Source organism: Salvelinus namaycush, chromosome 27, assembly GCF_016432855.1.
Source record: "Salvelinus namaycush isolate Seneca chromosome 27, SaNama_1.0, whole genome shotgun sequence".
In the NCBI taxonomy this organism is placed as follows: Eukaryota; Metazoa; Chordata; class Actinopteri; order Salmoniformes; family Salmonidae; genus Salvelinus; species Salvelinus namaycush.
The window spans coordinates 3,216,890-3,280,784 of NC_052333.1; the positions used below are offsets into that span (position 1 = coordinate 3,216,890).

General features: G+C 44.9%; 3 protein-coding genes across 3 annotated transcripts in view; 2 read left to right on the forward strand and 1 right to left on the reverse strand.

The window, feature by feature from the left end:
* si:ch211-152p11.4 (regulator of G-protein signaling 3) overlaps positions 1-15,294 on the forward strand; it is a 26,025-nt gene extending 10,731 nt beyond the window's left edge. The window contains exons 5-6 of the mRNA XM_038966858.1: positions 12,868-13,034; positions 13,645-15,294. Of these exons, the coding sequence (XP_038822786.1) occupies positions 12,868-13,034; positions 13,645-13,815 (338 nt within the window). The 3' untranslated portion in view covers positions 13,816-15,294. The remainder of the gene's footprint in view (positions 1-12,867; positions 13,035-13,644) is intronic.
* Positions 15,295-28,890: 13,596 nt separating this feature from the next.
* Positions 28,891-54,018, reverse strand: atat1 (alpha tubulin acetyltransferase 1). Its single transcript, XM_038965798.1, has 7 exons — positions 53,989-54,018; positions 47,009-47,122; positions 44,428-44,529; positions 41,568-41,613; positions 40,578-40,623; positions 32,757-32,831; positions 28,891-29,101 (listed from the first exon to the last, which is right to left on the reverse strand). Exons 1-7 carry the CDS (start codon positions 54,016-54,018, stop codon positions 28,891-28,893), a joined length of 624 nt encoding a protein of 207 aa, XP_038821726.1.
* A 109-nt stretch (positions 54,019-54,127) lies between these two features.
* Positions 54,128-57,672, forward strand: tnfa (tumor necrosis factor a (TNF superfamily, member 2)). Its single transcript, XM_038966573.1, has 4 exons — positions 54,128-54,480; positions 55,063-55,090; positions 55,511-55,570; positions 56,144-57,672. The coding sequence occupies exons 1-4, from the start codon at positions 54,307-54,309 to the stop codon at positions 56,614-56,616; spliced, it is 735 nt and encodes a 244-aa protein (XP_038822501.1). The 5' UTR covers positions 54,128-54,306; the 3' UTR covers positions 56,617-57,672.
* Positions 57,673-63,895: the final 6,223 nt, after the last annotated feature.

The following is a 63,895-nucleotide window of genomic DNA, read 5'->3' on the forward strand; positions in this document are numbered from 1 at the left end:
GGGTGAGAGCGAAAGGGAGAGATAGAACTCAAGTAGCAGAGTAAACTATTTGTTTTTTAAATAGTTACATATCACATTTAACAAACTAAACAATGAATCCTTCCATTTTTTTCTGTCTTACACTTGATTCATACAGCGTCTCAGAGAATAAGTGCCTGATCTAGGATCAGGTCCCTCTTGTCCATGTCATCTTATTCATTGTGATCTAAAAGGGAAAACTGATCCTAGGTCAGCACTCCTACTCTGAGACGCTTCGTGAATACAGTCCCAGTTCTCAGATTGATTGTTCTACGTGACAAAGGTCATGGGTGGGAACCTGGAACCATTTGTAATAGGTGTGCCTATTGAATCCCAAATGGCACCCTCTTCCCTATATAGTGCACCACTTTGACTATTGACTCTGGTTAAAAGTAGTGCACTATGTAGGGAACAGGGTGTCATTTGGGGACACACAGCCGTGACCAAGGAAGATACAGTAATGTCTTATTTACTTCCTCGTTCCTTCTAGAATTTCTCCTGTCCTGTTACTAACACCCGTATTATTCCATCCCACCACACCGCTGTTGTGACAGTTTGTTGTCTTGTAAAACAGGTTTAGGTAACCCTGGTCCTGGAGAGCCGCAGGCACTTCATGTTCTTGATTTAACTGACCTGGAAGACCAGGTGTGTTGAATTGAGTCAATCACTGAACTGATCAATGAGCTCAGTTGTTCAGGTGTGGGCGCCTAGTTAGTACATGCTGTACTGCGACGCTTCAGAAACAGGGTTACCCCTGTCGTACGGAATCAAAATAACTAAGGGAAGGTGTTTTCAGTAACCTTCCTTTTGATAGTTACATTCCAGGAAAGCTTTGAAAGGGAAACGGTCTTGTTGTCAGTTAAAGATAAACACTGGGTTGTCATGGCTACATGTGCCCCCACCCCCACACACACACACACACCATACTTTAGTGTAGTCCTATTGGAATGTGGAACATTGGAGAACCATTAATGCTAACAGTGCATTGGGAAAGTATTCAGACCCCTTGACTTTTTCCAACTTTTGTTATGTTACAGCCTTATTCTAAAATTGATTAAATTACTTTTTTTCCCCTGCATTAATCTACACACAACACCCCATAATAAAAAAGAGTGTAAACAGGTTTTTAGAAATTTTAACAAATGTATTAAAAATTTAAGCAGATACCTTATTTACAGTCGTGGCCAAAAGTTTTGAGAATGACACAAATATTAATTTTCACAAAGTCTGCTGCTTCAGTGTCTTAGATATTTTTTGTCAAATGTTACTATGGAATACTGAAGTATAATTACAAGCATTTCATAAGTGTCAAAGGCTTTTATTGACAATTACATGAAGTTGATATTGAATATTTGCAGTGTTGACCCTTCTTTTTCAAGACCTCTGCAGTCTGCCCTGGCATGCTGTCAATTAACTTCTGGGCCACATCCTGACTGATGGCAGCCCATTCTTGCATAATCAATGCTTGGAGTTTGTCAGAATTTGTATGTTTTTGTTTGACCACCCGCCTCTTGAGGATTGACCACAAGTTCCCAATGGGATTAAGGTCTGGGGAGTTTCCTGGCCATGGACCCAAAATATTGATGTTTTGTTCCCCGAGCCACTTAGTTATCACTTTTGCCTTATGGCAAGGTGCTCCATCATGCTGGAAAAGGCATTGTTCGTCACCAAACTGTTCCTGGATGGTTGGGAGAAGTTGCTCTCGGAGGATGTGTTGGTACCATTCTTTATTCATGGCTGTGTTCTCAGGCAAAATTGTGAGTGAGCTCACTCCCTTGGCTGAGAAGCAACCCCACACATGAATGGTCTCAGGATGCCTTACTGTTGGCATGACACAGGACTGATGGTAGCCCTCACCTTGTCTTCTCCGGACAAGCTTTTTTCCGGATGCCCCAAATAATCGGAAAGGGGATTCATCAGAGAAAATGACTTTACCCCAGTCCTCAGCAGTCCAATCCCTGTACCTTTTGCAGAATATCAGTCTGTCCCTGATGTTTTTCCTGGAGAGAAGTGGCTTCTTTGCTGCCGTTCTTGACACCAGGCCATCCTCCAAAAGTCTTCACCTCACAGATGCACTCACACCTGCCTGCTGCCATTCCTGAGCAAGCTCTGTACTGGTGGTGCCCCGATCCCGCAGCTGAATCAACTTTAGGAGACGGTCCTGGCGCTTGCTGGACTTTTTTGGGCGCCCTGAAGCCTTCTTCACAACAATTGAACCGCTCTCATTGAAGTTCTTGATGATCCGATAAATGGTTGATTTAGGTGCAATCTGACTGGCAGCAATATCTTTGCCTGTGAAGCCCTTTTTGTGCAAAGCAATGATGACGGCACGTGTTTCCTTGCAGGTAACCATGGTTGACAGAGGAAGAACAATGATTCCAAGCACCACCCTCCTTTTGAAGCTTCCAGTCTGTTATTCGAACTCAATCAGCATGACAGAGTGAGCTCCAACCTTGTCCTCGTCAACACTCACACCTTTGTTAACGAGAGAATCACTGACATGATGTCAGCTGGTCCTTTTGTGGCAGAGCTGAAATGCAGTGGAAATGTTTTTTAGGGGATTCAGTTCATTTGCATGGCAAAGAGGGACTTTGCAATTAATTGCAATTCATCTGATCACTCTTCATAACATTCTGGAGTATATGCAAATTGCCATCATTCAAACTGAGGCAGCAGACTTTGTGAAAATTAATATTTGTGTCATTCTCAACTTTTGGTTACGACTTTACATAGGTATTTAGACCCTTTGCTATGAGACTCAAAATTGAGCTCAGGTGCATCCTGTTTCCATTGATCATTTTTTTGAAGTTTCTACAACTTGATTGGAGTCCACCTGTGGTAAATTCAATTAATTGAACATGATTTGCAAATGCACACACACCTGTCTCAGAGCAAAAGCCAAGTCATGAGGTCGAATAAATAGTCCGTAGAGCTCCAAGACAGGATTGTGTCGAGGCACAGGTCTGGGGAAGGGTACCAAAACATGTCTGCTGCATTGAAGGTCCCCAAACACAGTGGCCTCCATCATTCTTAAATGGAAGAAGTTTGGAACTACCAAGACTCTTCCTAGAGCTGGCCGCCTGGCCAAACTGAGCAATCAGGGGATAAGGGCCTTGGTCAGGGAGGTGACCAAGAACCCGATGGTCACTCTAACAGAGCTCCAGAGTTCCTCTATGGAGATGGGAGAACCTTCCAGAAGGACAACCATCTCTGCAGCACTCCACCAATCAGGCCTTTATGGTAGAGTGGCCAGACGGAAGCCACTCCTCAGTAAAAGGCACATGACAGCCCGCTTGGAGTTTGCCAAAAGGCACCTAAAGACTCTCAGATCATGAGAAACACGATTCTCTGGTCTGATGAAACCAAGATTGAACTATTTGGCCTGAATGCCAAGCATCACTTCTGGAGGAAACCTGGCACCATCCCTAAGGTGAAGCATGATGGTGGCAGCATCATGCTGGGGGGGATGTTTCTCAGCGACAGGGACTGGGAGACTAGTCAGGATCGAGGGAAAGATGAACGGAGCAAAGTACAGAGAGATCCTTGATGAAAACCTGCTCTAGAGCGCTCAGGACCTCAGACTGGTGTGAAGGTTGACCTTCCAACAGGACAACGACCCTAAGCACACAGCCAAGACAACGCAGGCGTGGCTTCGGAACAAGTCTCTGAATGTCCTTGTGGACCAGCCTGAGCCCGGACTTCAACACTTCCGTCTCTGGAGAGACCTGAAAAAAGCTGTGCAGCGACGCTCCCCATCCAACCTGACAGAGGTTGAGAGGATCTGCAGAGAAGAATGGAAGAAACTCCCCAAATACAAGTTTGCCAAGCTTATAGAGTCATACCCAAGAATACTCAATGCTGTAATAAACTTGAGGGTGTAATCACTGCCAAAGGTGCTTCAACAAAGTACTAAGTAAAGGGCAATAAATACTTATGTAAATGTGATTCATTTTTTATTTGATTCATTTTTTATTTGTTTTTATAAATTTGCCAACATTTCTAAAAACCTGTTTTCTCTTTGTCATTGTGGGGTGTTGTGTGTAGAGTGATGAGGGAAAAAAAGCAATTGAATACATTTTAGTATAAGGCTGTAACGTAACAAAATGTGGAAAAAGTCAAGGGGTCTGAATACTTTCCGAACGCACTGTATATCAAATCAAATGTATTTATATAGCCCTTCTTACATCAGCTGATATCTCAAAGTGCTGTACAGAAACCCAGCCTAAAACCCCAAACAGCAAGCAATGCAGGTGTAGAAGCACGGTGGCTAGAAAAAACTCCCTAGAAAGGCCAAAACCTAGGAAGAAACCTAGAGAGGAACCAGGCTCTGAGGGGTGGCCAGTCCTCTTCTGGCTGTGCCGGGTGGAGATTATAACAGAACATGGCCAAGATGTTCAAATGTTCATAAATGACCAGCATGGTCAAATAATAATAATCACAGTAGTTGTCGAGGGTGCAGCAAGTCAGCACCTCAGGAGTAAATGTCAGTTGGCTTTTCATAGCCGATAATTAAGAGTATCTCTACCGCTCCTGCGGTCTCTAGAGATTTGAAAACAGCAGGTCTGGGACAGGTAGCAGGTCCGGTGAACAGGTCAGGGTTCCATAGCCGCAGGCAGAACAGTTGAAACTGGAGCAGCAGCACGGCCAGGTGGACTGGGGACAGCAAGGAGTCATCATGCCAGGTAGTCCTGAGGCATGGTCCTAGGGCTCAGGTCCTCCGAGAGAGAGAAAGAAAGAGAGAAAGAGAGAATTAGAGAGAGCATACTTAAATTCACACAGGACACCGGATAAGACAGGAGAAGTACTCCAGATATAACAAACTGACCCTAGCCCCCCGACACATAAACTACTGCAGCATAAATACTAGAGGCTGAGACAGGAGGGGTCAGGAGACACTGTGGCCCCATCTGATGATACCCCCGGACAGGGCCAAACAGGAAGGATATAACCCCACCCACTTTGCCAAAGCACAGCCCCCACACCACTAAAGGGAAATCTTCAACCACCAACTTACCATCCTGAGACAAGGCCGAGTATAGCCCACAAAGATCTCCGCCACGGCACAACCCAAGGGGGGGTGCCAACCCAGACAGGAAGACCATGTCAGTGACTCAACCCACTCAAGTGACGCACCCCTCCTAGGGACGGCATGAAAGAGCACCAGTAAGCCAGTGACTCAGCCCCTGTAATAGGGTTAGAGGCAGAGAATCCCAGTGGAGAGAGGGGAACCGGCCAGGCAGAGACAGCAAGGGCTATTCGTTGCTCCAGAGCCTTTCCGTTCACCTTCACACTCCTGGGCCAGACTACACTCAATCATATGACCCACTGAAGAGATGAGTCTTCAGTAAAGACTTAAAGGTTGAGACCGAGTGTGCGTCTCTCACATGGGTAGGCAGACCATTCCATAAAAATGGAGATCTATAGGAGAAAGCCCTGCCTCCAGCTGTTTGCTTAGAAATTCTAGGGACAATTAGGAGGCCTGCGTCTTGTGACCGTAGCGTACATGTAGGTATGTACGGCAGGACCAAATCGGAAAGATAGGTAGGAGCAAGCCAATGTAATGCTTTGTAGGTTAGCAGTAAAACCTTGAAATCACCCCTTGCCTTAACAGGAAGCCAGTGTAGGGAGGCTAGCACTGGAGTAATATGATCAAATTTTTTAGTTCTAGTCAGGATTCTAGCAGCCGTATTTAGCACTAACTGAGGTTTATTTGGGTTTATTTATTTAGAAATGTACAGCTGCGTGTCATCCGCATAATAGTGAAAGTTAACATTATGTTTTCGAATGACATCCCCAAGAGGTAAAATATATGGTGAAAACAATAGTGGTCCTAAAACGGAACCTTGAGGTACACCGAAATGTACAGTTGATTTGTCAGAGGACAAAACATTCACAGAGACAAACTGATATCTTTCCGACAGATAAGATCTAAACCAGGCCAGAACTTGTCCGTGTAGACCAATTTGGGTTTCCAATCTCTCCAAAAGAATGTGGTGATCGATGGTATCAAAGGCAGCACTAAGGTCTAGGAGCACGAGGACAGATGCAGAGCCTCGGTCTGACGCCATTTAAAGGTAATTCACCACCTTCACAAGTGCAGTCTCAGTGCTATGATGGGGTCTAAAACCAGACTGAAGCTTTTCGTATAAATTGTTTGTCTTCAGGAAGGCAGTGAGTTGCTGCGCAACAGCTTTTTCCCAAAAAATTGAGAGGAATGGAAGATTCGATATAGGCCGATAGTTTTTTATATTTTCTGGGTCAAGGTTTGGCTATTTCAAGAGAGGCTTTATTACTGCCACTTTTAGTGAGTTTGGTACACATCCGGTGTTCAACATAGGAGGGCCAAGCACATGAAGCAGCTCTTTAAGTAGTTTAGTTGGAATAGGGTCCAGTATGCAGCTTGAAGGTTTAGAGGCCATGATTATTTATATGGAGCCTGTAGACATATAGGCTATATTCCTACAACTCAATGGCTGGGTTTAGACAGGCAGGCCATTTCTGATCTTTTGCCCAATTATTGTCAAATGAGCTTATCTGGTTGGTCAAAAGACAAGTATAAACTCAGCCAATGTTCCTTTCAGACTATGAACTGTATTGTCCATTCTTGTGGAATGGAAATGTCTTTCTAGGCATGTGGCTCACACATAGCAATCAGACAGAATACAAAAACAGTCTAAATGATAGCCTCATAAATACATACGTATAAATACTATCATCAGTCTACTGTTAAAGAAATTAAAAGCTTTCTTGGAATGCTTTCATCTACTTATATCTACTACCAGGGATTAAATGTCATATACAGTTGAAGTCGGAAGTTTACATACACCTTAGCCAAATACATTTAAACTCAGTTTTTCACAATTCCTGACATTTAATCCTAGTAAAAAGCCCCTGTCTTAGGTCAGTTAGGATCACCATTTTATTTTAAGAATGTGAAATGTCAGAATAATAGTAGAAAGATTGATTTATTTCAGCTTTTATTTCTTTCATCACATTCCCAGTGGGTCAGAAGTTTACATACACTCAATTAGTATTTGGTAGCATTGCCTTTAAATTGTTTAACTTGGGTCAAACGTTTTGGGTAGCCTTCCACAAGCTTCCCACAATAAATTGAGTGAATTTTGGCCCATTCCTCCTGACAGAGCTGGTGTAACTGAGTCAGGTAGTAGGCCACCTTGTTCGCACACGCTTTTTCAGTTCTGCCCACAAATGTTCTATAGGATTGAGGCCAGGGCTTTGTGATGGCCACTCCAATACCTTGACCTTCTTGTCCTTAAGCCATTTTGGCACAACTTTGGAAGTATACTTGGGGTCATTGTCCATTTGGAAGACCCATTTGTGACCAAGCTTTAACTTCCTGACTGATGTCTTGAGATGTTGCTTCAATATATCCACAACATTTTCCTACCTCATGATGCTATCTATTTTGTGAAGTGCACCAATCCCTCCTGCAGCAAAGCACCCCCACAACATGATGCTGCCACCCCCGGTTGGGATGGTGTTCTTCGGCTTGCAAGACTCCTCCTTTTTCCTCCAAACATAACGATGGTCATTATGGCCAAAAAGTTAAATTTTTGTTTCATCAGACCAGAGGACATTTCTTCAAAAAGTACAATCTTTGCCCCCATGTGCAGTTGCAAATCGTAGTCTGGCTTTTTTATGGCGGTTTTGGAGCAGTGGCTTCTTCCTTGCTGAGCGGCCTTTCAGGTTATGTCGATATAGGACTCGTTTTACTCTGGATATAGATACTTGTGTACCTGTTTCCTCCAGCATCTTCACAAGGTCCTTTGCTGTTGTTCTGGGATTGATTTGCACTTTTCGCATCAAAGTACGTTGATCTCTAGGAGACAGAACGCATCTCCTTCCTGAGCGGTGTGACGGCTGCGTGGTCCCATGGTGTTTATACTTGTGTACTACTGTTTGTACAGATGAATGTGGCACCTTCAGGCATTTGGAAATTGCTCCCAAGGATGAACCAGGCTTGTGGAGGTCTACAATTTCTTTTCTGAGGTCTTAGCTGATTTCTTTTGATTTTCCCATGATGTCAAGCAAAGAGGCACTGAGTTTGAAGGTAGGCCTTGAAATACATCCACAGGTACACCTCCAATTGACTCAAATAATGTCAATTAGCCTATCAGAAGCTTCTAAAGCCATGACATCATTTTCTGGAATTTTCCAAGCTGTTTAAAGGCACAGTCAACTTAGTGTATGTAAACTTCTGACTCACTGGAATTGTGATACAGTGAATTATAAGTTAAATAATCTGTCTGTAAACAATTGTTGGAAAAATGACTTGTGTCATGCACAAAGTAGATGTCCTACTCGACTTTCCTTAAACTATAGTTTGTTAACAAGAAATTTGTGAAGTGGATGAAAAATGATGACTCCAACCTAAGTGTATGTAAACTTCCGACTTCGACTGTACATATGAGATGAGTAATGCAAAATATGTAAACATCATTATTAAAGTGGCATAAATAAAGTGACTAGTGATCCATTTGTTAGAGTGGCCAATGATTTCAAGTCTGTATGTAGGCAGCAGCCTCTCTGTGTTGTTGATGGCAGTTTAACAATCTTGCTGGCCTTGAGATAGAAGCTATTTTTCAGTCTCTCGGTTCCCAGCTTTGATGCTGTACTGTACTGACCTCGCCTTCTGGAGGTTAGCGGGGTAAACAGGCAGTGGCTCGGGTGGTTGTTGTCCTTGATGGTCTTTAGCTTATTTATACATTATGAAGTGATGAAGTTTTGATTATTTTAGGTGAAGTGTTTAAACTTGATTTATTTGCTGAACTATTATTCAAAATGAACTAGTTTCAGTGTTGATTAACTAGTGTCAGTGTTGATTAACTAGTGTCAGTGTTGATTAACTAGTGTCAGTGATGATTAACTAGTGTCAGTGATTAACTAGTGTCAGTGATGATTAACTAGTGTCAGTGTTGATTAACTAGTGTCAGTGTTGATTAACTAGTGTCAGTGTTGATTAACTAGTGCCAGTGTTGATTAACTAGTGTCAGTGATTAACTAGTGTCAGTGTTGATTAACTAGTGTCAGTGTTGATTAACTAGTGTCAGTGTTGATTAACTAGTGCCAGTGTTGATTAACTAGTGCCAGTGTTGATTAACTAGTGTCAGTGATTAACTAGTGTCAGTGTTGATTAACTAGTGGCAGTGATTAACTAGTGGCAGTGATTAACTAGTGTTGATTAACTAGTGTCAGTGTTGATTAACTAGTGTTAGTGATTAACTAGTGTCAGTGATTAACTAGTGTCAGTGATTAACTAGTGCCAATGTTGATTAACTAGTGTCAGTGTTGATTAACTAGTGTCAGTGGTTAACTAGTGTCAGTGATTAACTAGTGTCAGTGATTAACTAGTGTCAGTGTTTAACTAGTGTCAGTGTTGATTAACTAGTGTCCGTGTTGATTAACTAGTGTCAGTGATTAACTAGTGTCAGTGTTGATTAACTAGTGTCAGTGATTAACTAGTGTCAGTGATTAACAAGTGTCAGTGATTAACTAGTGTCAGTGTTGATTAACTAGTGTCAGTGCTTAACTAGTGTCAGTGTTGATTAACTAGTGTCAGTGTTGATTAACTAGTGTTAGTGATTAACTAGTGTCAGTGATTAACTAGTGTCAGTGTTGATTAACTAGTGTCAGTGATTAACTAGTGTTAGTGATTAACTAGTGTCAGTGTTGATTAACTAGTGTCAGTGTTGATTAACTAGTGTTAGTGATTAACTAGTGTCAGTGATTAACTAGTGTCAGTGTTGATTAACTAGTGTCAGTGATTAACTAGTGTCAGTGTTGATTAACTAGTGCCAGTGTTGATTAACTAGTGACAGTGTTGATTAACTAGTGTCAGTGATGATTAACTAGTGTTAGTGATTAACTAGTGTCAGTGTTGATTAACTAGTGACAGTGTTGATTAACTAGTGTCAGTGTTGATTAACTAGTGTCATTGATTAACTAGTGAAAGTGTTGATTAACTAGTGTCAGTGATTAACTAGTGTCAGTGATTAACTAGTGTCAGTGATTAACTAGTGTCAGTGATTAACTAATGACAGTGTTGATTAACTAGTGTCAGTGATTAACTAGTGTCAGTGTTGATTAACTAGTGTCAGTGTTGATTAACTAGTGTCCGTGTTGATTAACTAGTGTTAGTGATTAACTAGTGTCAGTGATTAACTAGTGTCAGTGATTAACTAGTGTCAGTGATTTAACTAGTGTCAATGTTGATTAACTAGTGTCAGTGTTGATTAACTAGTGTTAGTGATTAACTAGTGTCGGTGGTTAACTAGTGTCAGTGTTGATTAACTAGTGTCAGTGTTGATTAACTAGTGTCAGTGATTAACTAGTGTCAGTGTTGATTAACTAGTGTCAGTGTTGATTAACTAGTGTTAGTGATTAACTAGTGTCAGCGATTAACTAGTGTCAGTAATTAATTAGTGACAGTGTTGATTAACTAGTGTCAGTGATTAACTAGTGTCAGTGTTGATTAACTAGTGTCAGTGATTAACTAGTGTCAGTGATTAACTAGTGTCAGTGTTGATTAACTAGTGTCTGTGATTAACTAGTGTCAGTGATTAACTAGTGTCAGTGTTGATTAACTAGTGTCAGTGATTAACTAGCGTCAGCGATTAACTACTGTCAGTGTTGATTAACTAGTGTCTGTGATTAACTAGTGTCAGTGTTGATTAACTAGTGTCTGTGATTAACTAGTGTCAGTGATTAACTAGTGTCAGTGTTGATTAACTAGTGTCTGTGATTAACTAGCGTCAGTGATTAACTACTGTCAGTGTTGATTAACTAGTGTCAGTGATTAACTAGTGTCAGTGTTGATTAACTAGTGTCAGTGTTGATTAACTAGTGTCAGTGATTAACTAGTGTCAGTGTTGATTAACTAGTGTCAGTGTTGATTAACTAGTGTCAGTGATTAACTAGTGTCAGTGATTAACTAGTGTCAGTGTTGATTCATCACATATCACTTATTCTGCAATAAAGAGGGGAAGGGGTTCTGTCTGTAATTTGTCTGTGTTTCTGTGATTTATTCTCAAATGAACATTTCCTTGTTGTCCGGTTGTAAGATCTCTAATATGTTTTATTTGTTTGTCTCTCTCTCAGTATATCAGCTTTGTGAATACATGTTGCAGCTTATCGTATGGCATGCATCGCCAATGCAGCCATAGGACTACAGAATGATGGCATTACTGGCCTTGTGGGCATCTGTCATCTGAAGCAGAGAATAGCTAAACTCGCACATTGTTTACATGTTGACGTTCTCAATTTAAAATTATACCAGTAGACAATGTATATAAAGGTAAAGAATATACCAGATTTTGTACATGCCTTTTAAGTGCTGACAACACATTTTGTGCAAATCCAAAATATGGAGATGACAATTAGGCTACAGGAGATGAGCATTACAGGAAACATTCTCTGAGGTAAATTTTATTTAATTCATTTTAGCAATGTTGCTAGCAAAATGATTACAGCTCCCATAGCAACCAGGAACTGTCTATGTATCACTGACCCTGCATAAGCTAGCGACTGGGCTAACACAGGAAACCTTTTAGGTCAATAATATGCTGTTTTTATTTTTTTTTAATGGCTTTCTAATAGTAGCTAGCTAGTAGCTAGCTAGGTTAGTTAGTTATACCTACTGTAGGTAACTTACAAGGTTAGCTGACTTTTCAACAACAACAAAAAATAACTCAATGTGGCTGGCTACTTGTCCCTCATGCTAGCCTTTACAGCCAAATATCACTTACGTCCAGAATAAAAAATATTGACATGGCCAGCATTGTAGACTGTTGCTCCTACAGCACTAAACTGGTGAGCCCCTTCGGAGCTCCGCCCAAGCAAAGCATTTGATTGTTTGGCGTGTTGCTTGGAGTCACTGATTTACATCTGGTGCTGACCCATCTTTAGCTAGCTGATTTCTGCCATGGAACTGCCCCAGGCTTCCCGTTTTTCTGGTTCGCGATGAGGCTAGGTTAAGGGTTACGGTTGGTGTTAGGGAAAATACAATTTTTGAATGGGAATCAATTATTTGGTCCCCACAAGGATAGTATAAACAAACCTGTATGTGTGTGTGTGTGTGCGCGTACGTGTTGATGTGTTGCGCTGTCTATCCCAGTCACGGTGTGTGAACAATGACATGTTGTAACCACTGTGTCAGCAATCTGCTGCACTCCTTCGTTTCCCCACCCCCACTCAGTCTGCACCAAAACATGTTGCAACCCGCTGTCTAAGCAGAGGGAGAGAGGGAGAGATAATAGAGGGGGTGGATGTGTGACTGATTAAAGATAGCTATAATGAAAATATACTGGGGGAAAAATCCTATGATTGATTAGTACTTTACAGTCTGTGTATATTTCTGTGTGTGTGTGTGTGTGTGTGTGTGTGTGTGTGTGTGTGTGTGTGTGTGTGTGTGTGTGTGTGTGTGTGTGTGTGTGTGTGTGTGTGTGTGTGTGTGTGTGTGTGTGTGTGTGTGTGTGTGTGCACAATAACTTTTGAAATGTTTTAAAATGTCAGGATTTTTTCAGGTCCTGAATTTGTTCAAATGCTATTTTAAGCTTAAGGGTTCAGGTTTTGGGGTTAAGGTTTTTGCAGGTTAGAGTTGGGAAAATAGGATTTTTACTCCAAAAAGTCACAAATAAAGCTGTATAGGTGTGTGTTTGCATGTCAGTGTATTGGCCAATGGTGTATGTGAACATCCAATCTGTCTCCCCTTCCTCGTCTTCCCCTCTAGTGACGTCCTAAATGTACTTTCATAAACCCTAATACTCCTCCCTCCCTCTCTCTCCCTTCCTCCTCCCTCTCCTCACCCCCCCACCCCCTCCCCCTCTCCAGCGGGTGTGTCTGTGTTTGGAGCATTCCTGCGCTCAGAGTTTAGTGAGGAGAATCTGCAGTTCTATCTGGCCTGTGAGCAGTACAGAAACTCGTCCAACAACTTCAGCCTGCACAGACGGGCCAAGACGATCACTGCCACCTATATTGATGCGGGGGCACCACGAGAGGTATACAGAATGTGTCTATACTTTAACCTGTCTGGCCGGCCTTTCTATCGGTCTATCTGTCCATCTGTGGGCTGGCCGGCCTTTCATTCGGTCTATCTGTCCATCTGTGGGCTGGCCGGCCTTTCATTCGGTCTATCTGTCCATCTGTGGGCTGGCCGGCCTTTCATTCGGTCTATCTGTCCATCTGTGGGCTGGCCGGCCTTTCATTCGGTCTATCTGTAAATGGGCTTCTCTTTATCCATCTATCATTCTGTAATCTTCTTCCTTCTGCACGATGGCGTGTTTGTTAAACCAGTTAATTCACCCATCCCCTGTCCTCTCCCTCTTTCACTCTCTCTCTCCCTCCATCCCCCGTCCTCTCCCTCTTTCACTCTCTCTCTCCCCCCTCTCTCTCTGCTTCCATCTCCCTCTCTTTCCCACTGCCTTTCGCTCTCGCTGCCCCTCTGTCTCTCCTCCTCCATCTCTCCATACCTCTCCCGCTCTTGCTCTTTCTTTCTCCCCTCTCTCTCCCTCCCTTTCCCACTCTGCCTCTCTCTCTCTTTCTCTCCTCTCTCGCCCTCCCTCCCTTTCCCACTCTGCCTCTCTCTCTCTCTCTCCCTTTCCCTTTCAGGTGAACTTGGACAGTAAGACCAGAGATCTAACCACACAGCTCCTACAGGCCCCATCACACACCTCCCTGTCCCACGCCCAGAAACGCATCTACTCCCTCCTGGATACAGACTGCTACCCTCGCTTCCTCCAGTCCACCATCTACCTCACCCTGCTGGGCCAGGCTGACTAGAGACTAAGGGCTCCATTCAATCTGTATTCGTGGAAGTTCAGCACTATAGCCTCGATTGAAATGTATAGGCAAATGTGCCTGCGTTCGTGGAGACTACATTCACGTTAATTTGATGGCTCAATCTGAAATTACCTTTACATTTCAATCACGCCGTAGCGTTGAATTTCTGCAATACGAATTGAATGGAGACCTAAGGCTGCGTCCCTATTCTCCACTCTCCACCCTTCTCCTAAAGTGTACACTATCTCACATGGATTTAACAATGGTGGAAAGGAAACTCCAATCCAGTGCTTTTGAAATCTATGATGGGTGTGTACGTGCTTACTGGGAAAGGGTGGAAAACTGAGACCTATCTGTTGTGGATATGGGGTTGGACTGTTGCAGGAGATGCAGTTACATCATGTAGAGTTAAAGATGGTTTGGGGTTTAGTCATTCCAGTTAATGAGCAGGGTTGTGTTCATTTGGGCATGGAACAGAAAAACTTTTAAAAAAAAAATGTTTTTCAAAGCAAAATGAAAATGAGAGTTCTTTATTGGACAAGTCCAGGTAGTCCCTTTCTGTTTCAGTGCCTAATGAACATGACCCAGGGGGTTCTGTTAGGTTCTGCTTAGGGTGTGAAGAAGCTTGGGGAAATGACAGCAGGGAATGCCATGGGGTTTGGATTGAAGGAGCTTGCCAATCGATCAACAGAGGTTACGAGACAGGGACCTGTTTATTCCATGACTTAGTGAGTGTGAAACTGACGATATCATCGTTTGTAATCATTGAACATCCCTGTTTTTGTTGGCATCATTCGTAGCAGAGCAGCTAAGAAGCCGATAGGTCACCCACGGTCCAATGAGCACGTATGGAATTCCAACAGCGTGTACAAAGGGAAAACAAGTTGAGCAAGATGCCGCACTAGTTGAAAAGGACAACGCATTTTGAGAAACCCAAAGCAGTCCTCACTGGTGGAGGAGTGTAGCCCGTACAAGGAAGTAACCTATTTAAAGATTGCCTCCAGGAACTCTTTTTGAAAAAGGGATTTCTTTCAAAGATGTCACCTTAATAATCCCTCAGATCAGATGGATGGTTTTATTAACATATCAAGACAGATCATTTGTCGCTAGATAATTCAAAAATGGTATTGTTTCCAAGTAAGCCATCTTACATTACAGACCTCTGGCAAACAAAGTCAGTGTTGGTTTGATGCCGTTCTTATGTGACTGCAGTGTTCTGAACAGTGTATGAAAACCAAGAGAGAAACCCATTTCACTTCACGCTCCATTGTACATATTTTTAAACAGTAATCTGAAGAGAATCCAACAGATAAACAAAGAATATAGTAATTTCTTTCAAGTGTATAATTTCTTTGTACCTAGTTTTGAATGTGGTTTTGTCAAACTATTTTAAAGATAAATAAAATAACACGTAAATGTACATATGACAGTAGTCGTTGGTCACTATAGATGGATCTCAGTGCTATCCGTCTAAACACCGTGAGGTTGCTGAGTAACGCTAAGGAAATAAACTATATATCTCTGTGTCCAGTATGAAGGAAGTTTGAGGTAGTTTCGCGAGCCAATGCTAACTCGCATCAGCGCAATGAATGGAAGTCTATGGGGATCTGCTAGCATTACTGAAAGTAATCATTACGTTACTGAGTTTGGGTAATCCAAAAGTTACGTTACTGATTACAATTTTGTACAGGTAACTATAGTAACGGATTACATTTAGAAAGTCATTTACGTAAACCCGGGATTAATTTTTGGGTTTAAAATCAGATTTTAAAAAGATAAATTGTAGAACTATACTGATCAAACATATAAACACAACATGCAACAAAATACAACAATTTTACTGAGTTAAAAGTTCATATGAGGAAAATAAGCCAATTCAAATAAATGAATTAGGCTCAAATCTATGGATTTTACGTGACTGGGCAGGGGTGCGAGCCGTGGGTGGGCATAGACCCATCGACTTGGGAGCCAGAACCAACCAATCAGGACACATTTTCCCCCACAAAAGAGCTTTATTACAGAGAAAAATACTCAGTTTCATCAGCTGTCAGGGTGGCTGGCCTCAGACGATCCCGCAAGGGAAGAAGCCGGATGTGGAGATCCTGGGCTGGCGTGGTTACACGTGGTCTGCGGTTGTGAGGCCGGTTGGATGTGCTGCCAAATTCTCTAAAACGACATTGGAAGCTGCTTATGGTAGAGAAATTCCATTCAATTCTCTGGCAACAGCTCTGGTGGACATTCCTGCAGTCAGCATGCCAATTGCACGCTCCCTCCAAATTTGAGACATCTGTGGCATTGTGTTGTGTGACAAAACTGCACATTTTAGAGTGGCCTTTTATTGTCCCCAGCGCAAGGTGCACCTGTGTAATGATCATGCTGTTTAATCAGCTTCTTGATATGCCACACCTGCCAGGTGGATGGATTATCTTGGCATAGTAGAAAGGCTGACTAACAGGGATGTAAACAAATTTGTGTAGAAAATATGAGAGAAATAAGCTTTTTGTGTGTATGGTACTTTTCTGGGATCTTTTATTTCAGCTCATGAAACATGGGACCAACACTTTACATGTTGCGTTTCTTTTTGTTCAGTGCAGGTGGGGCTTCCGACGTTGTAGCTTGATGGTACTAATGTCGCATTCACGTGCTAGACGAACCTAGGAAACTCTGAAATGTACGACTTGCTAACTGGTTGAATACGGCACGTGTGTAACTACAACCAGTTAGCAAGTCGGAAATGTCAGAGTTTACTAGTTCCGACTAAAGGTAAACGCGGCATTAGTAGTGAATGTTTAACATGTAATCAGGACACCAATGTTTTGGGGATGATATCTGTGTGTCTGGAAGCAGGGTTGTGTTGATTAGGGCACACTATAGCAAAACGTTTTGAAAAAAAAAAAAAAGTCAATTTCTTATTGGACAAATCCAAGTTGTTCCACCACATTTAACTAAATTGTCTTCAGTTTTGGTGCCGAATGAACACAACCCACTGCCTGTTGACTACTAGTGATACTGCAGTACCGGATTTAGCCAGTAGAGGGCAGTGCAGGAGGATCAAGGGTGTAGAGGGGACATGAGGGAAACACATAGCACTATATCAACATTTAGATAATCAAATGTAATCTATTATCAATACATGGGTAAATAACACAGACATAACAAGTAATGCTATCCCAACAGCATTAGGGACAAGTCTTTCTGTTATCAGTGTCGGCCATTTATTTCTACATACAAAACATCTTAACATTCACAGCATAAAGCATTTCCTTGAGATTAAAAAAGACAAGAAAATAAATAAAATGTGCATAAAATATTTCAACTCAAGTCTGATGGAATTTCCAGCACGGCTCCATTGCCTTTTGCTTCAAGTGAATAGCTGCTGGTACATGACAGATTTAGTCGGTCTCTAAAACTGTGGTTCTCATTACCATCATCAACCTACTGAATAGTATTCAGTATTCACTGCTACATTCTGTTCATTGTACTGTAACCCACCATTTTACACCCTCAGACTGTGTTTGTGCCCCAAATGGCACCCTATTCCCTACGTAGTGCACTACTTTTGACCCCAAATGGCACCCTATTCCCTACGTAGTGCACTACTTTTGACCCCAAATGGCACCCTATTCCCTATATAGTGCACTACTTTTGACCCCAAATGGCACCCTATTCCCTACATAGTGCACTACTTTTGACCCCAAATGGCACCCTATTCCCTATATAGTGCACTACTTTTGACCCCAAATGGCACCCTATTCCCTATATAGTGCACTACTTTTGACCAGGTCCCATAGGGAATAGGCTGCCATTTGGGACGTATCCTGTGACATCTGGCTGACTATTGTTGCATACCAACCAAAGCCCTCACTTGTTCTGTCTAGCAAACATAGCACCACTTATCAGTGATCAGGTGAGAGGGACGAAGGGAAGTGGGTGAGGATTAGCTATGGCTTTCTTCCCTTCTCTCTCTCTACTCTCATCATCCGTATCCATCTGTGGCTGTCTTCCCTTCTCTCTCTCTACTCTCATTGTCCGTATCCATCTGTGGCTGTCTTCCCTTCTCTCTATATTCTCATCGTCCGTATCCATCTGTGGCTGTCTTCCCTTCTCTCTATATTCTCATCGTCCGTATCCATCTGTGGCTGTCTTCCCTTCTCTCTATATTCTCATCGTCCGTATCCATCTGTGGCTGTCTTCCCTTCTCTCTATATTCTCATCGTCCGTATCCATCTGTGGCTGTCTTCCCTTCTCTCTATATTCTCATTGTCCGTATCCATCTGTGGCTGTCTTCCCTTCTCTCTATATTATCATCGTCCGTATCCATCTGTGGCTGTCTTCCCTTCTCTCTATATTCTCATCGTCCGTATCCATCTGTGGCTGTCTTCCCTTCTCTCTATATTCTCATCGTTCGTATCCATCTGTGGCTGTCTTCCCTTCTTTCTATATTCTCATCGTCCGTACCCATCTGTGGCTGTCTTCCCTTCTCTCTATATTCTCATCGTCCGTATCCATCTGTGGCTGTCTTCCCTTCTCTCTCTATATTCTCATTGTCCGTATCCATCTGTGGCTGTCTTCCCTTCTCTCTATATTCTCATCGTCCGTACCCATCTGTGGCTGTCTTCCCTTCTCTCTATATTCTCATCGTCCGTACCCATCTGTGGCTTTCTTCCCTTCTCTCTATATTCTCATCGTCCGTACCCATCTGTGGCTGTCTTCCCTTCTCTCTATATTCTCATCGTCCGTACCCATCTGTAGCTGTCTTCCCTTCTCTCTATATTCTCATCGTCCGTATCCATCTGTGGCTGTCTTCCCTTCTCTCTCTATATTCTCATTGTCCGTACCCATCTGTGGCTGTCTTCCCTTCTCTCTATATTCTCATCGTCCGTATCCATCTGTGGCTGTCTTCCCTTCTCTCTATATTCTCATCGTCCGTATCCATCTGTGGCTGTCTTCCCTTCTCTCTATATTCTCATCGTCCGTATCCATCTGTGGCTGTCTTCCCTTCTCTCTCTATATTCTCATCGTCCGTATCCATCTGTGGCTGTCTTCCCTTCTCTCTATATTCTCATCGTCCGTATCCATCTGTGGCTGTCTTCCCTTCTCTCTATATTCTCATCGTCCGTATCCATCTGTGGCTGTCTTCCCTTCTCTCTCTATATTCTCATCGTCCGTATCCATCTGTGGCTGTCTTCCCTTCTCTCTATATTCTCATCGTCCGTATCCATCTGTGGCTGTCTTCCCTTCTATCTCTCCTCTAGCTCACAGTCCATTTCTGTAAATCTCTATTAAATCAGTCAGTCAGTCTCTTTCTCCTCTCTACTTCGTGCTTCTTATCCATCCGTCTGTCAGTCAGTAAGACTTCCATCTCCTGCTTCGTATCTATCCGTCTGTCAGTCAGTCTCCTGCTTCTTATCCATCCATCTGTCTTCCATCTCCTGATTCGTATCTATCCATCAGTCTGTCTGTCTGTCTTCCATCTCCTGATTCATATCTATCCATCAGTCAGTCTTCCATCTCCTGATTCGTATCTATCCGTCTGTCAGTATGTCAGTCAGTCTCCTGCTTCTTATCCATCCATCTGTCTTCCATCTCCTGAATCATATCTATCCATCAGTCAGTCTTCCATCTCCTGATTCGTATCTATCCATCAGTCTGTCAGTCTGTCTTCCATCTCCTGATTCATATCTATCCATCAGTCAGTCTTCCATCTCCTGATTCGTATCTATCCATCAGTCTGTCAGTCAGTCTTCCATCTCCTGCTTCTTATTCATCTGTCTATCAGTCAGCCCGTCTTCTATCTCCTGCTTCTTGTCAGTCCGTCTGTGTTCCATGTGTGTCACCAGGGTCTGGTGTTCCTATATTCCTGCTTCTGCCTGACCCACTGAGCTGTTACAGCAGCTCCCCCCCCCCCCCCCCCCCCTCTCCCCCTGTCCTTCTCAACCACCTCCAGGAGCCCACCTCCTTTCTCTCCAGCCCTCCCAGGCCAGGGCTCTCCCCCTACCCCCATACGGAGCCCCTTCTCCAGCACCCTGGTCTCCATCTCAGCCTGTCTGTCTGGTTCTCTGGTGGTCATCATGGTGGTCTGGGAGCAGAGCGACTCCTTCCTGGATAGGGACAGAGGTGGAAGGGACCTGGACAGGGACAAGGAGGGATGGAGAGAGGAGGCATATGATGAGAGGATGAGTGAGAGAGATACGGAGAGTGTGAAGAAAGAAGAGAACTCGTTTGTGTGCTGCAGAGAAGGAAATGTAGTTCAGTCGAAACACAAATCCACTGTAATTCAAGCTTATTTTTCTTGCTTTCAATTGTAGCCACCTACTACTCAATACCTTTCCAATCCCCTACATGCATTTTAGATATACAGTCTGTCAAATATATCCTGAGTATGTCTATGTGAGGGGAAATTACATCTTGGCCAACCTGTCTGTGTGTCCCAGTGGGTCTGTCTGTCCCCCTGTGTCAGTCTCTCTCAATACTGGTGTCAAACCTGAGGAGGTACACAGCACTAACAGGTCAAAGGTCAGTCACAAGACAACACAGTACATTCCTGGGCACACTGGGTACTGTGGTCTACGTACTAAATAGCATCCTATTCCCTATGTAGTGCACTACTTTTGACCATGGCCTGGTCTAAAGTAGTGCACTAAATAGGGAATATGCTCAAAAAGGCCCATAGGGCTCTGGTCTCAGAGCCTGGTTCCTCTCTAGGTTTCTTCCTAGGTTTTGGCCTTTCTAGGGAGTTTTTCCTAGCCACGGTGCTCTGCATCTGCATTGCTTGCCGTTTGGGGTTTTAGGCTGGGTTTCTGTACAGCACTTTGTGACATCGGCTGATGTAAAGAAGGGCTTTATAAATACATTTGATTGATTGGTCTAAAGTAGTGCCCTATAGCGAACAGGGTGACATTTGGGAGACATCCATAGTCCTTAGTGGTGTGTTGTTACAGTGTACTACACATGTCCCATAGCCAATCAGATCTGGTTACCTGGCAGTTTGAAGGTGTTCTGCTGGGTCTCCAACAACAGCCCAAAGCCCCGGGTGTTGATGTAGCGACTGTAGAGGTTTCCCCTGGCAACTAGGCCTTGTTGGCTACCACGGCGATGGAGCAGGGAAGGTAAGAGAGGATAGGAAGAGCAAGGGAATGGGAGATAGAGGACAAACAAGAGCAGGACAGAGAAAACGAGAGATCGTGGAAGAAAGAGGGAGGGAACAGGAATAGGGAGCGATGGAGACAGAACGTAGGAAAGTACAGAAAGGGGAAAAAGACAAGTGTGTGCAAAAGGAAAAAAGTAAACAGTAAGAGAATTCAACAGAAGAGAAACACTAAATTAAAACAGAATTAGCAAACAATGGCAAAACTTGACAAATCATACAAACAATAACTGAAAGCAAAAAAACATTGTGATATACAGTGAAGGCAACGCCAACAGAAAGACCCGAAGACTAATGTGAGAGTTGTACAAGTAGGGCAGGGGTTCCCAAAGTTTTTCCTAAGATTACAGATGTTCTCAAGGGGACCCCACACGGGGTCCCAACCCCAAGTTTGAGAACCACTGAAGTAGGGGATTATGAAAAAGCTTTCTCTGGCTCATTATAAAATTCTAAGCATTGTTTCTTTTTTGACGCATCATGTTGTTATGACAAAGTGAAAAGTGTTTTTTTTTTTTTTTACATTATTGCGAACTTCATGTTAATAAACATGAATGAATATGCCTCCAAAAGTCATCCAAATATTATTTTAGTGGCCTCATACACTTAATGAGAGTACCTATGAAAGAACATTGTAGTTAAAAGGTAAAACTATTGGTCAAAATAAGCTCTAAAACGGGGTTACCAAGGGAACAGAAAGCAATCTCACTTGTTTTACTGCTTTCTTCTAGGAAACGTCAGGTAAAATAAAATTCCCTCAACGGGACGACCGGCACACTAGGAAAGGTTGAACAAGTTCTAACCCACATAGAGAGCCATGTTTGTTATGTTTAGTTCTTCTCCGTTTCGTAAGTAGATGAATCATTGATGTAATACTAAACTCCCTGGCCTTGACCGACGGGTGACAGCTAGGTCACCTCCTGCCTGTCCACACCCTGCTCCCTAAGTGTACACTTAAACACTTCCCGTATCGCATCCAAAAGCCTTGGATTGGTGTAAACATTGGGTGTGGGGAAGTTCCCACCTTTGAGGGAGTTTGATTAAGTGCACCAGTCTATGGCCTGTGACTAGAACGGGCAACAAGCGGTGAGGGAGGAGCGCCCTTTCTCCAATCGAACAGTAATCTGCACTGCTCGGTCATGTTGTCAACAAGGTAACATGGTGCATCATCCAGAAACATACAAAAGCTATTTTCCATAAAATATACGTTAGAATAAAAAAAAAAATCTAAAACAATCATTTTTTGCATGTGAAAACACAGAATCTTACTCATTACTACACGTGCCTCACCTACGTCACTTCGTTTTGAGACGACTTCGCCCATCTGCCAAAACGAGGCACACTCACTGGACCGTACCCACTCACAAATACTACACTGACAGTCCAACACACACACACACACACACACACACACACACACACACACACACACACACACACACACACACACACACACACACACACACACACACACACACACACACACACACACACACACACACACACACACACTCTCTCTCTCTTTACATATGCTGCTGCTACTCTACTATTTATCCTGATGGCCTAGTCACCTTTACCCAAACCTACATGCACATGTTACCTCAACTACCTCGTACCCCGGCACACTGACTCTGTACCGCTACTCCTCGTATATAGACTCATTATTATGTTACTATTTACAAAATGTTTGGTCCTTTTTAAATCTGCATTGTTGGGAAAGGACACATAAGTTGACATTTTACGATAAAGTCTACACTTTCGGCAGATGTGACCAATACATTTGATTTGACCGGCTCACCTCCGAGAGGCAGCCCCGGTTCCAAAACCAATACAATGAACACTAACCTGGTTCACCTCCGAGAGGCAGCCCCGGTTCCTAAACCAATACAATGAACACTAACCTGGTTCACCTCCGAGAGGCAGCCCCGGTTCCAAAACCAACACAATGAACACTAACCTGGTTCACCTCCGAGAGGCAGCCCCGGTTCCAAAACCAACACAATGAACACTAACCTGGTTCACCTCCGAGACGCAGCCCCGGTTCCAAAACCAACACGATGAACACTAACCTGGTTCACCTCCGAGAGGCAGCCCCGGCTCCAAAACAAATACAATGAACACTAACCTGGTTCACCTCCGGGAAGCAGCCCCGGCTCCAAAACCAACACAATGAACACTAACCTGGTTCACCTCCGAGAGGCAGCCCCGGTTCCAAAACCAACACAATGAACACTAACCTGGTTCACCTCCGAGAGGCAGCCCCGGCTCCTAAACCAACACAATGAACACTAACCTGGTTCACCTCGGAGAGGCAGCCCCGGTTCCTAAACCAATACAATGAACACTAACCTGGTTCACCTCCGAGAGGCAGCCCCGGTTCCTAAACCAATACAATGAACACTAACCTGGTTCACCTCCGAGAGGCAGCCCCGGTTCCTAAACCAACACAATGAACACTAACCTGGTTCACCTCCGAGAGGCAGCCCCGGCTCCAAAACCAATACAATGAACACTAACCTGGTTCACCTCCGGGAAGCAGCCCCGGCTCCAAAACCAACACAATGAACACTAACCTGGTTCACCTCCGAGAGGCAGCCCCGGTTCCAAAACCAACACAATGAACACTAACCTGGTTCACCTCCGAGAGGCAGCCCCGGCTCCAAAACCAACACAATGAACACTAACCTGGTTCACCTCCGAGAGGCAGCCCCGGCTCCAAAACCAACACAATGAACACTAACCTGGTTCACCTCCGAGAGGCAGCCCCGGTTCCAAAACCAACACAATGAACACTAACCTGGTTCACCTCCGAGAGGCAGCCCCGGCTCCAAAACCAACACAATGAACACTAACCTGGTTCACCCCCGAGAGGCAGCCCCGGTTCCAAAACCAATACAATGAACACTAACCTGGTTCACCTCCGAGAAGCAGCCCTGGTTCCAAAACCAATACAATGAACACTAACCTGGTTCACCTCCGAGAGGCAGCCCTGGTTCCTAAACCAACACAATGAACACTAACCTGGTTCACCTCCGGAAGGCAGCCCCGGTTCCTAAACCAATACAATGAACACTAACCTGGTTCACCTCCGAGAGGCAGCCCCGGTTCCAAAACCAACACAATGAACACTAACCTGGTTCACCTCCGAGAGGCAGCCCCGGCTCCAAAACCAACACGATGAACACTAACCTGGTTCACCTCCGAGAGGCAGCCCCGGTTCCAAAACCAATACAATGAACACTAACCTGGTTCACCTCCGAGAGGCAGCCCCGGTTCCAAAACCAACACGATGAACACTAACCTGGTTCACCTCCGAGAAGCAGCCCCGGTTCCAAAACCAACACGATGAACACTAACCTGGTTCACCTCCGAGAGGCAGCCCCGGTTCCTAAACCAATACAATGAACACTAACCTGGTTCACCTCCGAGAGGCAGCCCCGGCTCCAAAACCAATACAATGAACACTAACCTGGTTCACCTCCGAGAGGCAGCCCCGGCTCCAAAACCAACACAATGAACACTAACCTGGTTCACCTCCGAGAGGCAGCCCCGGTTCCTAAACCAATACAATGAACACTAACCTGGTTCACCTCCGAGAGGCAGCCCCGGCTCCAAAACCAACACAATGAACACTAACCTGGTTCACCTCCGAGAGGCATCCCCGGTTCCTAAACCAATACAATGAACACTAACCTGGTTCACCTCCGAGAAGCAGCCCCGGTTCCTAAACCAATACAATGAACACTAACCTGGTTCACCTCCGAGAGGCAGCCCCGGTTCCTAAACCAATACAATGAACACTAACCTGGTTCACCTCCGAGAGGCAGCCCCGGCTCCAAAACCAATACAATGAACACTAACCTGGTTCACCTCCGAGAGGCAGCCCCGGTTCCAAAACCAATACAATGAACACTAACCTGGTTCACCTCCGAGAGGCAGCCCCGGCTCCAAAACCAATACAATGAACACTAACCTGGTTCACCTAGGGCAGGCCTGGGGGCATTCATTCCATCACCGTTAAATCCATGACGGGAAGTGTGCCAGTGCACACTTAAGAGAGCAGGGTGGAGAACTGGGATGCAACCATGAGCTATCTAACAGGCTAGAAACCACTGCCTTTCCTTTAAAGAAGGAAACAGTGGTGGGGGGCGTCAACAAGGGGGGGGTAAGGGAACTGTCCTCATTATAGGATGTAGGGGAGGCAGAGAGAGGATGAAATGGGTGTGAGGAAGGAGGATGATTGGATGATTGCATTTGTGAGTGGTCAAATTGGATAAAAAGGGGGGTGGGGGTTTCCAATGTACACAGACAGTAGAGAAGGAATGGAAGAGAGAGAGAAAGAGAGAGAGAACAGTATTTAGAAAAAGAGATCACAAAGAGAGCAGTGCTGGTCACACAGGACAATTAGGTGAGAGAGAGAGAGAGAGAGAGCGAGAGCGAGAGCGAGAGCGAGAGCGAGAGCGAGAGGGAGAGCAGGAGCGAAGGACGCTTGGAATCAGAGAGAAAGCACTTTACCCAGGAGCTGTGTACAATCCCAAATGGCACCCTATTCCCTATAGTGCACTACTTTTGACCAGAGCCCTATGGACCCTGGTCAAAGTAGTGCACTTCAAAGTGAATAATGTGGCATTTGGTGCCCTGAGGCTGCCTCTTTGTACGAACAATACTCTTAAATGAGAAGAATGCTGTGTCCCCCGGGCCAAGCCTTCCACACCTGGCAGAGATACAGACAGGCCCTCAGAATGCTGTGTCCCCAGGGCCAAGCCTTCCACACCTGGCAGAGATACAGACAGGCCCTCAGAATGCTGTGTCCCCCGGGCCAAGCCTTCCACACCTGGCAGAGATACAGACAGGCCCTCAGAATGCTGTGTCCCCAGGGCCAAGCCTTCCACACCTGGCAGAGATACAGACAGGCCCTCAGAATGCTGTGTCCCCCGGGCCAAGCCTTCCAAACCTGGTAGAAATACAGACAGGCCCTCAGAATGCTGTGTCCCCAGGGCCAAGCCTTCCTAACCTGGTAGAAATACAGACAGGCCCTCAGAATGCTGTGTCCCCCGGGCCAAGCCTTCCACACCTGGCAGAGATACAGACAGGCCCTCAGAATGCTGTGTCCCCAGGGCCAAGCCTTCCTAACCTGGCAGAGATACAGACAGGCCCTCAGAATGCTGTGTCCCCCGGGCCAAGCCTTCCAAACCTGGTAGAAATACAGACAGGCCCTCAGAATGCTGTGTCCCCAGGGCCAAGCCTTCCTAACCTGGCAGAGATACAGACAGGCCCTCAGAATGCTGTGTCCCCCGGGCCAAGCCTTCCAAACCTGGCAGAGATACAGACAGGCCCTGAGAATGATGTGTCCCCAGGGCCAAGCTTTCCAAACCTGGCAGAGATACAGACAGGCCCTCAGAATGCTGTGTCCCCAGGGCCAAGCTTTCCTAACCTGTCAGAGATACAGACAGGTCCTCAGAATGCTGTGTCCCCCGGGCCAAGCCTTCCAAACCTGGCAGAGATACAGACAGGCCCTCAGAATGCTGTGTCCCCAGGGCCAAGCCTTCCAAACCTGGCAGAGATACAGACAGGCCCTTAGAATGCTGTGTCCCCAGGGCCAAGCCTTCCTAACCTGGTAGAAATACAGACAGGCCCTCAGAATGCTGTGTCCCCAGGGCCAAGCCTTCCTAACCTGGCAGAGATAGACAGGTCCTCAGAATGCTGTGTCCCCAGGGCCAAGCCTTCCACACCTGGCAGAGATACAGACAGGTCCTCAGAATGCTGTGTCCCAGGGCCAAGCCTTCCACACCTGGCAGAGATACAGACAGGCCCTCAGAATGCTGTGTCCCCAGGGCCAAGCCTTCCACACCTGGCAGAGATACAGACAGGCCCTCAGAATGCTGTGTCCCCAGGGCCAAGCCTTCCTAATCTGGTAGAGATACAGACAGGCCCTCAGAATGCTGTGTCCCCAGGGCCAAGCCTTCCACACCTGGCAGAGATACAGACAGGCCCTGAGAATGATGTGTCCCCAGGGCCAAGCTTTCCAAACCTGGCAGAGATACAGACAGGCCCTCAGAATGCTGTGTCCCCAGGGCCAAGCTTTCCAAACCTGGCAGAGATACAGACAGGCCCTCAGAATGTTGTGTCCCCAGGGCCAAGCTTTCCAAACCTGGTAGAGATACAGACAGGCCCTCAGAATGCTGTGTCCCCCGGGCCAAGCCTTCCAAACCTGGCAGAGATACAGACAGGCCCTCAGAATGCTGTGTCCCCCGGGCCAAGCCTTCCAAACCTGGTAGAAATACAGACAGGCCCTCAGAATGCTGTGTCCCCAGGGCCAAGCCTTCCTAACCTGGTAGAAATACAGACAGGCCCTCAGAATGCTGTGTCCCCCGGGCCAAGCCTTCCACACCTGGCAGAGATACAGACAGGCCCTCAGAATGCTGTGTCCCCAGGGCCAAGCCTTCCTAACCTGGCAGAGATACAGACAGGCCCTCAGAATGCTGTGTCCCCCGGGCCAAGCCTTCCAAACCTGGTAGAAATACAGACAGGCCCTCAGAATGCTGTGTCCCCCGGGCCAAGCCTTCCAAACCTGGCAGAGATACAGACAGGCCCTGAGAATGATGTGTCCCCAGGGCCAAGCTTTCCAAACCTGGCAGAGATACAGACAGGCCCTCAGAATGCTGTGTCCCCAGGGCCAAGCTTTCCTAACCTGTCAGAGATACAGACAGGTCCTCAGAATGCTGTGTCCCCCGGGCCAAGCCTTCCAAACCTGGCAGAGATACAGACAGGCCCTCAGAATGCTGTGTCCCCAGGGCCAAGCCTTCCAAACCTGGCAGAGATACAGACAGGCCCTTAGAATGCTGTGTCCCCAGGGCCAAGCCTTCCTAACCTGGTAGAAATACAGACAGGCCCTCAGAATGCTGTGTCCCCAGGGCCAAGCCTTCCTAACCTGGTAGAGATACAGACAGGCCCTGAGAATGATGTGTCCCCAGGGCCAAGCTTTCCAAACCTGGCAGAGATACAGACAGGCCCTCAGAATGCTGTGTCCCCAGGGCCAAGCCTTCCACACCTGGCAGAGATACAGACAGGCCCTGAGAATGATGTGTCCCCAGGGCCAAGCTTTCCAAACCTGGCAGAGATACAGACAGGCCCTCAGAATGCTGTGTCCCCAGGGCCAAGCTTTCCAAACCTGGCAGAGATACAGACAGGCCCTCAGAATGTTGTGTCCCCAGGGCCAAGCTTTCCAAACCTGGCAGAGATACAGACAGGCCCTCAGAATGCTGTGTCCCCCGGGCCAAGCCTTCCAAACCTGGCAGAGATACAGACAGGCCCTCAGAATGCTGTGTCCCCAGGGCCAAGCCTTCCAAACCTGGCAGAGATACAGACAGGCCCTCAGAATGCTGTGTCCCCAGGGCCAAGCCTTCCTAACCTGTCAGAGATACAGACAGGCCCTCAGAATGCTGTGTCCCCAGGGCCAAGCCTTCCACACCTGGCAGAGATACAGACAGGCCCTCAGAATGCTGTGTCCCCAGGGCCAAGCCTTCCTAACCTGGCAGAGATACAGACAGGTCCTCAGAATGCTGTGTCCCCAGGGCCAAGCCTTCCACACCTGGCAGAGATACAGACAGGTCCTCAGAATGCTGTGTCCCCAGGGCCAAGCCTTCCACACCTGGCAGAGATACAGACAGGCCCTCAGAATGCTGTGTCCCCAGGGCCAAGCCTTCCACACCTGGCAGAGATACAGACAGGCCCTCAGATTTAATGCTGTGCTGTACACTCTCCCACAAAACTGGATTAGTTTAGATAGTTTGCATGGAGTGAAGTTGTATTAGTACCTAGGGTAAAAAAATAAATAAATGCTGACAACCTCCAAAATGACTTAGTCCCTCCTGATTCAGGGAGTCAGGGATCCCTCCTGTAAAACCTGGGCATTTAGTTTTGACAGTTTTTCAGGAATACCATACCTGGTGCGTTTTACCCTGTAGTTGAGGCTGTCGATGAGTGGGGGGTTGGGGGCCGGGCCCCTGTAGCCCCCGGGGTTGGGGCACTGGCGGGCCCTGCTTGGGGAGCACGGGGAGGATACCGACAACGGAGGAGAGAAGGGTGGAGCCACGGGGCAACACAAAGGCCAGGGGAGAGGCCTCTGCTCCTCTCGCACAGCTGGAGGGGGGAGGACAATACCATGAGGGAGAGGAGAGGGGGGAGACAATACCATGAGGGAGAGAGGAGACAATACCATGAGGGAGAGAGGAGACAATACCATGAGGGAAAGGAGAGGGGGGAGACAATACCATGAGGGAGAGAGGAGACAATACCATGAGGGAAAGGAGAGGGGGGAGACAATACCATGAGGGAGAGAGGAGACAATACCATGAGGGAAAGGAGAGGGGGGAGACAATACCATGAGGGAGAGAGGAGACAATACCATGAGGGAAAGGAGAGGGGGGAGACAATACCATGAGGGAGAGAGGAGACAATACCATGAGGGAGAGGAGAGGGGGGAGACAATACCATGAGGGAGAGAGGAGACAATACCATGAGGGAGAGGAGAGGGGGAGACAATACCATGATGGAGAGGGGAGACAATACCATGAGGGAGAGGAGAGGGGGGAGACAATACCATGAGGGAGAGGAGAGGGGGGAGACAAGTCCTATGTTACATTAGACTAGACTGGACACAGAAGTCATATGTTACATTTGACTAGACTGGACACAGAAGTCCTATGTTACATTAAACTAGACTGGACACAGAGGTCCTATGTTACATTTGACTAGACTGGACACAGAAGTCCTATGTTACATTTGACTAGACTGGACACAGAGGTCCTATGTTACATTTGACTAGACTGGACACAGAGGTCCTATGTTACATTTGACTAGACTGGACACAGAGGTCCTATGTTACATTAGACTAGACTGGACACAGAGGTCCTATGTTACATTTGACTAGACTGGACACAGAGGTCCTATGTTACATTTGACTAGACTGGACACAGAGGTCCTATGTTACATTTGACTAGACTGGACACAGCTTCTATGTTACATTTGACTAGACTGGACACAGAAGTCCTATGTTACATTAGACTAGACTGGACACAGAAGTCCTATGTTACATTTGACTAGACTGGACACAGAGGTCCTATGTTACATTAGACTAGACTGGACACAGAGGTCCTATGTTACATTTGACTAGACTGGACACAGCTTCTATGTTACATTTGACTAGACTGGACACAGAAGTCCTATGTTACATTAGACTAGACTGGACACAGAAGTCCTATGTTACATTTGACTAGACTGGACACAGAAGTCCTATGTTACATTTGACTAGACTGGACACAGAGGTCCTATGTTACATTAGACTAGACTGGACACAGAAGTCCTATGTTACATTTGACTAGACTGGACACAGAAGTCCTATGTTACATTTGACTAGACTGGACACAGCTTCTATGTTACATTTGACTAGACTGGACACAGAAGTCCTATGTTACATTAGACTAGACTGGACACAGAAGTCCTATGTTACATTTGACTAGACTGGACACAGAAGTCCTATGTTACATTAGACTAGACTGGACACAGAGGTCCTATGTTACATTAGACTAGACTGGACACAGAAGTCCTATGTTACATTAGACTAGACTGGACACAGAAGTCCTATGTTACATTAGACTAGACTGGACACAGAGGTCCTATGTTACATTAGACTAGACTGGACACAGAAGTCCTATGTTACATTAGACTAGACTGGACACAGAGGTCCTATGTTACATTAGACTAGACTGGACACAGAAGTCCTATGTTACATTAGACTAGACTGGACACAGAGGTCCTATGTTACATTAGACTAGACTGGACACAGAAGTCCTATGTTACATTAGACTAGACTGGACACAGAGGTCCTATGTTACATTAGACTAGACTGGACACAGAAGTCCTATGTTACATTAGACTAGACTGGACACAGAGGTCCTATGTTACATTAGACTAGACTGGACACAGAAGTCCTATGTTACATTAGACTAGACTGGACACAGAGGTCCTATGTTACATTAGACTAGACTGGACACAGCTTCTATGTTACATTTGACTAGACTGGACACAGAAGTCCTATGTTACATTAGACTAGACTGGACACAGAGGTCCTATGTTACATTAGACTAGACTGGACACAGAAGTCCTATGTTACATTAGACTAGACTGGACACAGAAGTCCTATGTTACATTAGACTAGACTGGACACAGAAGTCCTATGTTACATTAGACTAGACTGGACACAGAAGTCCTATGTTACATTAGACTAGACTGGACACAGAGGTCCTATGTTACATTAGACTAGACTGGACACAGAAGTCCTATGTTACATTAGACTAGACTGGACACAGAAGTCCTATGTTACATTAGACTAGACTGGACACAGAAGTCCTATGTTACATTAGACTAGACTGGACACAGAAGTCCTATGTTACATTTGACTAGACTGGACACAGCTTCTATGTTACATTTGACTAGACTGGACACAGAAGTCCTATGTTACATTAGACTAGACTGGACACAGAAGTCCTATGTTACATTTGACTAGACTGGACACAGAAGTCCTATGTTACATTAGACTAGACTGGACACAGAGGTCCTATGTTACATTAGACTAGACTGGACACAGAAGTCCTATGTTACATTAGACTAGACTGGACACAGAAGTCCTATGTTACATTAGACTAGACTGGACACAGAGGTCCTATGTTACATTAGACTAGACTGGACACAGAAGTCCTATGTTACATTAGACTAGACTGGACACAGAGGTCCTATGTTACATTAGACTAGACTGGACACAGAAGTCCTATGTTACATTAGACTAGACTGGACACAGAGGTCCTATGTTACATTAGACTAGACTGGACACAGAAGTCCTATGTTACATTAGACTAGACTGGACACAGAGGTCCTATGTTACATTAGACTAGACTGGACACAGAAGTCCTATGTTACATTAGACTAGACTGGACACAGAGGTCCTATGTTACATTAGACTAGACTGGACACAGAAGTCCTATGTTACATTAGACTAGACTGGACACAGAGGTCCTATGTTACATTAGACTAGACTGGACACAGCTTCTATGTTACATTTGACTAGACTGGACACAGAAGTCCTATGTTACATTAGACTAGACTGGACACAGAGGTCCTATGTTACATTAGACTAGACTGGACACAGAAGTCCTATGTTACATTAGACTAGACTGGACACAGAAGTCCTATGTTACATTAGACTAGACTGGACACAGAAGTCCTATGTTACATTAGACTAGACTGGACACAGAAGTCCTATGTTACATTTTTCAACGTCCTACTGTTCACCAAGCTGCTCCTGAATGCTTATCCTAGTGAATGGCTCAGTGTCTTTCAGACTAAACTGACCTACAGTAACGAGGCAGAATAGATAGATATGCCTGTCATAGAGAGGCCACACAAACGCAGCCGAATGACTACTGTCCTTCAGCACTCTGTTTACAATGGGGAAATATCCCTACAATTAACAATGTTTAGTCCCAGGGACAATATGATGTATCCTCATCGAGCTGTCATACAATGTCTTGACTGGGCTTTCTAGTACAACTAAATGATGTAAATCTGACGTATTCCAGCTGTACTGGGCTGGTTTCCCGGGACAGATTAAGCCTAGTCCTGGGCTAAGAATCTCCATTAAATGTGTTTAATCCAGGACTAGCCTTAATCTGGGTCCGGGAAACTGGCCCATTAGGAGTTATCCTCCACGTGTTCTGTCCAAGTTGAAACGGTGGCTCACCCCCTCTCTGTGTTAGTGAGTAGGGCTTGATCTCTCCGTCCAGCTTTTTGGGGGGAACCTTTCTCGACTGGGCCGCTGTGGAAGAGGATACAGTCAGCACGGGAGGAAAACATTATGGCAGGCCTATGTTAACCCCATGGCAACCCTATGGCAGACCTATGTGAACCCCATGGCAACCCTATGGCAGGCCTATGTTAACCCCATGGCAACCCTATGGCAGGCCTATGGCAACCCTATGGCAGGCCTATGTTAACCCCATGGCAACCCTATGGCAGACCTATGTGAACCCCATGGCAACCCTATGGCAGGCCTATGTTAACCCCATGGCAACCCTATGGCAGGCCTATGGCAACCCTATGGCAGGCCTATGGCAACCCTATGTTAACCCCATGGCAACCCTATGGCAGGCCTATGGCAACCCTATGGCAGGCCTATGGCAACCCTATGGCAGGCCTATGGCAACCCTATGGCAGGCCTATGGCAACCCTATGGCAGGCCTATGGCAACCCTATGTTAACCCTATGGCAGGCCTATGTTAACCCCATGGCAACCCTATGGCAGGCCTATGGCAGGCCTATGGCAGGCCTATGGCAACCCTATGGCAGGCCTATGGCAGGCCTATGGCAACCCTATGTTAACCCTATGGCAGGCCTATGGCAACCCTAAGGCAGGCCTATGGCAACCCTATGGTATGGCAGGCCTATGGCAACCCTATGGTATGGCAGGCCTATGGCAACCCTATGGTATGGCAGACCTATGGCAACCCTATGGCAACCCTATGGTATGGCAGGCCTATGGCAACCCTATGGCAACCCTATGGTATGGCAGGCCTATGGCAACCCTATGGCAACCCTATGGTATGGCAGGCCTATGGCAACCCTATGGTATGGCAGGCCTATGGCAACCCTATGGCAACCCTATGGTATGGCAGGCCTATGGCAACCCTATGGTATGGCAGGCCTATGGCAACCCTATGGCAACCCTATGGCAACCCTATGGCAACCCTATGGCAACCCTATGGTATGGCAGACCTATGGCAACCCTATGGCAACCCTATGGTATGGCAGGCCTATGGCAACCCTATGGTATGGCAGGCCTATGGCAACCCTATGGTATGGCAGGCCTATGGCAACCCTATGGTATGGCAGGCCTATGGCAACCCTGTGGCAGCCCTATGGTATGGCAGGCCTATGGCAACCCTAAGGTATGGCAGACCTATGGCAACCCTGTGGCAGCCCTATGGTATGGCAGGCCTATGGCAACCCTGTGGCAGCCCTATGGTATGGCAGGCCTATGGCAACCCTAAGGTATGGCAGACCTATGGCAACCCTGTGGCAGCCCTATGGTATGGCAGGCCTATGGCAACCCTAAGGTATGGCAGACCTATGGCAACCCAATGGCAACCCTATGGTATGGCAGACCTATGGCAACCCTATGGTATGGCAGACCTATGGCAACCCTATGGTATGGCAGACCTATGGCAACCCTGTGGCAGCCCTACGACAGGCCTATGGCAACCCAATGGCAGGCCTATGGCAGCCCTATGGCAACCCTATGGCAGGCCTATGGCAACCCTATGGCAACCCTATGACAGGCCTATGGCAACCCTATGGCAACCCTATGGCAGGCCTATGGCAACCCTATGGCAGGCTTATGGCAACCCTGTGGCAGCCCTACGACAGGCCTATGGCAACCCTATGGCAGGCCTATGGCAACCCTATGGCAGGCCTATGGCATCCCTATGGCAGGCCTATGGCAACCCTATGGCAACCCTATGGCAGGCCTATGGCAACCCAATGGCAGCCCAATGGCAACCCAATGGCAACCCAATGGCAGCCCAATGGCAGGCCTATGGCAACCCAATGGCAACCCTATGGCAACCCTATGGCAACCCTATGGCAACCCTATGGCAGGCCTATGGCAACCCTATGGCAGGCCTATGGCAACTCAATGGCAACCCTATGGCAACCCAATGGCAGCCCAATGGCAGGCCTATGGCAACCCAATGGCAACCCTATGGCAACCCTATGGCAGGCCTATGGCAGGCCTATGGCAGGCCTATGGCAACCCTATGGCAGGCCTATGACAACCCAATGGCAGCCCAAAGGCAACCCTATGGCAACCCAATGGCAACCCAATGGCAGGCCTGGGTACAACCTGAGAGGACCTAAACATGCCGTGTAACCTTCATACAAACAAACACTGCAACGTACTGCACATTCACTATACGTAGATGTCATATGACCCTGAGAAAACACATTCACTATACGTAGATGTCATATGACCCTGAGAAAACACATTCGCTATACGTAGATGTCATATGATCCTGAGAAAACACATTCACTATACGTAGATGGCATATGACCCTGAGAAAACACATTCACTATACGTAGATGGCATATGACCCTGAGAAAACACATTCACTATACGTAGATGTCATATGATCCTGAGAAAACACATTCACTATACGTAGATGGCATATGATCCTGAGAAAACACATTCACTATACGTAGATGGCATATGATCCTGAGAAAACACATTCACTATACGTAGATGTCATATGATCCTGAGAAAATGTCTTTGTCCAAGAACATTAAAGTGGAGTGAGGTTAATGTAACTTGCCTCTATAAAAAAATGGCAGACATTGAATGTTAGTGGATAGAGCCATCTATACAAACAGGTAAATACATCTATACAAACAGGTAAATACATCTATACAAACAGGTAAATACATCTATATAAACAGGTAAATACATCTATACAAACAGGTAGAGCCATTGGCACATTCTAAAATCCGATGATAGTCTCGGTAATGTGTTTTCGGACCTTCCCTTGGTCGTATTTTCGCAGGGCAGAAATCTCCGAGACCAATTGGTACACTCTGATTTACCACCCCAAGATATTCCTGAACAACGTCTATTTGCGCCCCTACTGGATGGAAATTATAAGTGTAATGGCTGTGCTCAATGCAATGGCACTTATAAATGCAGATCCTTCAAACACCCACACACAGGGAAACAGATCCCAATCAAAGGTGTTATTACGTGCTCCACTAAGGCAGTTATTTATCTTATAACTTGTCCTTGTGGTAAAAATGATGTGGGTAAAACAAAGCGTGAATTAAAAGTACGTATCTCAGAGCATCGTAACACCATTAGGTGCAAAAACTTGACCTACCCAGTTGCGGCCCACTTTTTGGAGGCAGGCCACTCGATTTCATCTTTGCATTATATTGGCATCGAACATGTCACCCTCCCTAGGAGAGGGGGTGACCTTGATCATTTATTGTTAAGACGAGAGGCTGCTTGGATCTTTAACTTAAAGACCCTTGCTCCCTTCGGTCTCAACGTGGACTTTGATCTGAAGCCATTCTTGTGATTATTGTGTTTGTTGTGACTTTGCCATTGTGGTTGTTTGTAGGCTTGTGTGGTCTTAAGTGAGTCTATGATCGTATGCTATCCATTTGTATTTATTGTATGTTGCTCTTTCTATGCCATTTTAATATGAGAAATTAACCAATGATATTAGGCCACTCTTGGCCATGATTACAGACACCTGTGTGTCTTGACACTATATATAAACGAGTCCTCCCGCAGTGTCTGTGATTGTACCCTGATGAAGACAGCTTGCCTGTCGAAACGTTGGTAAATTAAATATTTTTGCATCTGAGCTCCTAGAGTGTGCAGCTCTCCTTTATTTTCAAGAGCCATCTATACAAACATATCTCTACTTGTCTCATACATTGGCTTGCGAAAGTATTCACCCCATTTGGCATTTTTTCTATTTTGTTGCCTTACAACCTGGAATTAAAATTGATTTTGGGGGGGTTTGTATCATTTGATTTACACAACATGCCTACCACTTTGAAGAAACAAACAAGAAATAAGACAAAAAAACTGAAAACTTGAGCGTGCATAACTATTCACCCCCCCCCCCCCCCCCCCACCCTCCCAAAGTCAAACTCAATACTTTGTAGAGCCACCTTTTGCAGCAATAACAGCTGCAACTCTCTTGGGGTATGTCTCTAAAAGCTTGGCACATGTAGCCACTGGGATTTTTGCCCATTCTTCAAGGCAAAACTGCTCCAGCTCCTTCAAGTTGGATGGGTTCCGCTGGTGAACAGCTATCTTTAAGTCATACCACAGATTCTCAATTGGATTGAGGTCTGGGCTTTGACTAGGCCATTCCAAGACATTTAAATGTTTCCCCTTAAACCACTCGAGTGTTGCTTTAGCAGTATGCTTAGGGTCATTGTCCTGCTGGAAGGTGAACCTCTGTCCCAGTCTCAAATCTCTTGAAGACTGAAACAGGTTTCCAAGTGTTTCCCTGTATTTAGCGCCATCCATCATTCCTTCAATTCTGGCCAGTTTCCCAGTCCCTGCCAATGAAAAACATCCCCACAGCATGATGATGCCACCACCATGCTTCACTGTGGAGATGATGTTCTTGGGGTGATGAGAGGTGTTGGGTTTGAGCCAGACATAGCGTTTTCCTTGATGGACAAAAAGCAAAATGTTTGTCTCATTTAACCAGAGTACCTTCTTCCATATGTTTGGGGAGTCTCCCACATGCCTTTTGGCGAACACCAAACGTGTTTGCATATTTTTTTATTAAGCAATGGCCTTTTTCTGGACACTCTTCCGTAAAGCCCAACTCTGTGGAGTGTACAGCTTAAAGTGGTCCTATGGACAGATACTCCAATCTCCACTGTGGAGCTTTGCAGCTCCTTCAGGGTTATCTTTGGTCTCTTTGTTGCCTCTCTGATTAATGCCCTCCTTGCCTGGTCCTTGAGTTTTGGTGGGCGGCCCTCTCTTGGCAGGTTTGCTGTGGTGCCATATTCTTTCCATTTTTTTATTATGGATTTAATGGTGCTCTGTGGGATGTTCAAAGTTTCTGATATCTTTTTATAACCCAACCCTGATCTGTACTTCTCCACAACTTTGTCCCTGACCTGTTTGGAAAGCTCCTTGGTCTTCATGGTGCCGCTTGCTTGGTGGCATCCCTTGCTTAGTGGTGCCCCTTGCTTGGTGGTGTTGCAGACTCTGGGGCCTTTCAGAACAGGTGTACAGTTGAAGACGGAAGTTTACATACATTTAGGTTGGAGTCATTAAAACTCGTTTTTCAACCACTCCACAAATGTCTTGATAACAAACTATAGTTTTGGCAAGTCGGTTAGGACATCTACTTTGTGCATGACACAAGTAATTTTTCCAACAATTGTTTACAGACAGATTATTTCACTTATAATTCACTGTATCACAATTCCAGTGGGTCAGAAGTTTACATACACTAAGTTGACTGTGCCTTTAAACAGCTTGGTAAATTCCAGAAAATTATGTCATGGCTTTAGAAGCTTCTGATAGGCTAGTTGACATCATTTGAGTCAATTGGAGGTGTACCTGTGCATGTATTTCAAGGCCTACCTTCAAACTCAGTGCCTCTTTGCTTGACATCATGAGAAAATCAAAAGAAATGAGCCAAGACCTCAGAAAAAAAATTGTAGACCTCCACAAGTCTGGTTCATCCTTGGGAGCAAACACCTGAAGGTACCAAACACCTGAAGGTACCACTTTCATCTGTACAAACAATAGTAAGCCAGTTTAAACACCATGGGACCACGCAGCCGTCATACCACTCAGGAAGGAGACGTGTTCTGTCTCCTAGAGATGAAAGTGCAAATCAATCCCAGAACAACAGCAAAAGAGCTTGTGAAGATGCTGGAGGAAACAGGTACAAATGTATCTATATCCACAGTAAAACGAGTCCTACATCGACATAACCTGAAAGGCCGCTCAGCAAGGAAGAAGCCACTGCTACAAAATCACCATAAAAAAGCCAGACTATGGTTTGCAACTGCACATGGGGACAAAGATCATACTTTTTGGAGAAATGTCCTCTGGTCTGATGAAACAAAAATAGAACTGTTTGGCCATAATGACCATCGTTATGTTTGGAGGAAAAAGGGGGATGCTTGCAAGCCGAAGAACACCATCCCAACCGTGTAGCACGGGAGTGGCAGCATCATGTTGTGGGGGTCCTTTGCTGCAGGAGGGACTGGTGCACTTCACAAAATAGATGGCATCATGAAGAAGGACAATTATGTGGATATATTGAAGCAACATCTCAAGACATCAGTCAGGAAGTTAAAGCTTGGTCGCAAATGGGTCTTCCAAATGGACAGTGAGGCATGGGGCTCACTGTCTCTACTATTATTCTGACATTTCACATTCTTAAAATAAAGTGGTGATCCTAACTGGCCTAAGACAGGGAATTTTTACTAGGATTAAATGTCAGGAATTGTTAAAAGCTGAGTTTAAATGTATTTGGCTAAGGTGTACGTAAACCTCTGACTTCAACTATATATATACTGAGATCATGTGACAGATTATGTGACACTTAGATTGCACACAGGTGGAATTTATTTAACAAATTATGTGACTTCTGAAGGTAATTGGTTGCACCAGATCTTATTTAGGGGCTTCATAGCAAAGGGGGTGAATACATATGTACGCACCACTTTTGCGTTTTTATTTTATAGAATTTTTTGAATCAAGTTTTATTTATTTTTTCACTTCACCAATTTGGACTATTTTGTGTATGTCCATTATATGAAATCCAAATAAACATCCATTTAAATTACAGGTTGTAATGCAACAAAATAGGAAAAATGCCAAGGGGGTGAATACTTTTGCAAGGCACTGTATGTGTGTATGTGGCTCTGGTAGTGGGTGGGACTACAAACAGGTCTATTACTATCAGTGGTGTGGGGAAGGCAGCCAGCGACATTGTTAAGGGCAGTGTATCTATCTGATCTCAGGGTAACCATAGCAGCCTGGTACCTGGGAGACTAGCTCCAGTATATGATCATATATCTACAGTATATCTGTCAGATACATTGTGTCATATAATGGACCCAGCTGGGAGAGAAGCAGGGTAGTGATACAGAAAAGCAAAGCAAACAAACACAGACACAGACAGGAGAAAGAGAGAGAGAGAGAGAGAGAGAGAGAGAGAGAGAGAGAGAGAGAGAGAGAGAGAGAGAGAGAGAGAGAGAGAGAGAGAGAGAGAGAGAGAGAGAGAGAGAGAGAGAAAGGAGAGACCGAGATCCCTTTGTTGATGTCAGGGCCCCTGTTTCTCCTCCTCTTTCTCTTTCTCTCTCTCAGAGACAGAGAGAGACAGAGACAGAGAGAGAAAGAGAGAGAGAGAGAGAGAGAGAACGAGGAAGAGGGCCCTGACATCAATGAAGGGATAGAGCAGCTAAACGAGAAAGAAAGCGGAGAGTGGATGCGAGGAAAGAGGAAGAGTAACAGAGACAGAGAGTTTCTTACAAAAAGCCGTACGTTCTCTGATCCGGCAGAGGAGAGGGAGGCGAGGAAAGAGGAAGAGTAACAGAGACAGAGAGTTTCTTACAAAAAGCCGTACGTTCTCTGATCCGGCAGAGGAGAGGGAGGCGAGGAAAGAGGAAGAGTAACAGAGACAGAGAGTTTCTTACAAAAAGCCGTACGTTCTCTGATCCGGCAGAGGAGAGGGAGGCGAGGAAAGAGGAAGAGTAACAGAGACAGAGAGTTTCTTACAAAAAGCCGTACGTTCTCTGATCCGGCAGAGGAGAGGGAGGCGAGGAAAGAGGAAGAGTAACAGAGACAGAGAGTTTCTTACAAAAAGCCGTACGTTCTCTGATCCGGCAGAGGAGAGGGAGGCGAGGAAAGAGGAAGAGTAACAGAGACAGAGAGTTTCTTACAAAAAGCCGTACGTTCTCTGATCCGGCAGAGGAGAGGGAGGCGAGGAAAGAGGAAGAGTAACAGAGACAGAGAGTTTCTTACAAAAAGCCGTACGTTCTCTGATCCGGCAGAGGAGAGGGAGGCGAGCCTGGGAAAGTTTGGTGAAACAAAAGCCGGCGGAATAATGTAATAAGAACAAGTCAACTCTGAAGTAGTGCACTTCACAGAACAGCACTTTCCAGGGTTAGTGACTCTCCAAAAATGTCCAATATACTGGAGGGTGCAAATGGGGAAATTGGGATCATTTTTTTGTAGCCTACTTTTGTTCATTTAACAAAAAATTTTTTTTTACAATGTATTACTTCAGAAAAGCAGCACTATAGCTCGTCTCATACTACTACTAATACTACTATCTCATACTACTACTAATACTACTATCTCATACTACTATCTCATACTAGAGCGTACAGACAGACATGCTTCTGGAGACTGAACACAGTGTACGACATGTCTGCTACACGCAAGTCTCGGCAATGGGCCTCCACAGACAGTTTTATCAGTACTAAGATGGCCGCTACAGATTGGGGTTTTAGTACGACACCGTTGAGTGGTTTAATACATGCGTTGACAGGACGCTGTAACATCTAGCTTATCTAAATAAAAATATAAAAAACTGTTGCAAACATTAGAGTGTGTCTGTTTTTAGCAAGGATACAGAGAGACAGCCCAGTCTGTATTAGGCGTGACACAAGCAGACATCTGTGAGGGTGTGGACGCCCACGCTAAGCACAAACCCTGTTCCTATTACCAGTCACCACACCACCACAGGCAGGAAGTCAACACTGACTACACCAGAGTACTGCTGTTATTTTGGATGAGTAGTGTTGCGCAACTGGATGCGTCCCGACTGACACTCTAGTCCCAACTTAGTGTACTACTGTTAACCAGGACTCATAGGGCTCTGATCAACAGTAGTGAACCACATTAGGGGAAAGGGAGCCATTTGGGACGCAAGCCAGTTGCACAACACTACTCATCCAAAATAACACAGAATGAATGAAGACATAGCCTGGCGCAGACATGGAATATTACCTGATCTGTTGGTGAAGAAACCAGCAAACACCACAAAGTTATTGACCTAGAGAAGAGGAGAGGAGACAAGTGGACAGGGAAGGGAGAGAGAAGGGGAGAGGGGGGAGAGAAGAGGGGAGACAAGTGGACAGGGAAGGGAGAGAGAGAAGAGGGGAGACAAGTGGACAGGGAAGGGAGAGAGAGAAGAGGAGAGGAGACAAGTGAACAGGGAATGGGAGAGAGAAGGGGAGAGGGAAGAGGAGAGGAGACAAGTGAACAGGGAATGGGAGAGAGAAGGGGAGAGGGGAGAGAGAAGAGGAGGGGAGACAAGTGGACAGGGAAAGGGAGAGAGAAGGGGAGAGGGGAGAGAGAAGGGGAGAGGAGACAAGTGGACAGGGAATGGGAGAGCGAGAAGAGGAGAGGAGACAAGTGAACGGGGAAGGGAGAGAGAAGGGGAGACAAGTGGACAGGGAAAGGGAGAGAGAAGGGGAGAGGGGAGAGAGAAGGGGAGAGGAGACAAGTGGACAGGGAAAGGGAGAGAGAAGGGGAGAGGGGAGAGAGAAGAGGAGGGGAGACAAGTGGACAGGGGAAGGGAGAGAGCAGGGGAGAGGGGAGAGAGAAGGGGAGAGGAGACAAGTGGACAGGGAAAGGGAGAGAGAAGGGGAGAGGGGAGAGAGAAGAGGAGGGGAGACAAGTGGACAGGGAAAGGGAGAGAGAAGGGGAGAGGGGAGAGAGAAGGGGAGACAAGTGGACAGGGAAGGGGAGAGAGAGAAGAGGAGACAAGTGTACAGGGAAGGGAGAGAGAAGGGGAGAGGGGAGAGAGAAGGGAGAGGGGAGACAAGTGAACAAGGAAAGGGAGAGAGAGAGAAGGGGAGGGGAGACAAGTGGACAGGGAAGGGAGAGAGAAGGGGAGAGGGGAGAGAGAAGAGGAGGGGAGACAAGTGAACAGGGAAGGGAGAGAGAAGGGGAGAGGGGAGAGAGAAGGGGAGAGGAGACAAGTGGACAGGGAATGGGAGAGAGAGAAGAGGAGAGGAGACAAGTGAACAGGGAAGGGAGAGAGAAGGGGAGACAAGTGGACAGGGAGAGAGAAGGGGAGAGGGGAGAGAGAAGAGGAGGGGAGACAAGTGGACAGGGAAGGGGAGAGGGGAGAGAGAAGGGGAGAGGAGACAAGTGGACAGGGAAAGGGAGAGAGAAGGGGAGAGGGGAGAGAGAAGAGGAGGGGAGACAAGTGGACAGTGAAAGGGAGAGAGAAGGGGAGAGGGGAGACAAGTGGACAGGGAAGGGGAGAGGGGAGAGAGAAGGGGAGAGGAGACAAGTGGACAGGGAAAGGGAGAGAGAAGGGGAGAGGGGAGAGAGAAGAGGAGGGGAGACAAGTGGACAGGGAAAGGGAGCGAGAAGGGGAGAGGGGAGAGAGAAGGGGAGACAAGTGGACAGGGAAGGGGAGAGAGAGAAGAGGAGACAAGTGTACAGGGAAGGGAGAGAGAAGGGGAGAGAGAAGGGGGGAGGGGAGACAAGTGGATAAGGAAAGGGAGAGAGAGAGAAGGGGAGGGGAGACAAGTGGACAGGGAAGGGAGAGAGAAGGGGAGAGAGAGAGAGAAGAGGAGGGGAGACAAGTGAACAGGGAAGGGAGAGAGAAGGGGAGAGGGGAGAGAGAAGGGGAGAGGAGACAAGTGGACAGGGAATGGGAGAGAGAGAAGAGGAGAGGAGACAAGTGAACAGGGAAGGGAGAGAGAAGGGGAGACAAGTGGACAGGGAGAGAGAAGGGGAGAGGGGAGAGAGAAGAGGAGGGGAGACAAGTGGACAGGGAAAGGGAGAGAGGAGGGGAGACAAGTGGACAGGGAAAGGGAGAGAGAAGGGGAGAGGGGAGAGAGAAGAGGAGGGGAGACAAGTGGACAGTGAAAGGGAGAGAGAAGGGGAGAGGGGAGACAAGTGGACAGGGAAGGGGAGAGGGGAGAGAGAAGGGGAGAGGAGACAAGTGGACAGGGAAAGGGAGAGAGAAGGGGAGAGGGGAGAGAGAAGAGGAGAGGGGAGACAAGAGGACAGGGAAGGGGAGAGAGAGAAGAGGAGACAAGTGGACAGGGAAGGGAGAGAGAAGGGGAGAGGGGAGACAAGTGGACAGGGAAAGGGAGAGAGAGAGGAGGGGAGACAAGTGGACAGGGAAAGGGAGAGAGAAGGGGAGAGGGGAGAGAGAAGGGGAGAGGGGAGAGAGAAGTGGAGAGGGGAGACAAGTGGACAGGGAAGGGAGAGAGAAGGGGAGACAAGTGGACAGGGAAGGGAGAGAGAAGGGGAGAGGGGAGAGAGAAGGGGAGAGGGGAGACAAGTGGACAGGGAAGGGGAGAGAGAGAAGAGGAGACAAGTGTACATGGAAAGGAGAGAGAAGGGGAGAGGGGAGAGAGAAGGGGAGAGGGGAGACAAGTGGACAAGGAAAGGGAGAGAGAGAGAGAGAAGGGGAGGGGAGACAAGTGGACAGGGAAGGGAGAGAAGGGGAGAGGGGAGAGAGAAGGGGAGACAAGTGGACAGGTAAAGGGAGAGAGAGGAGGGGAGAGAGAGGAAACTGAAAAACATATTAATAATTAATAATCCGCCCCAGGTAGATGATAGATGACCGCGCCCATGATAATGACATCCAGGTCATGTAGCTAGTCTGTTTACCAGAATCATTAACCGTAGGGCCCAGCCTCTCTTAAGTATTTTCTATATTTAGCCAATACCCCCCCCCTCTTCACCTCCTGTCTTATTTCAATCTGAAACAGTTAGTATCTATTTGCATTATCTTAGGCTGTACTGTCAGGCCTGTATAATAATTTACCAGAGTGAAGATACAGCGTTGAGGAATACAAAGCACTGGTGGCACAATCACAGGAGAGACATCAAATCATACCTGAGGTACACTGTTTTTCAGACAGTAATGCTTCTCCAGAAAAGAGAGGAACTTAGGGGAGGGCCTGTCGTAAGCCATCAGCACTGGATCCACCTTTTTGTGCTGAACATGGAGGGGAAGAGATGGAGGTAAAACATAGCAATTACGACACGTCTCAACAAGCAAACAGACATTTGAAGAACAGCCTCTTGGCAACACCCTGTAATTTCTAACAATGTAATTTCTATTCCAACAACTCTGCCGTCAGCCACCGTCACATTTCAGTCCGTGCGTTCTACTTTTCATAGCCTGGTCAAAAATCAAGAATATGGTACTCAACAATGGTGAGAGTTGAGGTGTATTCATTAGTGCAAACCGTAACAAAACGTTTCGCTAAAAATGTTTGTTTTGCAATGAAAAGGAGAGTTTCTTATAGGACAAATTCAGGTAGGTCCATTCCCGTTTCGTCCCGTTTGCTTCCCTTTGGTTCCTAGTGAATACACCCCAGCTGTAACCAGGCTATAGTGGTCATTCCTTCTGTCCAGGGTTGGTGTCAATTCTAATTGAAGTCACTCAATTCAGGAAGTGATTTGAATTTTAAAAATCTAAATACACTGAACAAAGAAATAAACGCAACATGTAAAGTGGGGAGGCAGGTAGCCTAGTGGTTAGAGCGTTGGACTAGTAACCGGAACAAGGCAGTTGTTCCCCGGCAGGCAGGCTGTCATTGAAAATAAGAATTTGTTCTTAACTGACTTGCCTAGTTAAATAAAAGGTAAAAAAAAAAAAAAAACATTTTAAAGTGATGAGCTGAAATAAAAGATCTGAGAAATGTTCCATACGCACAAAAAGCTTATTTCTCTCAAACTTTGTGCACAAATTTGTTTATATCCCTGTTAGTGAGCCTTTGTCCTCTGCCAATATAATCCATCCACCTGACAGGTGTTGCATATCAAGAAGCTGATTAAACAGCATGATCATTACACAGGTGCACCTTGTGCTGAGGACAATAAAAAGCCACTTTAAAATGTGCAGTTTTGTTACACAACACAATGCCACGTCTCAAGTTTTGAGGGAGCGTGCAATTGGCATGCGAACTGCAGGAATGTCCACCAGAGCTGTTGCCAGAGAATTGAATGTACATTTTTCTACCATAAGCCGCCTCCAACGTCATTTTAGAGAATTTGGCAGTAGGTCCAACCGGCCTCAGAACCGCAGACCATGTGAATGGCGTTGTGTGGGCGAGCGGTTTGCTGATGTCAACGTTGTGAATAGAGTGCCCCATGGTGGCGGTGGGGTTATGCTATGGGGCAGGTATAAGCTACAGACAACGAACACAATTGCATTTTATCGATGGCAATTTGAATGCACAGAGATACCGTGACGAGATCCTGAGGCCCATTGTCCTGTCATTCATCTGCTGCCATCACCTCATGTTTCAGCAGGATAATGCACGGCCCCATGTCGCAAGGATCTGTACACAATTCCTGGAAGTTGAAAATGTCCCAGTTCTTCCAAGGCCTGCATACTCACCAGACATGTCACCCATTGAGCATGTTTGGGATGCTCTGGATCGACATGTACGACAGCATGTTCCAGTTCCCGCCAATATCCAGCAACTTCACACACCCATTGAAGAGGAGTGGGACTACATTCCAGACCACAATCTACAGCCTGATCAACTCTATGCGAAGGAAATGTGTCACGCTGCATGAGACAAATAGTGGTCACACTAGATACCGACTGGTTTTCTGATCAACGCCTCTACCTTCTGTGACCAACAGATACATATCTGTATTCCCAGTCATGTGAAATTCCCTAGATTTGGGTAAACCCAAGCCCTGTACCAATCCCAGGTAAACCCCAGCCCTGCATCTGTCCCAGGTAAACCCCAACCCTGCATCTGTCCCAGGTAAACTCCAACCCTGCATCTGTCCCAGGTAAACCCCAACCCTGCATCCGACCCAGGTAAACTCCAACCCTGCATCTGTCCCAGGTAAACCCCAGCCCTGCATCTGTCCCAGGTAAACCCCAGCCCTGCATCTGACCCAGGTAAACTCCAACCCTGCATCCGTCCCAGGTAAACCCCAGCCCTGCATCTGACCCAGGTAAACTCCAACCCTGCATCCGACCCAGGTAAACTCCAACCCTGCATCCGACCCAGGTAAACTCCAACCCTGCATCCGACCCAGGTAAACCCCAACCCTGCATCCGACCCAGGTAAACTCCAACCCTGCACCCATCCCAGGTAAACTCCAACCCTGCATCCGACCCAGGTAAACTCCAGCCCTGCATCTGACCCAGGTAAACTCCAACTCTGCATCCGACCCAGGTAAACTCCAACCCTGCATCCGACCCAGGTAAACTCCAACCCTGCATCCGACCCAGGTAAACTCCAACCCTGCATCCGACCCAGGTAAACTCCAACCCTGCATCCGACCCAGGTAAACTCCAGCCCTGCATCTGACCCAGGTAAACTCCAACTCTGCATCCGACCCAGGTAAACTCCAACCCTGCATCCGACCCAGGTAAACTCCAACCCTGCATCTGTCCCAGGTAAACTCCAACCCTGAATCCGTCCCAGGTAAAGGCTTGGTCTCACCTGCAGCATGAAGCTAAACAGCTCCAGTCCGTAGCCGTGCCTCTGAAGGTGCTCTGTCACAAAGAAATCCAGAACACACAGAGGCTCCGTCTCAACATGCGCCCCTCGCTGGTCCTAGGGAGACATTACAATACATTCAAGTCAATTCTCAATTGAATTTAATTCAACTTGATTAATCCCCTCAGGAGCAATTACGAGTAATCAAAGTGAGGGAAACTAGTACATTTGAATAGGGCTGGCACAATTCCCGTATAACCATGTAACCGACGGTTATGGATGAACATCATCGTGAAAATAATATAACTGCAATAACCGTTTAAAAATAAATAACAATGCAACAGCACATAGAAATAGAATGAATAGAACAGGGATTGGGACCTCTAACCCTGGTAATATGACTGGTAAATAGAATGAATAGAACAGGCTTGGAACCTGTAACCCTGGTCATATGACTGGTAAATAGAATGAATAGAACAGGCTTGGAACCTGTAACCCTGGTAATATGACTGGTAAATAGAATGAATAGAACAGGCTTGGAACCTCTAACCCTGGTAATATGACTGGTAAATAGAATGAATAGAACAGGCTTGGAACCTGTAACCCTGGTAATATGACTGGTAAATAGAATGAATAGAACAGGCTTGGAACCTCTAACCCTGGTAATATGACTGGTAAATAGAATGAATAGAACAGGCTTGGAACCTGTAACCCTGGTAATATGACTGGTAAATAGAATGAATAGAACAGGCTTGGAACCTCTAACCCTGGTAATGTGACTGGTAAATAGAATGAATAGAACAGGCTTGGAACCTCTAACCCTCGTAATGTGACTTGTAAATAGAACAGGCTTGGAACCTCTAACCCTGGTAATATGACTGGTAAATAGAATGAATAGAACAGGCTTGGAACCTCTAACCCTGGTAATGTGACTGGTAAATAGAACAGGGATTGTGACCTCTAACCCTGGTAATGTGACTGGTAAATAGAACAGGGATTGGGACCTCTAACCCTGGTCATGTGACTGGTAAATAGAACAGGCTTGGAACCTCTAACCCTGGTAATGTGACTGGTAAATAGAATGAATAGAACAGGCTTGGAACCTCTAACCCTGGTAATGTGACTGGTAAATAGAACAGGGATTGGAACCTCTAACCCTGGTAATATGACTGGTGAATAGAATGAATAGAACAGGCTTGGAACCTCTAACCCTGGTAATGTGACTGGTAAATAGAATGAATAGAACAGGCTTGGAACCTCTAACCCTGGTCATGTGACTGGTAAATAGAACAGGCTTAGAACCTCTAACCCTGGTAATGTGACTGGTAAATAGAACAGGGATTGGAACCTCTAACCCTGGTAATATGACTGGTGAATAGAATGAATAGAACAGGCTTGGAACCTCTAACCCTGGTAATATGACTGGTAAATAGAACAGGCTTGGAACCTCTAACCCTGGTCATGTGACTGGTAAATAGAATGAATAGAACAGGCTTGGAACCTCTAACCCTGGTAATATGACTGGTAAATAGAACAGGCTTGGAACCTCTAACCCTGGTAATATGACTGGTAAATAGAATGAATAGAACAGGCTTGGAACCTCTAACCCTGGTAATATGACTGGTAAATAGAACAGGCTTGGAACCTCTAACCCTGGTAATATGACTGGTAAATAGAACAGGCTTGGAACCTCTAACCCTGGTAATGTGACTGGTAAATAGAACAGGCTTGGAACCTCTAACCCTGGTAATATGACTGGTAAATAGAATGAATAGAACAGGCTTGGAACCTCTAACCCTGGTAATATGACTGGTAAATAGAATGAATAGAACAGGCTTGGAACCTGTAACCCTGGTAATATGACTGGTAAATAGAATGAATAGAACAGGCTTGGAACCTGTAACCCTGGTAATATGACTGGTAAATAGAATGAATAGAACAGGCTTGGAACCTGTAACCCTGGTCATATGACTGGTAAATAGAATGAATAGAACAGGCTTGGAACCTGTAACCCTGGTAATATGACTGGTAAATAGAATGAATAGAACAGGCTTGGAACCTCTAACCCTGGTAATATGACTGGTAAATAGAATGAATAGAACAGGCTTGGAACCTGTAACCCTGGTAATATGACTGGTAAATAGAATGAATAGAACAGGCTTGGAACCTCTAACCCTGGTAATATGACTGGTAAATAGAATGAATAGAACAGGCTTGGAACCTGTAACCCTGGTAATATGACTGGTAAATAGAATGAATAGAACAGGCTTGGAACCTCTAACCCTGGTAATGTGACTGGTAAATAGAATGAATAGAACAGGCTTGGAACCTCTAACCCTGGTAATGTGACTTGTAAATAGAACAGGCTTGGAACCTCTAACCCTGGTAATATGACTGGTAAATAGAATGAATAGAACAGGCTTGGAACCTCTAACCCTGGTAATGTGACTGGTAAATAGAACAGGGATTGTGACCTCTAACCCTGGTAATGTGACTGGTAAATAGAACAGGGATTGGGACCTCTAACCCTGGTCATGTGACTGGTAAATAGAACAGGCTTGGAACCTCTAACCCTGGTAATGTGACTGGTAAATAGAATGAATAGAACAGGCTTGGAAGCTCTAACCCTGGTAATGTGACTGGTAAATAGAACAGGGATTGGAACCTCTAACCCTGGTAATATGACTGGTGAATAGAATGAATAGAACAGGCTTGGAACCTCTAACCCTGGTAATGTGACTGGTAAATAGAATGAATAGAACAGGCTTGGAACCTCTAACCCTGGTCATGTGACTGGTAAATAGAACAGGCTTAGAACCTCTAACCCTGGTAATGTGACTGGTAAATAGAACAGGCTTGGAACCTGTAACCCTGGTAATATGACTGGTAAATAGAATGAATAGAACAGGCTTGGAATCTCTAACCCTGGTAATATCACTGGTAAACAGAACAGGCTTGGAACCTCTAACCCTGGTAATGTGACTGGTAAATAGAACAGGGATTGGAACCTCTAACCCTGGTAATGTGACTGGTAAATAGAACAGGGATTGGAACCTCTAACCCTGGTCATGTGACTGGTAAATAGAACAGGGATTGGAACCTTTAACCCTGGTAATGTGACTGGTAAATAGAACAGGCTTGGAACCTCTAACCCTGGTAATATGACTGGTAAATAGAATGAATAGAACAGGCTTGGAACCTCTAACCCTGGTAATATGACTGGTAAATAGAATGAATAGAACAGGCTTGGAACCTGTAACCCTGGTAATATGACTGGTAAATAGAATGAATAGAACAGGCTTGGAACCTCTAACCCTGGTAATATGACTGGTAAATAGAATGAATAGAACAGGCTTGGAACCTGTAACCCTGGTAATATGACTGGTAAATAGAATGAATAGACAGGCTTGGAACCTCTAACCCTGGTAATATGACTGATAAATAGAATGAATAGAAACATCATTGAAATGGGAGGAATGAATATTGTTTTACCATAAAGAATTTTAAATTGTGTAATTGTAGTTAAGCAAAAGCATTATTAGAATTAGCAACTAGTTTTAGTTCGTTTTATTTTTGTCACAAATAATGCAATCACAGTAAAGTAGTACAATTACAAATGTGAATTTTTATTTATCTTTTAACAATTTTCTTTCTCAGTATGGCAGTGTTATCTGGTAGGACATTGAACTAGAACTGTCAACTGGAGTTTTGCATTTCAATTTGGTCACAGATTATGTTCATATAAAAACAACATTGCATACGTATTAATTTATAATTATCATTATGAAATTAGCAAACAAGCTATATATATATATGAAAAGCCAACTGACATTTATTCCTGATTATTATTTGACCATGCTTGTCATTTATGAACATTTTGAACATCTTGGCCATGTTCTGTTATAATCTCCACCCGGCACAGCAGAAGATGGACTGGCCACCCTCATATCCTGGTTCCTCTCTAGGTTTCTTCTAGGTTTTGGCCTTTCTTAGGAGTTTTCCTAGCCACAGTGCTTCTACACCTGCATTGCTTGCTGTTTGGGGTTTTAGGCTGGGTTTCTGTACAGCACTTCGAGATATTAGCTGATGTACGAAGGGCTATATAAAATAAACTTGATTGATTGATTGATATATATCCATAAATTACAGCCCAAACTCTGCAATTAAAATAATAAAATGTAGCTCCGGTAATATGGGTTATATTTTAAGTTTGGGCAGAGGTCTTCAACCTTGTCTTTCATAAGAGTTACTTCATACTAAAACCTTTTTTTGCAAGCTACTCATATAGGCTACAGCCTGCATATTTTGTTATTGTGTAGGCCTTGGTTAATGGAAACAAAGAACAGCACTGTCTGCATACATAATGTATTTGCGTTTTGGTTCTTAAAATCACACAGTTTGAACAAAAATCATTTGACTGTTGCCTTGAGAATCTTGTCTTTTTAAGATATGAGAAGAAAAGAAAAACGTTTTGGATTTGGACAAATCTGTAGACTGCAGTTACAGGACTAGGCGACTATAAAAAAGTTTCTGCATATTTGACAACAAATCATGAAGAAACAGACTAATCATGAAAAGTATGAGGAATAACAAAAGTGTAGTCTCAGCAAGCACACTACTTGACCGTGCCCCTTCATCGCAAACATTTGTGTCAATGTTTTTATTTATTTATTATTAACTTGACTCAGCAGCATACATTTTTGATAAAATGAGAGTAGAAATGCCTTATTTGGTCGATAGTACTTACCGAGCAAAGCAGAGCTGTTTTATCGAGGTACAAATATCCTGTCGTTTTTATTTTTGCACAGAGACACATACAGACACAGCTTGGCTGCGTTGCGAAGCGAAGCGGCTACGTTACGCTCTCATATAAGGAACAGCCAGGACTGTTACTTTTGTAACTGAATGAAAATATTTTAACAATATGATTTAACCGATTAATCTTCGGAAAATATATGGCAAAAATGCAGAATGGCGTTGAATGCTTGTTAACAGTTTGGGGAGAAAAAATATTTCATAGATTTAATGATGCAATATTAGGCCTACAGAATATTTCTCAGTATCTAGTTGCAAGCTACTAATTGACAGCCCGCGAGCTACCGGACATGCAGGTTTCTGCAAAGGTACAACCTTCGGTAGGCTGATAGAAGGCTACGAGTCAGAGATTGCGAAACCACGAAGCCTAGTCAGACTGTGCCCGCCGTGCTCATGGTTCTTACAGGCAAAGTGAAATTACAATGATTTTGCTTGTGGTGCGTGCCGCTCAAATGATATGCAGTGGTATAAAGTAACTAAGTATAAAATACTTTGAAGTACTTTTTTTGGGGGGGGGGGGGCTTCTTTGCTTTACTATTTATATTTTTGACAACTTGTACGTTTACTCCACTACATTCCTAAAGAAAATCTGTACTTTTTACACCATGCATTTTCCGTAACGCTCAGAAGTACTCGTTACATTTAGAATGCTCAGGCAGGACAGCAATATGGTGCAATTCACGCATCTATCAATATAATGCGTTGTCATCCCTACTGCCTCTGATATGTTGGACTCACTGAACACAAACACTGCATTTGTAAATGATGTCTGAGTGTTGGAGTGTGCCCCTTGCTGTCCATAAATTTAAAAAAGAAAGAAAATGGTGTCTTCTGATTTGGAATGTGATGTATAGTATTTACTTTTAATTTGTATTTTTACTCAAGACAGTTGAGTACTTTTTCCACCACTTTTTTTATGTATGTTTATTTTACCTTTATTTAACTAGTCAGTTAGGAACAAATTCTTATTTACAATGACGGTCTAGGAACAGAGGGTTAACTGCCTTGTTCAGGGGCAGAACGACACATTTTTACCTTGTCATCTCGGGGATTCGATCCAGCAACCTTTTCGGGTTACTGGCCCAACGCTCTAACCACTAGGCTACCTGCCGACCAAATATGGACACCGTACATCCTACTGAATGGTCAACGATTGTGTTTTATCATAGTAAAGCTACATTTCTTAATACTTTTTATTACTTATGTTTCCACTATACAAAGATACACATAACACATTGTTTCATTATTACATTAACAATAAGTATCTCTCAACGTATTACATACGTTTGCATTAATGCAATGGGGAAATTAACTTTGGGAAAATAAGAGGCTGAAATATTTAGAGAGAGGGGGGAGATGGGGTACTCCCCCCCTCCCTCCCTGTATGCTTGGCCTATTTTAAAGAGATGGAAGGAAGGAAGTGTCAGTTATACCATTACAGATAGCAGCCATGACACATCTCTTTGGGCCCATATTTGGCAAATGAGGATGTTTGTTTGTGAGAATGTATAGTGCCAATGTAACTTTAACGTACAAGTGTGCTTTAGCATAGCAGTGATGATGTTGCTTTACCATGAACATACAGAAGCACAACATTTACTTTTATCCTTCAGATAAAAAAAAGCATCATACTAACTGCTATCCCCTTTACGGAAGTAAAATTATACCACAACGTCGTCTTGTCGCCCAATAGACTCCTCTGTCCTTCAAACCAGCCACCAGTGATGATACTAATGGACATGGAAAAGTAGAAAACAAGTCGATATATAGCAAATAAGTTCAGTGAAAAGCAGAACATTTAAAGGCCAAGAAAGAAAGAAACTCAACAACAACATAAAATCCCGTAGAGACGAAAGTAAAGTAAAGTTGATTAAGGAACAGAGTAAAGATGAAGTGAGAGAGAGGGAGAGAGTGAGACAGGGGTGTGTGTGTGTGTGTGTGTGTGTGTGTGTGTGTGTGTGTGTGTGTGTGTGTGTGTGTGTGTGTGTGTGTCTGTGTCTGTGTCTGTGTCTGTGTGTGTGTGTGTGTGTGTGTGTGGTCAGGTGTTTCATTTAGTTTCGTTTATTAGGGTATCCATCAGCTGTTGCATGCAGCAGCTCATCTTCCTGTGTGTGGGTTTCAATACCTTTCTCAATTGTGAAAAAACCACAGGTCCCTCCAGCCATTACCCATGCCTCCTCCTCCTCCTCCTCCTCCATGATTCTGTTCCCTTGCTAGCCTCCACTGAGTGACATCACTGGAGTTTCCCTTGGCAGCTAGATGTATATAACAGCAGCACTGGGAGTATTATTCAATCAATCAGCAGGCCTGTCACTACCTACTACCTTCAAAACACAGTCAACCTCTAATACCACCGTGGGAGTTTAGCTACTGAAGTTATTCTAAGTTTACAAACTTGTGTACCTATTGCAAAGAGCTTGATTGACATTGGATCTCCAGGCTTCTCTTGGATACTAAGGACTTTGACGGAAGCTTTCAACTATACGATGGAAGGTGATTGCAGCAGAGTGATGGTAGACGTGGAGAGTGGCCCTGTGTACCCAGCAACGACCGTGACCCTGGTACGGGACAAGTCCACACCCCAGCGGAGGCTGTGTGGTGCCCTGCTGGCCATTGCACTGTGTGTCTCAGCTGCGCTTTTCATTACCTGGCACGCCAAGGTAAGAACATACAGGCAATTTTATCTTATCATTCATTATTATTGGCATAATGGCTAGTTAAATCGATAAGGGAACTGGGTTATTTTTTGATGAGCTGATATCAAGTGTGTTCCATCAGCAATGTGATAAATAAACTTTGAAGTTGAACTTAGATCCTGATTGAAACTACTGTATATCTCTGTAGCTATATTTACATTTTAGATTTACATGTACTTTTACTTACATGTATATATACCTTCTGTATATCACTATATATCTATATATCTACATATATATAGTGTCTACATATCTACATATCTATTTATCTACATATCTATATGTCTACATATCTATATATCTACATATCTATATATCTATAGCGTTTACATATCTATATATCTACATATCTATATGTCTACATATCTATATGTCTACATATGTATGTGTATATATATATAAATATTTAAATATGTATACATATATATATATATATCACCATGAATCTCTGTAAATCTCTGTATATCTCCTGTGTAGCGTCAATGTGAAACCGATCACAGGACTAACTTTTTGATTTTTCTCCATGTCTCTTTTCCTCTAACTCAGAAACAAGATCACGTCGAGGAAGTTGATGGTGAGTTGGTTTCCTTTTCTTCTGTCAGGTTCTGTGTGTTCTACTGCTGCTAGTAATGGTGTTATAATATTGAATATATACTGCTGCTCCCTTGACAAAGGACGTATTCTAAAATAGCATCCTATTCCTGTTATAGTGCACTACTTATGACGGGAGCCCTATCGGCCCTGATCAAAAGTAGTCCACTATATAGGGAATACAGAATGGCATTTGAGACAAAAACCTAAATGTGTAAGATAAACTCTCACAAAGCTCTCAGAAGCTCTCACAGCAGTACGGCATTATATAGAGTTTAACGTGAGAGAATTCATCCACAGAGGCTCTCGCAGCAGTACGGCATTATATGGAGTTTAACGTGAGAGAATTCATCCACAGAGGTGTATGTCAGTTCTCTAAATCTCCGTCTTCTTCCCTCTTCAGAACTTCAGCATACATTGAGACAACTCTCTGAAAACAGAAAGACTGCCATTCATTTAGAAGGTAAAATAACACTTTACAGTAATGTATACAATGTCTGCTTCCAAAGTGGAACCCTATTCCCTATATAGTGCACTAGTTTGACCAGGGCCCTATGGAACCCTATGCCCTATATAGTGCACTAGTTTGACCAGGGCCCATATGTAAGGGATATGGTGCTAATTTGGATAAGGGAAGGTTACCTGACAGGATGCCGTATTAGAGTCATTCCAACAGCACTGTAGAACTGGAATGAACTCGTCTGGTGAATAATCTGGATATATGCAATGTAAATTTGGTCTATGCAAATTTAAATGCACACTTGACCCTTGACTTTGAAATGGGATTAGAAGCTGTGAATGAATCAAGCCCGTTTGACACACGGTGTAAGTCAAGACAAAAACCTTTCATCTCTTTTTGAACCTGCTCATTTACAGCTTGCCTCAATAGATATGGTGTGTGGTAGTGCTCCTGCAATATCTACAGGCAATTATATTCATGTCCAACCACTCTGATTGTATTTATTTCCAATGTGGTCCTTTGGAAGAGATTAATTATTTCCCATGTTAACCTCTCTCTCTCTCTCTTTTCTCCCAGGTGAATACAACGTCAGTGGAAAATACAAGACCGCAGTGGAGTGGACAGAAGTGGTAGGCCAGGGATTCTCACAGGGGAGTCTTAAACTCAACAACAACGAGATTGTGATCCCTCAGCCGGGCCTTTACTTCGTCTACAGCCAGGTCTCTTTTCACGTCAGCTGCAAGGCAGACCCCAAGCACCCTAACAACCAGAAGATGGTTCACCTGAGTAACACGGTCAAGCGCTGGTCCCCAAGCTACGGCACCGAAGACAACAAGGAGTACCTGCCGCTGCTCAGCTCTGTACGCACCGTGTGTAAGAAGTCTTCCAACAGCGAGGAGAGCGAAGGAAAGTGGTATAACGCCGTGTACATGGGAGCAGTGTTCAGCCTGGAGAAGGGAGACATGCTCCGGACGAAAACAGAGACCAGGCTTCTGCCCCATCTGGAGAGTGGTGCTGGGAAGAACTTTTTTGGCTTGTTCGCCTTGTGAGACAGATAAAAATGGCTGACGATAGAGAGGAAATGCTACGTCCCCAAATGCCACCCTTTGCCCTATACTTTAACTACGGGTGCACTATATAGGGAATAGGGTTCCATTTTGGGACGTAGCCTCAGTGTGAGTGAAAGGTTCATACAGTTGGAGGGAGTAGACAGCTAAATCCATGCAGAAGAAGAGGATAATGGAAGGTTACCTGATAGGAGTCAGGGCCGTTTCATCTACTGACGTTGACTGAGGTTAAGGCTTTGTGTTGTTTCGTGTTAAAGCCAATGCATTATTTATTTTTTTACTCTTCTGTCAAAGATTAGGAATTATAGCCTGGGTACCAGTCTGTTTGTGCCATCATGCTACTTCTTGCCATGCCAAACATTGGCTTCCATGACAGTATGATGTAGGCAAGAGCACAAGCAGATCTGCAACCAGGCTAGAGAAATTATACCAATCTATCTAAACTGTAGCAGTTTATTTATATATACTTGGGGTTTATTGTATAACAAATGTGTTGCCATGGTGTTACCATGACAGTAAATTTCTATGATGCTAATGTTGAACTACCATCCACAGCACATAAACCAACCCACACTATATATAGATATAGATATAGATATATATATATATATATATAATATATGTATATTCTACTATCTGAAGGAATTCTGACATACAGTATGATTCAGTGTATTTAAGCATTGTGAATGTGCCACTACATCGGTCAAATGTCTCATATTGAGAAGTCAATTTAATTTCTAATTGATTCTGAATTCATTATTTATTGCTATTTTATTAATATATTTATCATTATGTTTTAGTTAATTATACTTGAATTGTTGTCTGTATTTATTATTTATTATGAACTTTTATTTAACTAGGCAAGTCAGTTAAGAACAAACTCTTATTTACAATGACGGCCTACCTCGGCCAAACCCTCCCCTAACCCAGACGACACCGAGCTAATTGTGCTCCGCCAAACGTGGACTCCCAATCACAGCCGGTTGTGATACAGCCTGGAATCGAACCAGGGTGCCTGTAGTGACGCTTCTAGCACTGAGATGCAGTGCCTTAGACCGCTGCCCACTCGGGAGGCCCTAAGGGTATATATTATATAAATTGCTATTTAAATTACATTTTAAATTATTTATTTATTTTTAATTGTTGTTGAATTGTTGTTATTTAATTGCCTTTTATATTTCTACATTTAATTGTATACATGTATTTATTTAACTACAGTAGTGTTGTTGAGTTGAATATCTCAATAAAATGCTAAAGAAAAAAAAAATGACAAAACATTTATGGTATGTGAATCAGTTCAGATCAGGTTCTTCTAAGATAGTCACTAATCTAGAGATTCTACTGCCACGTCTTTGTCCCCAGAAGAAAAGTGGTCTGATGACTGCAGTGTAAGGGTCTTTAATGTATGCAGAAGGGGTTCTGAAAACATCACTGGAAAAACCTTCATAACAATAAGTGGTTCATATCATTTTGCATCAGGTCATGGTAGCTAATTCCACCAACAGGACTTTCTAAAAAAAATAGTTATCTCTTTGCTATCATGGAATGATTTGCATTTCTGTTGACCCTTATCTCAATTGAATTAGCATACATTTGCAAAGACACCTCTTACTAAAATAAACTCAGTGGGTGTTTCCATTGTGGTCAGTAGCATTTCCTCAACAGCAAATGTGGATAATCCCCTTCGTAATAACGACCATGACTGCTGAGTGTCTGAGTGAGCAAACAGTGTGATCTACAGGGCTTCTTCTGCTGGCTCCCACGCATCTGCCCTTCTCCAAACCCTCAACACGTGGGTGGTGGTAAGGATTGGTGTGGTGGCTTTCCAAACAGCATTAGTCACTGTTAAATTACTCACAACTACTGCTACCTCTCACAGCTACGCTGCTGCTATAATGACTATTGATTTGATTCATTACTACCACTACGCTGCTGTTCATTGATTATTGATTACCATTAGTATCTATTTATCATGCTACTGGTCACTATTACTCCAGAGCCCCTGGTGGATCCAGGCAAGAGCCCCTGGTGGATCCAGTCCAGAGCCCCTGGTGGATCCAGGCAGAACCCCTGGTGGATCCAGGCAAGAGCCCCTGGTAGATCCAGGCAAGAGCCCCTGGTGGATCCAGGCAAGAGCCCCTGGTGGATCCAGTCAAGAGCCCCTGGTGGATCCAGGCAGAGCCCCTGGTGGATCCAGGCAGAGCCCCTGGTGGATCCAGGCAGAGCCCCTGGTGGATCCAGGCAAGAGCCCCTGGTGGATCCAGGCAGAGCCCCTGGTGGATCCAGGCAAGCCCCTGGTGGATCCAGGCAGAGCCCCTGGTGGATCCAGGCAGAGCCCCTGGTGGATCCAGGCAAGAGCCCCTGGTGGATCCAGGCAGAGCCCCTGGTGGATCCAGGCAAGAGCCCCTGGTGGATCCAGTCAAGAGCCCCTGACTCAGAGACAATCTGCATAAGAAGGAAGAGTGGAAGAGGGAAGGAGGAGTAGAAGAGGGTAGAACAGGTAAAAAGACAAGACTGTCAAGACGCCGCCATTTAGGAGTGATGTTATTGATATCTCTGTCTGTCTGTGTGTGTGTGTGTGTGTGTGTGTGTGTGTGTGTGTGTGTGTGTGTGTGTGTGTGTGTGTGTGTGTGTGTGTGTGTGTGTGTGTGTGTGTGTGTGTGTGTGTGTGTGTTTGCGTGTGGGAAGATTTACTGAGGCCCTGCTGGTCCAAAGGATTGTGATTCATGGTCTTTCATTTGACAGATTCTGTACTCTGAAAATATCCATTGATCCTCTGTATATTCTTCAAAGGGATAATATGGATTTATCGTAGAATGCAGACAATGAAATATTACGACTTAGAAACACCAACCTGCACCCTTATTTGACTGGCTCTGCTACCAAAAAGCCCACAGAATTTATATAACATCTCATATACATCATCACATACATCATATTCAATTATATAACACAATGTCAATATTATGAAAAAACAATGACTTTATTTTTAATATCATTGCTGTTGCATTTCACATCATCTCAAAATGTTAACCATCCTAATAGTACCGTATGAAAGTACAGTACCAGTACTGTACACAACTACTCATTCCGGGGTTTTTCTTTATTTTTGACTATTTTCTACATTGTAGAATAATAGTGAAGACATTAAAACTATGAAATAACACATGGAATCATGTAGTAAACAAAAAAAGTGTTAAACAAATCAAAATAAATGTTATATTTGAGATTCTTCAATGTAGCCACCCTTTGCCTTGATGACACCTTTGCACACGCTTGGCATTCTGTCAACCAGCTTCAAGAGGTAGTCACCTGGAATGCATTTCAATTAACAGGTGTGCCTTGTTAAAAGTTCATTTATGGAATTTCTTTCCTTCTTAATGCGTTTGAGACAATCAGTTGTGTTGTGACAAGGTAGGGGTGGTATACAGAAGATAGCCCTATTTGGTAAAAGACCAAGTCCATATTATGGCAAGAACAGCTCAAATAAGCAAAGAGAAACAACAGTCCATCATTTCTTTAAGACATGAAGGTCAGTCAATCTGGAAAATTTCAAGAACTTTTAAAGTTTCTTCAAGTGGAGTCGCAAAAACCATCAAGCGCTATGATGAAACCAGCTCTCATGAGGACCGCCACAGGAAAGGAAGACCCAGAGTTACCTCTGATGCAGAGGATACATTCAGTTAACTGCACCTCAGTTTGCAACCCAAATACATGCTTCACAGAGTTCAAATAACAGACACATCTCAACATCAACTGTTCAGACAAGACTGCGTGAATCAGGTCTTCATGGTCGAATTGCTGCAACGAAACCACTACTAAAGGACACCAATAAGAAGAAGAGACTTGCTTGGGCCAAGAAACACGAGCAATGGACATTAGACTGGTGGAAATCTGTCCTTTTGTCTGATGAGTCCAAATTTGAGATTTTTGGTTGCAACAGCTGTGTCTTTGTGAGATGCAGAGTAGGTGAACGGATGATCTCTGCATGTGTGGTTCCCACTGTGAAGCATGGAGGAGGAGGTGTGATGTGTGGGGGTGCTTTGCTGGCAACACTGTCAGTGGTTTATTTAGAATTCAAGGCACACTTAACCAGCATGGTCACCACAGCATTTTGCAGTGATACTCCATCCCATCTGGTTTGGGCTTAGTGGGACTATCATTTGTTTTTCAATAGGACAATGACCCAACACACCTCCAGGCTGTTTAAGGGCTATTTAACCAAGAAGGAGAGTGATGGAGTGCTGCATCAGATGACCTGGCCTCCACAATCACCTGACCTCAACCCAATTGAGAGGATTTGGGATGAGTTGGACTGTAGAGTGAAGGAAGAGCAGCCAAGAAGTGCTCAGCATATGTGGGAACTTCTTCAAGATTGTTGGAAAAGCATTCCAGGTGAAGCTGGTTGAGAAAATGTCAAGAGTGTGCAAAGATGTCATCAAGGCAAACGGTGGCTACTTTGAACAATCTAAAATCTCAAATATATTTTGATTTGTTTAGCACTTTTTTGGTTACTACATGATTCCATATGTGTTATTTCATAGTTTTGATGTCTTCACTATTATTCTACAATTTAAAAACTAGTAAAAATAAAGAAAAACCCTGGAACGAGTAGGTGTTTCCAAACTTTTGACTGGTACTATATATATATATAATTGAAATACCACACAGGAATACCATATGCGTACGTATGTATGAGCAAGATAATACATATATCATAATAATCATTTACACAATGTCAATATTGTGCATATCCTCGTTTTGTATAAACATCACTGGTATCATTACTGTATTCCGACTACACAGAGCTCGCTATACATTACATACAGAATACTGACAAACACATGCACAGATGGGCACCATAAAGGATTGTAAACAAAGGATCTGACATGAGGACCGCGTTGTACAATGTTCTCGATATAATGCGTACATTAGAGCTTCATAAGCACTACTCAAGACATTCATAATTGCTTACGACACGACAACTCATATCACAGTCATTAACAAGCTGGGCTACTGTACCACACTAGAGTCGAGAGAGTTCAAAGGTCAAGCAAGGCCAAGGCATTCTGGGGCCTTGAGAAAGGTTGAAGGTCACACAAGCACGAACCCATTTGCCATAAGAGTTGATGAATACGGAAGAGTTGCTGATGAGGGTGCACTCCATATTATATTACGTGGGGCGTGGGTCGTGGGTCAGGGGCGTGGGTCAGGGGCGTGGGTCGTGGGTCAGGGGCGTGGGTAGTGGTCAGGGGCATGGTTGTGGTCAGGGGCGTGGGTCGTGGTCAGGGGCGTGGGTCAGGGGCGTGGGTCAGGGGTCGTGGGTCAGGGGTCGTGGGTCAGGGGCGTGGGTCAGGGGCGTGGGTCGTGGGTCAGGGGTCATGGGTCAGGGGCGTGGGTCGTAAAAAGTCCAAGGGCTTGATTCAATCTGTAGCGCGGTAGAGCTGCGTTGTAGCGAGGAAGAGCTGCGCTGTAGCGCGGTTGAGATGTAAAGATGATTTCTGAATGAGCAGACATATGCAGCGTGTACCGTGAATTCAGTCGCCACAAACGCAGAAACATTTCCATTAAATGTTAATCACGCTATAACGCTAATCTTCTGCCATACTGATTGAATCAAAGCCCCAAAATGAAAAATCGGGATAAAAAAGACTAGCTTTATAAAAGAGTAGAGGTCACAGAACTGAAAGGTACTGTGCTGGTCCAGAGAGGGAGTGGTGCTCCAGACCTGTCTAAATCAACATCCTCCCTATGGGTAGAGGTTACAGAACTGACTCCAGACCTGTCTAAATCAACATCCTCCCTATGAGTAGAGGTTACAGAACTGACTCCAGACCTGTCTAAATCAACATCCTCCCTATGGGTAGAGGTTACAGGTTACATAGGGGGGCCATTTCAGCTATTGCATTTCTCAACATCACAAAGCTGATCATCTGACAGAGGCAGGGTCCTCTCACCGTGCTGGTGGAATTATGTTAAGTATCTGAGGAAGGGTTACTTTCTGTCTGTCTCTAAAAAAGTACAGCACTAAAAGAAAAGTCCTCCCTCCTTGACATTGTTTCACAAGGCAAACGTGAAACCACGGAGCAGAACCCACCAACAAAACAGGGAATTACTGCTGAGTGGAGGGGAGATTTTTACGGCCACGTGTTTTGTTTGAGTAATTTACACTTTGCTTACAGCAGAGCGTCCCCCCCTAAAGTGTCACTGAGGAATAAACTGGATCTTCAGATGGGTGATTCAACTTTGTCTCAAAATAGCACCCTATGTAGTGTACTAGAGCAACTATGGGCCCTGGTGCACACTACATAGGGAATAGGGTAGCATTTGGGATGTATGCAACCTAAAGCTTTTAGCCGGCGAGACAGTGAGATAAAAAATAAAAAATAATAATACAAAATCAATGACAAATGCGTGTATGAGCTTGTGAGGCTTGTGCAGCATAACATATCATTGTGTCAAAACAATCTTGAAGTACTACCTCCTCCAAGTTGTAACTAAACGGTTCAGAGCCCAACTCATGTTCAGAAGAGCTATAAAAACATGATTCCGTTTGACAGTTGGTTATCATCCTATTATGTTGTCATCGGATTCCAAAACTCCCAGGTTTCCCACAAATCACGGATGTAGGATTCCTGTTGTCTGACTTATTCCTTTCTGATTCCGGGGAATCGTCCAACCAGGATTTGTGGAAAACCTGGGTATTTTGGGGAAAGTTAGCAGAATTGTACAACCCTAACCTGTTCTGGTTCAGCTATATTCCTATTTGGCTTGTATTTTGGACACCTCTTTCTGTCTGCCTTATCTGTTTAGAAGTCTCTTCTGGCAACAGCTGTGGACTGGCATTACTACCACTGTTTCAGTGTTGCTCAGCTTTATGAAATACCCAGTCAGGCAGTACTTCACTTACTGCAATCAGGACAACATAAATACTTTCTAATGGAGGCCTTATCTGCATCGAACCTACTGTAACACTGCCACCCATAAACAGATTATTCTGCAGCTGGAAAACATCCCAATAAACAGCACACACCAGGTGTGGGGGGGGGGGGGGAGAGAGAGAGAGAGAGAGAGAGATGAGAGAGAGAGAGAGAGAGAGAGAGAGAGAGAGAGAGAGAGAGAGAGAGAGAGAGAGAGAGAGAGAGAGAGAGAGAGAGAGAGAGAGAGAGAGAGAGAGAGAAAGAGAGAGAGAGAGAGAGAAGAGAGAGAGAGAGAGGAGAGAAAAGAGAAGAGGAGAGAGAGGCAGGAGGAGAGAGAGAGA

Coding starts and splice junctions, on each gene's coding strand:
- tnfa (XM_038966573.1), top strand. CDS start 54,307: ATGGAAGGTGATTGCAGCAGAGTGATGGTAGACGTGGAGAGTGGCCCT. Junction 55,091..55,510: donor TCACGTCGAGGAAGTTGATG/GTGAGTTGGTTT, acceptor TTCCCTCTTCAG/AACTTCAGCATACATTGAGA. Junction 55,571..56,143: donor GACTGCCATTCATTTAGAAG/GTAAAATAACAC, acceptor CTTTTCTCCCAG/GTGAATACAACGTCAGTGGA.
- atat1 (XM_038965798.1), bottom strand. CDS start 54,018: ATGGAGGAGGAGGAGGAGGAGGAGGCATGG. Junction 44,530..47,008: donor TGTTTAGCTTCATGCTGCAG/GTGAGACCAAGC, acceptor CTCCATGTTCAG/CACAAAAAGGTGGATCCAGT. Junction 41,614..44,427: donor TGAAAAACAGTGTACCTCAG/GTATGATTTGAT, acceptor CCTCTTCTCTAG/GTCAATAACTTTGTGGTGTT.